The 55,557-nt window shown below is 47.5% G+C and overlaps 1 protein-coding gene across 1 annotated transcript; it reads left to right on the top strand.

Annotated features, from left to right (window-relative positions):
• Positions 1 to 303: 303 nt before the first annotated feature.
• LOC117056643 (myosin-16) lies at positions 304 to 54,978 on the top strand. The gene is made up of 43 exons (XM_033167196.1): positions 304 to 513; positions 1,904 to 2,047; positions 2,951 to 3,107; positions 4,211 to 4,238; positions 5,110 to 5,206; positions 6,588 to 6,680; positions 7,582 to 7,645; positions 8,074 to 8,172; positions 9,041 to 9,144; positions 11,769 to 11,907; positions 13,163 to 13,431; positions 14,311 to 14,481; positions 19,810 to 19,989; positions 21,121 to 21,247; positions 22,566 to 22,627; positions 24,377 to 24,464; positions 25,344 to 25,461; positions 27,550 to 27,670; positions 27,854 to 27,990; positions 29,041 to 29,122; positions 30,528 to 30,701; positions 32,585 to 32,812; positions 33,128 to 33,232; positions 34,293 to 34,379; positions 35,217 to 35,362; positions 36,763 to 36,853; positions 36,974 to 37,030; positions 38,242 to 38,328; positions 38,418 to 38,663; positions 38,771 to 38,888; positions 40,342 to 40,469; positions 40,721 to 40,917; positions 41,898 to 42,030; positions 42,225 to 42,441; positions 43,180 to 43,316; positions 46,217 to 46,320; positions 47,582 to 47,774; positions 48,679 to 48,882; positions 50,040 to 50,165; positions 50,714 to 50,884; positions 51,078 to 51,278; positions 53,078 to 53,310; positions 54,588 to 54,978. Exons 1-42 carry the CDS (start codon positions 304 to 306, stop codon positions 53,282 to 53,284), a joined length of 5,847 nt encoding a protein of 1,948 aa, XP_033023087.1. The 3' UTR covers positions 53,285 to 53,310; positions 54,588 to 54,978.
• Positions 54,979 to 55,557: the final 579 nt, after the last annotated feature.

The following is a 55,557-nucleotide window of genomic DNA, read 5'->3' as shown; positions in this document are numbered from 1 at the left end:
TGGCGGCTGCTGGTTCCCTTTGGGACTGGTTGGGTGGAAGGCAGGGAGACCAACATCAGGTGGCGCCAGAGAGAGTGAGAGGTAGAGCCAGCAAATGGACCACTGGACCAGCCCTCTGCTGGTTGGAAAGAAAACATAGGCAGCTACAGGAAGAAACTGAATACAGTAGATCCCCTATTTATTTATTTTAACCTTGAGACAGTGTGCTGCTTTTTATTTTTCCCTAACCAGGAGCCCACAACACTCTTCCTGGTCTCGTCTTCTTCCTTCCTGCTTCTGCCTTGTGCCTAATCCCGAGACAAGATGCCTGGCGGATACAAAGGAGAATGCGGGGATGATGTGGATCCCATGCCATTTCTGGCTCCTAGCGAGAAAGAGAGGATTGAGGCTATAAGCAAGCCGTACGATATCAAGAAGTCTGTCTGGGTCAAGGATGAAAAGGAGGGATTTGTCGCTGGGGAGATCCAATCTGAGACGGATACCCAAGTCACTGTGAAGACGGTGACCAATCAGGTGACTTGGTGGGACAGGAGGGATGCTTTTTGTTCTTGCAAGGTCTTTGATCTGCTCCTTAGCCAAAGGAACACCTGGCAATGCTTTTGGAACTGGAGAAGGAGCATCAGCTGTAGGGAAGTGATGGGGTGGCTGGGCAGGTAAGGAGATGCAACCCATTTTTGCATGAAGAAGTTGGTTATTTATGTAAAAAAACAAAACACAACAACCACAACCAAGACTTTGGAATTCTGAATGCCATCCACTAAAAGCGTATGGCACGCCGAGCATCCTGGGAATTGTAGTTTGTGAAAGGTGCTAGGAATTGAGCTCTATGGGGGATAAACTACAGATTCCAGGGCTGGATCTAGACGCGTCAAAAAAGCGATTCAGTTAAATGCGTTGTAAACGTCATACAGGGAAATTCCATTGGTGAAAAACAGGACTCCACAGCGCCATCTGGTGCCAGGATTCTTGGGGGAAGACAAGTGCTTTAAGAATGTATGGTGCAACCAAGCCTGGTAGCTGATCCATACTGTTGTTTAAGGTGGAATGTAAGCTTCCTGTCCCCGCACTAATTCTCCTCCAAATCACTGCCTATCCTTCTCCTTCAATATGGATTTTCTCATGCCCTCACCTTTTTTGAAGAAAAGGTAAAGGACCCCTGGATGTTTCGAAGTACTGTATCCCTGGCCCGTGAAAATCTGGAAGGGGAAAGAGAGGGAAGGCAGTGGTTTGGAGGAGAATATTGTATAGACAACAGAGAATGAATGGAGGTACACGAAGCCGATTGTCCACGTTAAACAACAGTATGGATAAGCCTGGAAATGCAACTCAGTCAGGAGTGTTGAAAGCAGAGGATTAGATTATGAGCTCCTGGTTTCTATGGGGCCAGTTTTGTTAGGATGCCTTCAAAACCAGTTTGCAATATTTTGGGTCTTACTTGAGAGAGTTTTTCTAACTGATGATTGATTGATTTTATTCTCTGATGGTGGATTTTTCTGCTGCGTTCATTCGATGGCTTAACTATCACTGTACAGCGATAACTCTGGTTGCGAATGCTTCTGGTTATGAGCGCCTCTAACCCGGAAGTAGCTGGTCCTGGTTGTGAGCTTTGCCCCAGGATGCGTACGGAAATCATGCGCCGGAGGCACATGCGCAGCGGGAGACCCCATTAGTGAAATTGTGCCTTAGGATAAGAACGGTTTCAGCTTAAGAACGGACCTCCGGAACAAATTAAGTTCGTAACCAGAGGTACCACTGTACTTTCACGTTTCCACCATTGATTTAAGCCCCTGCAGAAAAGGCGTGTAAATACCATTAAGTAAAGGAACATATACGTCACCATGTTTTGGAAATTTTGGGTGCTGTGCCTCGAGATTTTGCTAAACCGTGACTTCTCCACCCACAGACGGTCACCGTTAAGAAGGATGATGTCCAGCAGATGAACCCACCCAAATTCTACCAGGTCAATGACATGGCCAACATGACCTTCTTGAATGAAGCCAGTGTCCTAGACAACCTGCGCCAGCGTTATGTCCTGATGAGGATCTATGTAAGTGAGAAGATGGGTGAAGGCATCTGAAACAAGCAGGTGCTGCAGAGGCAGTAGACTAGAGAGACAGGTAGCTCCTAGGGCCAGATTTGGAAGTCAAGCTGAATGAGGTAGGAAGGGTGTGTTGGCCATCACCTTGGATAAAACAAACAGAAGGTTGAAGACAGAGAGTGACAACACGAGAATGGGCCTTCTCTGCGGTGGCTCCCCAACTGTGGAATGCTATCCCCAGAGAGGCTTGCCTGGCGCCATCACTACATGTCTTTAGGTGCCAGGCAAAAACATTCCTCTTTACCAAGGCCTTTAAAGGTAAAGGTAAAGGGACCCCTGACCGTTAGGTCCAGTCGCGGACGACTCTGGGGTTGCGGTGCTCATCTCGCTTTATTGGCCGAAGGAGCCAACGTACAGCTTCCGGCTCATGTGGCCAGCATGACTAAGCCGCTTCTGGTGAACCAGAGCAGCGCATGGAAATGCCATTTACCTTCCCGCCGGAGCGGTACCTATTTATCTACTTTCACTTTGACGTGCTTTCGAACTGCTAGGTTGGCGTTCTGGTACTTCCGGGTTTCTCGCGGATGTTTGCCGGAATGGACGCTAGACAAGGCGGACGTTCGCGGAGGTGTTACTGTACGTTTAAAGAAGAATGGGAAATGTTTACTGAATATATGGGTGAACATTGTGTTAGTTGAAAAACGCTGGTAGCATTAAGATAAATTCAACAGTGTAAATAAGTTTTGGTGGATGTAGCAATGGATTACTGAATGGTTTAGTTCATGTAAAATATGCAGGGATGCGTGGTATGCGAAACGAACCACGGAAAGAGAAGAAGGGAAGTCATTGATTTAAATTGATACAGTAATAATAATAATAATAATAATAATGGCTGTTTTGTGCTCTTTCCAGACCTACTCTGGCCTCTTCTGTGTCACCATCAACCCTTATAAGTGGCTGCCCATCTACGGATCCCGAGTGGCCCAGATGTATAAGGGCAGGAAGCGTACAGAGATGCCCCCTCACCTCTTCTCCATCTCTGACAACGCCTACCATGACATGCTCATGGGTGAGTACAGAGAAGGGCCTCCAGCCTCTGTAGTACCTCTGCTCACAAGCTCAGAGGCAGATCACATCCACTGCAGGCAAAATGTCCCCGGTTCCTCCTTCCGTTAGAGCTGCGAAGGACCTTTAGAGAGCTGTGACCAGTCAGTGTAGACAACACTGAGCTAGATAGGCTGATGGTCTTACTCAGCATAAAAGCAGCTTCCTATGTTCCAGCACTGGTCCAAGATATTGTCCTAGCTGAGCTGACCAGCAATGAAACCACCAGGACCTCCTTGCACCCCTCCACTGCTTTTGGGAAATGTAGTCACATGGCACACCCCTGCAGAGTTGCATAGACAGTAGACAAAGCTCCGTGGTAGAGGATGTGTCTGGCATGCAGAAATTCCCAGGCTCAAATCCTGGCGTCTCCAAGTAGGATTGGGAAAGGCTTCATGCCTGAAATATTGGAGAGCCACTGCCAAGATGGTCATTGTAGACTAGGGTTTCCCAAACTTGGGTCTCCAGTTGTTGTTGGACTACAACTCCCATCATCCCTAGCTAGGAGGAGCAATGGCCGGGGATGATGGGAACTGTAGTCCAAAAAAAAAAAACAGCTAGAGGCTCAAGCTCGAGAAATCTTGACACTATAGACAATACTGAGCTGAATGGACCAATGGTTTGACTCAGTCTAGGGCAGCTTCCAGTGTTTATAGGTCAACCTTCCACAAGCTGCGGGTGCCCAGATGCATTGAACTTCAACTCCCATCAGCCCCAGTTGGCATGGCCAATGGTTGGGGATGATGGGAATTGTAGTCCAGCAAGATCCAGAGGGCACCAGTTTGGGGGGAAAGTGCTGCAGGGGCTGACCCAATACATTTTGCTTTCTGTGGGAAAGATGGTACTTGCCCTCATTCCATGGAACCGCCAGCTGAATCTTGCTTCAGGATAGTGGCAAGCGGGATTGTGTCCTCCTGCCCATCCCTGCTGCCTTTGAAAAATCCAAATGTTAAAATTTGTGGGAAGACAGGAAACAATCGAGCTGGAGTGACTGTGGAGCTGTAAATCAGCTCCATAGGACTTTTAGGACCTGCTTGGCGTGATGTGTTGCTCTTCTTCCTCCCACAGAGCGTGAAAACCAGTCTATGCTCATCACGTAAGTGCATACATTTATTCTTATTATTATTGTTCTTATTATTATTATTATTACTGCTGAAAATCTGCCTTGGGTTTAAAATCTGCAAAGCTGCTTACACAGAGTACGAGAAAGGAAGCGACATTAATGCGCTGGGCATAGCTGTCAACTTTTCCCTTTTCTTGCGAGGAATCCTATTCGGAATAAGGGAATTTCCCTTTAAAAAAAGGGAAAAGTTGACAGCTATGGCACCGGGCTCAGCTAGCCTGGTAAAGAAAAAGCGGTTTATATGCGCTGTATATGCAATATAACATTGTGCCGCCAGAAGGCGATGTGGAGTCCCGTTTTTCTTGGCCTGTTTTCCCTATTTTTAAATTTACAGCGCTTTAAACTGAAGCGCTTCTTTGATGTGTCTAGTTTCAGCCAGGTTCTTAAATAAGAATTAATAAAAAGGATGCAGTTAAAATTTCAACCGGGGCAATTCTTCTTCTTAGACACCTATTGGATGGGAGTCTTCTTAGCTTGGCTTAGGCTGGCATCTGAAAGACAGCAAGGAAGACTTCCTTAGGGAGGGAGTCCTACAGCTTTGGTGCCAGCACCAAAAAGATCCTGACCCTTTCACCTATACTTCAGACACTGGCGACACACAAATGAGGGCTGTCAAAGAGGTTCTTAGCAATTGGTCCAAGGGCCACATTCAGAGACTTATACTGGAGAGATGGAGTGAAAATGAATACCTCTGCCCTTTCCCCCCAGAAACCAGGTCTACCTCATGTGTGAATGACTTTATGTTGCAGCAGGGGGTTGGAGTTAAATATATATATATATTGATGGATATTTTTCAACTTTGTGGTCCTGATTTCTCCTCCTTTATCTCCTCTTTCACATGTAGTGGAGAATCCGGAGCTGGCAAGACTGAAAATACAAAGAAAGTTATTCAGTACTTTGCCAACATCGGTGGTACTGGCAAGGCCTCTACCGATTCGAAGGTAAGAGGTTTTTTTTTTTTTTTACTAGAATGAACTGCAGACTGTTGTCTTTTTTCTTCTTCTTTTTCGGATTTTAATCTTTATTGATTTTAGATATTAAATCCCTCCACCGCGAAACAACAAAAAAGAAAACAAATCACCTCACACACAAATAAATTTTTACATAGAAAATATGATTCTTCCATATACAAGTCGTGCCTCCGCTTACGTATCCCTCTGGATACGTAAACTTCAGGATGCGAATGCGGCAAACCCGGAAGTATTTTTCCAGGTTTCGCCCCATGTGCAGAAGCGCTAAACCGCATTGCGCGCATGCACAGAAATGGTCCTCCAGTTGCGAATCCCTCGGGATGCGGCCGGACCTCCGGAACGGATCCCGTTCGCAACCGGAGGTACCACTGTATTGTGACTTCCGTCATCCTCAATATGCGTCCATCATTACCTTGTTGACTGCATATTTGCATATTTTCAAACATATTTTTAAACTTACCGTTAATTGTCCATAATCTTGGTAGAGTATTTCATTGCAGAAGTTATTCAAAACATATCAACGATTTTATCTGAGAATAATGTTCTTTTAAATATGATTTAAATAAATCCCATTCTTTGTTAAACTCTTGGTTTGTTTGATTCCTGGTTTTCCCTGTCGTCTTTGCCAATTCTACATAATCAAAAAACTTCACCTGCCATTCCAATTTAGTTGGTATCTTTTATCTCCCTTTCCACCATCTAGCTATTAACATTCTCACTGCAGTAGTTGCATACATAAATATTTTTCTTAATTCTTTCGGTATATCTGCAGCAATGATATCTAACGAAAAGGCTTCCAGCTTTTCGATGAAAGTTAATTTGAACCTTTTTTAAAAGCTCATTATAGATAGTTTTCCAAAAGCTTTTTATCTTTTTACATTTCCACCACAGGTGGTACATTGTTCCCTCTGATTCTTTACATCTCCAGCAAAAATTAGAGCTGGTTTTATACGCTTTCGCCAGCTTGCTTGGTGTAATGTACCATCGATAGAACATCTTCGTGTAGTTTTTTTTAGTGTATAGCAAGCCGTAAATTTTATGTCCTTTCTCCAAAGCTTTTCCCCAAAATGCCATCTGAATATTATAACCAAAGTCTTTAGACCATTGAATCATCACAGATTTAACCTCCTCCTCTAGCACGTCCCAATCCAGTAACAGTCTATACATTTTGGAGAGTAACAGTTGTCTTGTTCCAGCTGAAATGCAGGCATTGTCTGGAATAATATGTTAATCATTAGCTGTTGAGAAATTCCCCCATGATAAAACTGTGTTGCTGTTGTTACTACAGTTGATTTGTCCTTTTAAAGCACCATCTCAAGGTGATTTGCACATTTTTGTTTGTCTTGGGTAGGGGTCCCTGGAAGATCAAATCATCCAGGCAAACCCTGTACTGGAAGCTTTTGGAAATGCCAAAACAACGAGGAACAACAATTCTTCCCGCTTTGTAAGTATGAGAATCTGAAAATATTTTGAACCCTTGTCCCCTCCTTATTATGCACTGATTCAAGATCACCAGTGTCAAAGCAATGATTCTTCAACGTCAACTTCGTCGGACTGGTCACGTTGTGCGGATGCCTGATTGTCGTCTTCCAAAGCGACGACTCTATTCCGAACTTCAAAATGGAAAGTGTAATGCTACTGGTCAACAAAAGAGGTTCAAAGACTCTCTCAAGGCAAATCTTTAAAAAATGTAGTATAAACACCAACAATTGGGAAACAATTGCCTGCAAGCGCTCTGACTGGAGAACAGCCTTTACCAAAGTTGTCACGGGCTTTGAAGACGCCCGAACTCAGGACGCAAAGGAGAAACGTGCTAAGAGGAAGGCAAATCCACACCGTAATAAACTCTCACCCGGAAACCCATGTCCCCACTGTGGAAGGACGTGTGGATCCAGAACTGGCCTCCACAGTCACTCACGGACTCACTGTTAAAACTGTGTTTATGGAAGACAATCTTACTCGGCTATAAGGGATCGCCAAAGAAGAAGAAGATGCACTGATTCACACATGCATATACATCACTTGCTTGGTCTTCAACTAATGACCTAGCGCTTGTTGTCTCTCAGTTGTCTACATTGAAGGTGACTGTATCACTTTATGAGGTGATAACAATTATTTCGCCTTTTGCTGGCTGGGACTGATGGCAGTTGCAGCCCAAAATGTCCAGAGGGCACCAGGTTCAGGGATCTGACATAGTGTTGGGTCTTGGCAGGTCTCCACTAGAAGGGCATTCCACAAGGAGGGCACCACCACTGAAAAGACCATGCACTTGTACTGTTTAATCTTTCCTGGTTAAAGATATTGCCATCTCCATTAACTGATTTGACTCTTGTTCTTCTTCCCAGGGTAAATTCATCCGAATCCACTTTGGTAGCACAGGAAAACTGGCTGGAGCTGACATTGAGAGTTGTAAGTATCCAAGTTTGGCTAATCTCAACCCCAAAATCCATTTTAGGTGGAATTTGGCAGTAACCTGTTTACTCAGGCAGTATATGTGTCTAAAATAGAAATATGCAAATACACAGATTTAATCAATTGATTAATCAATGTATTAATAGAAAAATAAATTGAATAACTGACCGAATTTTTCTAATAAACTTGGTAACGGTGCTAACAGGAAGTTACAGAATAAATGACGCAGAATTATGCAGGTCTGCTCACCTCGCAGTCGCTTCATTTAGTTTTTCTTGGTCCAAGATTTTGATTCCCTGGAGTCAGAATTTAATGTTGCTTGTGTGTGGCATTGCAGTTCATATCAGAGCAACAGAGCTGACTTCTTAAGTGTTTGGATGCTGTCTACAGTATCAGCTTAAGCCTGGGTGCACTTTGTATTTCAGATCTCCTAGAGAAATCTCGGGTCATCTCTCAGCAACCTGCTGAAAGGGGCTATCACATCTTCTACCAGCTCCTCTCCAATAAGAAGCCAGATCTTGTTTGTATGAAACTTTTCCCTGTGTATTGGTGGGGGGGGCTGCAAGAACTGGGGCTGGGGGACAAATTCAGTTTCCATTTAATGGCAAATCTATAATTCACACATTCTAAAACAATTTGTGATCTGAAACACTGCCATCCTTCAAGATTCTCCCTTTTTGGAATTTTGTAATGAAGTTCTCCAACAAAACAATGTTTATAAAAATGCATCGGTTAGCAGAAAGAATACATAAAAATCAACGTGTTAGTAAGAGAAATCAAGATTTTTAAAGAATATAAAATGGGATATAGCTGCAGAAATGTGGAGAACTGAATTTAAGATGGAAAAAAAATGAGAAATGGAGAGAAGTGAAATTGACAGATCCCTTCTTCCTTACCTAGGAGCAAGCCCCTTTTTAAATGGTGGGACTTGCTCCTGAGAAGGCATGGGCATGGATTACACCAGTGCTTTTTTCGGGGGGGGGGGTGAAGGGGTACGAATACCCCTAAACATTTTGTACTTTTGTACATTTACTGTATTTATTTTTCCCCAATTTGAACTATAAAATGGTGGTTTTCTTGAGTCAAAATGAGAGTACCCCTAAAAAAATTTAAGGGGGAAAAGCACTGGATTACACCGTTAGGATGCTTTTAGATTAGATGGGCTGGATGAAATCTTCGTGGGGAAGATGCTTTGTAGGAACTGGATTTTAGCATGAAGCAAAGCATGAATTTGAGAAGGGGAAAATGAGAAGCCGAGGCAAGTGAGATGGACAGGTCCTTCTATCCCTAGCAAGAACAGAATGTTGAGCTAGCTATCGGGACTGATTCAGCAGAGTTCTTTAAAAAAAAGGACCGCAGTTTTTGCATCCTGACATTCCTTTTATGTGACAGCATCCTTGCTTTGTGTGCCGGACCCCAAGGAGTACCACTGGACAAGCCAAGGAGTCATAATTGTTGAAAACATGGACGACGGAGAGGAGCTGCTTCTCACAGATGTAAGTTTGCAAAGGCAGCACCTGTTGCATTTTGTCCCCGCCCCCTTTTTGAGTGTTTTATTGATTGAAAACTTTATAACAGAAGTGTACAATAGATATTATAGACAGAATGAGAAATACAAAATAAATGGTTCTTCATTCTTTAACTAATGCATGCTTTGTACACCCATTTGTGATTAAATTTTTCAAGACCTCCGATCTTCCCCTTGCATTCCCAAATTAAATTCCCTAAATACGCGCTTAAACTTTACTTTCTCCTTGTTATTTGACTTATTGTAAATTTTATTTTATACAGTTACCCTATTTACACACCGAAGCTCAATCAAAAACCTGCCAATGAATTGATCTTTTGACAATGTTCTTTTACATAAACTCCGTATATATATCCCACTCTCTGGAAAACTTTTCGTCTGTAATATCTCTTAGCCTTGCTGATAATCTCGCCAGTTTGGGATACTCTCTTATTTTATTTTCCCAGTCTGTTTTAGATGGGGTATCCTCTCCCTTCCAACCTTTTGCGATTAGAATTCTGGCAGTGACTTTAACATACATAAGGACTCTCCAGTATTTTTTTTTGGGGGGGGGATTTCATTTCCCATAATTCCTAGCAGGAAGGCTTCAGGTTTTTTTTTAGGGAAGGAGCATTTGAACATTTTCTTAAACTCGTTGTAAATTATTTCCCAAATGAGCACCTGTTGCATTTTGGATGTGGGAGGGAAATGGCAGCAAAAGATGGCAGCCTAAGAGCTATAAGCACCGCTCTGCAGTCTCTAGCCTCACTCAAATACGTTAAGGAAATGAGACGGCAGGGGAGGGAAGTGTAACCAAGTCCGCATAGGAAGCTGCCTCCTACTGAATCAGATTACTATTGCAGATGTTAATATTGTGCAGCTTGTAGCAACCAGATGGATAAAAACTGGCTCTCTTTTATTTATGGAATGAAGCATTTTCCAGACCCATTAGATATTATTCAAAAACTTTACTTCCAGAACTTTCCTCAAAACAGAACAAAAGCATCAAAGCTACACCCACATCATTCCATAAAACATATCCTTACCCAATCATAGGCTCAGCATCTTCTTAGGAATAAAAAAAACATATAATCAGAGTTGACAAACATAGCGCTCTCTCTCTCTCTCTCTCTCTCTCTCTCTCTCTCTCTCTCTCTCTCTCTCTCTCTCACACACACACACACACACACACACACACACACAGGCTCCGTTAGCCTGCATTCCAGCCCCAAGACTATTGAGCTGCTGGAAAGGCATCTTACTCCCGCAGAGCCTGGGAACAAAAACTAAAGGCAATTATCTTTCAAAGTGGAAATTTGCAATTCAATACCTTAATCACCTGATTTAAGGTTAAACACTCACGTGTTAGCGAGCAGAGAACAGCAACAGTTAATTATCAGCCCACAAAGGAGCTCAAAGAGCCCTTTTTGCTGTTCCTTAGCTTCAATGGAATCTTCCAGTTAAACCCTTTCAGCAATACACATAGGCATTCTCCATTTCAGTGTCAATTAAGCAATTATACTTAACAATCACTGGTCCACATACCTGAGCATTGCCTACAGCAGCAGTATCCAACCTTTTTAGACTCACAACCCACCTTTAACCCAAGCATGCACTGGGAGCCCTATTATTATTCCCCTCCTCCTCCCTTCGTCTCCTATTGCTGCTGCTGCAAACCACCTTAGATCAGGATGCCACCATTTAAGGGTCTTGACTGAGCCACCAGTCAAAGACCAGTGGTCCACACTGATCCAGGTTCTCGGCCAGGAGTCTTTACCAGGCCTACCTGGGAATGCCACGGATGGAACCTGGGATCTTTTGCATATAGAGGAGATGCTCTAGAATGAAGCTACAGCTCTTGTGCTGTTCTCTACCTATTTATTTTTCCAGAAGCAAACGAGAATGTTTCTTTTCAACATGCCTACTGAAGTTGAGGGGTTTTAAGCTTAATTATTCCAGTTTCGATGGTGGTGGTGATTGAACTGCTGGCTGTAATATCTAAATTGGTCCAGGGGGTTGTGGAATCTTTTTTTTAATCGTTTTTATTAATTTTCCAATAAAAACAGCCAATTAACATATCCATCAAATCATAGCAATCCAATTAAAAAAAATAAGCTAAAATAAAAATCAACCAAATTACAATCAAATTATTAATTGTTATTTTTTTCTGGGCTTCCCATATTCTGGACCTTGAAGTATATCTCGAATATCTTTGTCCTGCTTTGTTCTTGTTGTTCTCATATTTTCCACATTCCGATCTTAACACATTAGAGTTCTCTGTCCCTGGCCATGCGATTCTCAATCATGTCAGAAATCAGAAATCCTTTCGTCCATCAAGTGCAGCTGTGTGTGTGTGTGTGTGTGTGTGTGTGTGTGTTCCACTTATTTGCCAGTGCAGCTTTTCCTGACTTCATTCCAGTCTTCCAATCCAGGCTGTTGTCCAAGTCTATCCTTTGAAGTTTAATGATGCAGCAACTGCCAAGTTATTTCAATCCAGGCTGTTGTCCCAGCCTTAAAATTTATTGATGCAGTAGTTTGGGGTTATGGAATCTTTGACACCTATTGAGAAACGGTGCATGAGGTTTGGAAATGATAATGGTTCTTCTCTGCCAGGTGGCCTTTGATGTCCTAGGCTTCACTCAAGAAGAGAAGATAAGCGTTTATAAGCTGACCGGAGGCATAATGCACTTTGGCAACATGAAATTCAAACAGAAGCCAAGAGAGGAGCAGGCAGAAGTTGACACCAATGAAGGTAACAGAGCGGGGAGGAGCAGCAGGAACCAAGCGGCCATCGAAATGGGAGAACCTTTGGCCTTCCAGTTGTTGCCGGACTACAACTCCCATTGTCCCTGGTTGTTGGCCATGGTGCCTGGGGCTTATGGGAGTTTGAGTTCAACAACATCTCAAGTGCCACGGCTTCCCCAGCTCTAAGGGATGCCGGTCAAATCTCAGATTCAAAAATAAAAATACTTCAAAAAAAATAACAATCTCAGATTCAAAGGAATTCACTGTTTTGTAACCCAAAGTATGTAAAATAATGGGCTATGCAGAATTGGCAAATTAGCAGCAAAAATAAGAGAACCGATGATGAGTGTTTTGTGGAAGAATGGAAGCCTTTTTTGGTCTACTTTGGATTTGAGCTATGAGCCACATAAGTAATTACTGTGGTACCTCAGTTTTTGAAAGTAATCCTTTCCGGAAGACCGTTCGAGTTCTGAAACGTTCGAAAACCGAAAACTCAATAGCCGACAGCTAGGCCTCAGAATCTTGCACTCAGCGGAAGCCGCGTGGCATGTTCGACTTCCGAGGCGTGTTCAAAAACCGAAGCATTGACTTCCGGGTTTATGGCGTTCGGAAACCGAAATGTTTGTCAACGGAGATGTTCAAAAACCTAGGTACCACTGTAGATTATAGTATTGTGGTTATGATTTAACAGACAGAAGATAGGGAGAAGCAGAAGTGGAGAAAAAACAACAACAAGTGGAAAATGTGGTGGGAAGTTGATAAAATATGAGGGGGGAAATTGTTTGTTGGATTGTATATGTTAAAAATGTTGAAACTTCATAAAATATATTTTTTTAAAATGTAGCCTAAAGCCCTAATTAAACATGTAGTTGATGGCTTTTTCACATTTCCGTTTGCTCTGCCACTTCCCCCAGGAAAGCCCACAGTTTAGGGCTGAATCTGAACGAACTGCATTTGGGTTTTCTGTGGGTTTTTGTTGTTTGCTCTGATTTAGCACTAAAGAGTGAGTTTTCTGGGGGAAAGCAATGGGGCAAAGGCAAAACCGCATGGGGGAAGCGGAAGTATGGACAAGCCCTTAGCCCCACTGGACTTACTTCTGCGCAGGCAGGCATTGACTGTGTTTGTGCTGTCCTTCCTGCAACAGTGGCCTAGCAGGACTTGCGGAAATGGTCGTGATTTCCTTGTCTGAGGAAACGAGGGCCTTGTCACGGTCAGCAGTTTGCTCCCCTTCTGATTAATCTGTGCCTTTGGTCTTTTGGCAGTGGCCGACAAAGTCGCCCACCTCATGGCTCTCAACTCCGGGGAACTCCAGAAGGGCATCACCCGGCCCCGGGTGAAAGTGGGCAACGAGTTTGTGCAGAAGGGGCAGAACATGGACCAGTGCCACAACTCCGTCGGTGCCCTGGGCAAAGCCGTCTACGACAAGATGTTCAAGTGGCTAGTCGTCAGGATCAACAAGACCCTGGACACCAAGATGTCAAGGCAGTTCTTTATCGGGGTGCTGGATATCGCCGGCTTTGAAATCTTTGAGGTACAGGGAAGCCAGGAAAAGCTTTAGTGGGAGGTTTGCAGGTGGGGGCCGCAACAAAATGTTGCAGTTTAGATCTCTCCTATTCAGTTTTCCAGCCACCCCTACTGTCAGGATACTCCATTCCACTGCTCTTCCTACCCCGGTCTTCCTGTTTTTCCATCACAACTTATTCGTGGCATTCCTTGTGCCGCTTTTGTCCTTCAAATACACACACACACTTTTGTAGACCTTGGGGTTTCCCCGGCACACTGTTGGGTTTTAGGAACGCAGGGAACTGCCTTTCACCAGCTCAGACTCAGGCAGATGCAGTTCGCATCTAAAGCCAAATCTGTCAAATGTGCACATTCAGAAGAGAACCGAAACATAGAGCCATCCTTCTAAATTGGCTCTTCTCTGAATTTTACAATGTAGTCCTCCAGCCAACGTTTACGAAAATGCCCGGTTCTCCTCCCAGAGCTACAATTCCCAGGTTCCTAGGTCTGTGCTCTATGGAGCAGTCGGAGCAACCAGTTTATGTACCGTCTTGCCCTGATGGGCTGTGCACACGCATCCGGAGACTGCGCCTGCAGGGAAGCAGCCTCTGCTCTTCCCTCTTCAGTCCCCTCCTGGTTCTGGGAGACAGTGGTACAGGAGAGGGTGGAGAAGCACCACGCCCTTCACTTGCTTTACCTGCCTCTCCCTCCTCTTCTTCCTAGCCATCCTGTTCTCCACCCTCCAGAACTGAAGCTCCCCCTGCTATTGCCTCCTGGCTGGTGAAGTTCCCCGCAATTCACTGCCCCCCTCTGCCATGGCAGACTCCAGCCCCCATTCCCATGGCACACACTCACCAGCATCCTGCCATCCCCTGACGCAGGCCCCCCGTTTCTATTCCCTTTGCAGTTCAACAGCTTTGAGCAGCTCTGCATCAACTTCACCAACGAGAAGCTGCAGCAGTTCTTCAACCACCACATGTTTGTGCTGGAGCAGGAAGAGTACAAGCGAGAAGGGATCGACTGGGTCTTCATCGACTTTGGTCTGGATCTGCAGGCTTGCATTGAGCTCCTGGAAAAGGTGAGCCTCTCTCTCACCGGCCTGCAGCATGGCCGACCTCTGGTGGCTTAGCAGAGCCGGCCCAGCTGTGAGGCAAGTGAGGGCGCTGATTCAGGCGGCAGAAATCGCCCCCTCAGGCTGCACACCTGTGGATGCCCCACCTGCCCCGCTGCTTCTGCCAGCGACTGAGAAGTGCCACCGCCATCAGCGCCAATTTGAGGCAAGATGGCGGCCATTTTGGACGAGATCTCACTTTCTGTTTTATCTGCGCAGATTCATACTATCCATCGGTCCCTTCACATGTCCTTATTTTTTTGTGCATTCATGATGAATCGTGTTTTGGATAGTGTTGATATTGGGTCATAAAACCTTTGACCCAAGTAGTGCTGCTGGCCGGCACTGCAATCAATCACCTTTACGATCGTCTCCGACATCAATGGCGCCCAGGCACACTTCTGCTTCGCCCTTAGCGTTCTCCAGTTGCAGAGTTAAGCACAGCGTCACGATGGCTTTTTAGGTCTGCCTCTCCGTGGCGTCGTGAAATAACTTGACAGACGCCAGTGCTACTAAACTAAACTAGACTTTATTTAGTAGCACACACACACAAGTCCTCCAGACTTGAGCTGCATGCTTGCAGCAAACTAACATTCAGCAGTAACACAAAGCAATAAGGCAGAATGAATGCAGAGAAGGGGAAAGTGAAACCAAACCTCCCCTTTTCTAGACAAAGGAAAAGTGCCCGTATTACAGTGGGCAAGGCTAAACTCCCAGGATCAGAACGCCTCTTGCATTATTAACTCTAAGATGTCCAGAAAACCTGACACCCCCTCTCGTTCGCAATCCTGGGAATATGCATATATACATTTCATCCAACATTTAACCCATCACAGAAAACTTCGTGTTTCTGGAAACTCAAGGGCTTTGTGAATCCATCGGCAAGATTCATTTCGCTAGGACAATATTTCAGCGTGACCACATTTGTCCTAACGCTCTCATGCACGTTTTTGAACCGAATATCCAGATGTTTGGTTCGTGCGTTGAATTGACCGGATTCAGCCAACTTCAGGCATGGCTGGTTATCCTCCCATATGGTGATGGGTAGGTAACACTTCTCACACACTTCCTGCACTAGGCACTTGTAGAATTCAAGCTCTCGACACATTTCTGAAAGAGCACTGAACTCTGCCTCAGTTGATGATAGAGCAATTAAACTCTGCTTTTTTGATCTCCAGCCAATTACAGAACCTCCAAATTTTACCACCATTCCAGAAATTGACTTCCTGTCTGAGCCGCAAGCCCAATCAGCATCCACCCAACATTGGAGCTGTTCATCACACTGGGCTTTGCTGCCTCTCGGCTCAGCAGATTTACCAGACCTGACCTGTCGCCCTCAAAACCCGGAGGAGGTAGCATATAGATTTCCTCCTGCAGCGGTGCGTTTAAGTAGGCGACATCAATGTCAAAATGAGCAGCTTCTGCGCCTCTTTGCGCTGCTACAGCAAGAAGCAGTCTCATTGTTTCACTACGGGACGTGGGTGCATAGACTTGTGAGTAATGCACTCCTGGCCTCTGACTGAAACCTCTTGCCACCAATCTAGCCTTATATTGTGGCTCTCCACTTGCAGTGGGTTTCAATCTATAGACCCAGCGACAGCTCACAGCTTGCTGTCCAGCTGGCAAAGTTATCAGCGTGAAAACTCCAAGAGATTTCATGGCACTAAGTTCTTTCTCCATTGCTTGTTGCCACTTGCTGGATTCTGCCTGAGGTAATCTCTGCACCTCAGCGAAACTTTCCGGTTCGCAGTGAGCAAAACCGGCCCAAACATTAGTGGCTTGGAACCTGTCAGGAGGTTTCCCCTTTGTAGTGCGCTTGGAACGCCGTGGCACCACCGGTGACTCGCCCCCTGACCCAGACGTGCTAGACTCAGCCTGGGAGTCCCTGGCGTCTGGTGAACCATCAAGCGACCTACTGCGCTTGCTATGTCCCCCTGGACTGGGTTTCCCTGTTGGAGACCTTGGAGACCTACCTCGCTTGCCTCTCCTAGCTACTTCTGGAGATGTGGGTGCACTCCTTGGTTCTGTCTTCACCTGTCTCTTTGGGATTGCCCCCTCTGACACTGCACCCTGGTCGTGTTCGGGAATGCGGCCCGAAACACCAGCAGGTTGACCACCTTCTGCACGACTAGCTGATGTAACTGGCTGATCTTCATAGTCAAGATCGCTGAACGGATCTGTGAGCACCTCAGGATTTCCGTGAATCCTTTTCCAGCCTTGCTGCTCACAAAACTCAGCGCTCCTACTGATTATGACTCGTGAACGATCGCCATTTGGGAAAGCAAATCTCCATGCTTTCGAACCTGTCTCGTAGCCACAGAAAATCAACTTTTGTGATCTTGGACTGCCCTTTCTACGTAAATGTTTGGGGATAAGAACCCAAGCTTCTGCCCCGAAGGTCCGAAAATAGTGGACCTTGGGCTTCTTTCCATAAAGTAGAAAGTAGGGCGTGGTCCCTATCACGGAACTGTATGTCCTGTTAAGAGTGTGGCAGACAGTTCTCCAGGCTTCAGCCCAATAGCATCTTGGCAAGCCTGAATCAAACAAGAGAGCATCTACTGCCTCCTGCATTGTTCTATTCCTCCTCTCAGAAACACCATTCTCTTGAGGAGAATAAGGAGCAGTTTTTCTATGCTTGATACCTTTGGCACGAAAGAAATCCTGCAGCTTAGATGCAGTAAATTCTGTGCCTCGGTCTGTCTGAAACGCTTTCACGCGGGTTCCAAATTCCACCTCTACTGCTTTCACCCATTCTATAATCTCCTTCGCTGTTTGCCCCTTGTCTTTGAGCGTGAAAATCCATCCTGCTCGACTAAAATCATCAGTGAGACAAAGAACATAACGAGAATTACCCATGCTTGGCACCCCCATCGGACCACAGAGATCCGCATGCACAAGCTCGAAAGCTTGCTTGGTCACCCTATCAGACGATGGGTAGCTGCAAGAATGCACTTTGGCTCTTTTACAAGCTCTACAGTCTAGAAACTTGGAGCACTCCTTCATTTTACAACCATCAGTGCACTCTACCTGCTTGCGCACGTATTTCCAATTCACGTGCGAGAATCTGCGATGCCATAAATGCAAACACTGATCATGCGTGGGTAAGTTGGCATACTGAGCTTGAGTCTCCTCAGAGATGCCATTACTTGTTTCAGCACCCTGCGCCCTCTCTGTGGCGCTGTTGTCAGTTTCCAGCATATACACCCCATCATGGCCTTTCACCTGGACCAATTGTTTCCCATCTTTGGAGATGGTGCATACCTGGTTCCCAAAACTGACCAGATAACCTGCATTGTCTAAAGCTGAAATAGAAAGTAAACCAAATTTCATACCATCTAAAACATACACATCAATATCATCATTAAGACAAGGCATGAACATAACACCAGTTTTGGTAACAGGTCTTGTGGTTGAATCAGCCAGAGTGACTGCAGTTGCATCTTGGATCGGCCTGCAGTTCCGCAACTGGCTGCTAGGTGGCGCTAGATGTCTCCCCGCACCACTGTCTATAAACCAACGCAGCTTGGGGGTAGCAACTGTCTTTCCAACCAAAACATATGCAGCTGCTTTGCAGTGGGCTCCAGCCCCTCCTCTGCTTGCTCTGGAAGGTCCTCTTCTCCCACGACGTGGTCTTCCTTTCATCTCCCTGTTGCCATGGAAACCATCTTTGAAGTCAGCCTGATCGCAGTCTGCCTGAAGATGGTTATCAGAATTGCATAGATAACAACGCTTAGCTGCAAAAGCTTTAACAGAGCTCTCAGCGTTTTCTCCACTCCTGGGCTTAGGCAAAAAGCAACCCCCCTTAACAGCTTTCCCTTTCTCTCTCTGCCTCCGGTCCTGTTCGTCCTGCAGCCTCCCAGTAACATAGTCCAGATTCAGCTGGCTTGCAGGCATGGACTCCAGCGTTAAGGAAAGAGTCTCATAACTGGGGTCTAGTGAGCTCAGAAGGATATAGACCTTTTGTTCCTCTGAAAAAGGAACATTCAGCTGTCTCAACTTGTTGAAGAGTGCCAGCATTTTGGCCACATGTTGACGCACACAGCCTCCTTCTTGCAAACGTAACTCAAACAGCTGTCTAGTTGTATGAAGTTTGGCACCAGCTGACGTTCTTTGAAACACACGCTTAAGACACTCCCAAATTTGGTGGGCATTAGTGGCAGCGTCTATGTGCACCATCAGCTCTTCCTCTATGCCCATGACTATGTGAGCAGTAGCCCTCTGGTCTTTCTTAAGTGCTGCAGCAGCTTCAGCAGCAGGGGCTTGAACTGGTGGGCTCTGAGTACAAGTCCAAAGATCTTTAGCAATCAGAAATATCTCCATTTTCTTGGCCCAATCTTGCCAATTCCTCCCATCCAACCTTGGAAAGGGTGGCATGAAACTCTCATGGGACTGCGCCATCTCCCCCCTGGGGCTTGAGGTAACTCACGTGGCTGCAAACTCAGCACTCGCCTCTCAGCTCCCAGCTCCGGAAAACGGCTTCTCTTCACCAGCGAGGTTTCCCTGCTTTGTGCCTCAAAAGCATGGCACAAAACAGTCCTCCAGCTGGGCTATCGGCTGCCGGCCCCGCAGACATGCAGACCTCCCGTCCTGGCAATCAATCTCCTCAGGACGCCTCGCCATCAAAGCGTAGCTTCTTGGCAATAAAGCAATTAAGCCATTAAGCCATAACCTGTTTTGGATAGTGTTGATATTGGGTCATAAAACCTTTGACCCAAGTAGTGCTGCTGGCCGGCACTGCAATCAATCACCTTTACGATCGTCTCCGACATCAATGGCGCCCAGGCACACTTCTGCTTCGCCCTTAGCGTTCTCCAGTTGCAGAGTTAAGCACAGCGTCACGATGGCTTTTTAGGTCTGCCTCTCCGTGGCGTCGTGAAATAACTTGACAGACGCCAGTGCTACTAAACTAAACTAGACTTTATTTAGTAGCACACACACACAAGTCCTCCAGACTTGAGCTGCATGCTTGCAGCAAACTAACATTCAGCAGTAACACAAAGCAATAAGGCAGAATGAATGCAGAGAAGGGGAAAGTGAAACCAAACCTCCCCTTTTCTAGACAAAGGAAAAGTGCCCGTATTACAGTGGGCAAGGCTAAACTCCCAGGATCAGAACGCCTCTTGCATTATTAACTCTAAGATGTCCAGAAAACCTGACAAATCGCTACTCTATGGTTTTCTTTTTGCCGCTGATTTTGCAAACACCATGTGGCTGGGAGAATTTATTTAAATCCATGGCGTGTGTGTGTGTGTGTGTGTGTGTGTGTGTTTCTTACTGGGTCCTCCTTCTCTCCAGCCCATGGGCATCTTCTCCATCCTTGAAGAGCAGTGTGTGTTCCCCAAGGCAACCGATGCTACCTTCAAGGCTGCTCTCTATGACAATCATCTGGGCAAGTCTCCCAACTTCCTGAAGCCCAAAGGAGGCAAAGGCAAAGGGGCCGAAGCCCACTTTGAGCTGGTGCATTATGCTGGCACAGTGAGTATTATTATTATTATTATTATTATTATTATTATTATTATTATTATTTAAACTAGCTGGCCCGGCCACGCCTTGCTGTGGCTCTCCCCCCCCCCATTCTCACCTGGTTTCCCACAGCTTATCCCCACAAACTCCCGTGCCCCATTTCAGTCTTCCCTCCCCCCCGTTTTTGCTTAGTTTCCCACACGTTATCCCGATGAACTTAAGCCTGCCTCCTCTCAGTCTTTCCCTCCCGTTTTCGCCTGGTTTCCCACAGCTTATCCTGATGAACTTCTGCGTGCCTCCTCTCAGTCCCCCCCCCTTTTCGTCTTCCACTCATGTGCTGTGATTTGTTCCCCTCCCCTGCACTCTCCATGGTCACTCCAAAACTGTGTTGATCTCCTACCTCCCTTCTCTCTGCCCCACCCCCGCCCCCTGGTTTCGCCTGGCTCTCCACAGGTTGTTCTGTTGAACTCCTGTGCTGTGATTTGTTCCGTCACCTCCGCACTCTCACGTCTGTTGCTCACTGTTTTAAAATGGGAATTGTCCGAGCCTGAGGCAAGGAGTTGTTATGGCGGTGGTAGCTAAAGTTTGATTCGGCCCCTCCCCCACCAACAGCCTATTGGCTGAGGCGATCTCAAGTTCTGCTCCCCCTCCCACCCTCTTCTGAAGTCTGTTGTTGTAAAGTGTGTGTTCCTTTGACGTCCACTGGAGGGCGCTGGTTTTGTTGCACAAGTTCACAGATTTACCTGGGAAAGGTGTGATATTTTTGCAATCTAGTTAGCTAAGAACCTTCCCATATGGCCAAGGAATGTTGTGTCCAAATTTGAAGACAACTGGTCAAGCAGTTACGGAGCAAGGCCTTCGCATCCGCACACCCATCTTGAATAGATAGATAGATAGATAGATAGATAGATAGATAGATTTGTATACTGTTAGAAGAATTCTAAGGTTTCAAATATAGAGTAAATGTTCATTAATGTACAAGGCAAACACATACATAAGTATATAAACCATGTGTCTGAAATGAGGCTTGTATCCCAGCAACATCCTGAGGGCACCAGGTTTCGGAAGACAGAGCTAGGTGTTGCGGTCATGTAGTTCCTGAGTGCCACCATCCCCACCTTTTCCTCTCCTTTCTGGCTCCAGGTGGGTTACAATATCAGCGGGTGGCTGGAGAAGAACAAGGACCCCCTGAATGAAACGGTGGTGGGCTTGTTTCAGAAGTCCGGGATGGCCCTGCTCTGCACTCTCTTCAAAGAAGAGGAGGCCGCAGGTGTGTGGATCTCTTTGCTTGCATTTCCTATCCCAATCCCAGCAAACAACTCCGGTTAGGTTGTCCTATTTCCTCACAACAACCCCACCAGGTAAAGTTAAGCTGAGAGAGCGTGACTTGCCCAAAGTCTCCCTGGTACGGTGTTCTGGCCACTATACCTGGTGGACTTCAGATATTGTGGACTGCCAGGCAGTGTGGTGTAATGGTTAGAGTACTGGATTCAGACCCGAGAGAAAGGAGTTCTAGACCCCACTCTGCCATGAAGCTTAATGCCTGGCTGTCTCTAAGGCTAACCTCCCTCACAGGGTTGTTGTGCTGCTGAGCTATGTACCCCCTCTCCTTCCTTGACAGACAGTTCAGTCAGTAGAGCACAAGACTCTTAATTTTAGGGTTGCGGGTTCAAGACCACATTGGGCAAAAGATTCTTGCACGGCAGGGGGTGGCCCTAAATGACCCACGCTGTCCCTTCCAACTCTACAATTCTCTGATTCTACAATTCTGTCAACTTGGGAACCTCCCTGCCTATGAAGGTTGTTGTTGCAAAGTCACATTACCAATACCCCATCAGAAGCATTGTTTCTGCGAGTACAGTCGTACCTTGGATCCCGAACGCCCTGGAACTCGGACGTTTTGGCTCCCTAACGATCAAAACCCGGAAGTGATTGTTCTCGGTTGTGAACATTCTTTCGGAACCCGAACGTTTGATGGGGCTTCCGCAGCTTCTGGTTGGCTGCAGGAGCTTCCTGCAGCCAATCAGAAGCCACGATTGGGTTTTCGAACAAATCTGGAACGGATTCCGTTCGACTTCCAAGGTACGACTGTACTGAAACGGTCGCCTTAGTAACCCCTCAGCCTCTGAGGATGAAAATAGGGAAGCATTAAGGAGAAGAGAAGGTTAAGGGGTGATATGATAGCCATGTTCAAATATATAAAAGGATGCCATATAGAGGAGGGAGAAAGGTTGTTTTCTGCTGCTCCAGAGAAGCGGACACGGAGCAATGGATTCAAACTACAAGAAAGAAGATTCCACCTAAACATTAGGAAGAACTTCCTGACAGTAAGAGCTGTTGGACAGTGGAATTTGCTGCCAAGGAGTGTGGTGGAGTCTCCTTCTTTGGAGGTCTTTAAGCGGAGGCTTGACAGCCATCTGTCAGGAATGCTTTGATGGTGTTTCCAGCTTGGCAGGGGGTTGGACTGGATGGCCCTTGTGGTCTCTTCCAACTCTATGATTCTATGATTCGATGATCCTAGGTTTTGTGTATACATGAATTTATTTCCATATACACTTGAATCATCTTCAGTTCCATGTTTTCCTCAGCTGGAACAACCAAGAAGCAGAAAAGGGGGTCCTCCTTTATGACTGTCTCCAACTTCTATAGGGTAAGTCTAACCTGGTAAGAGAAGCTCCACCTCCGTCCTCGGCATCAGTGGATAGCCATGAGGGACTTCTTTTGCTCCTGTGGAGTGTGTGTGTGTGTGTGTGTGTGTGTGTGTGTGTGTGTGTGTGTGTGTTGAGGGTGGCAGCGGTCTGAGAACCAGCCAGAAACCCAGCAACTGGTGTGGTGACCTACGGGTGAAACTCGAAAAAATAGAATATTGTGGAAAGGTTCATTTCTTCCAGTAATTCAACTTAAAAGGTAAAACTAATATATGAGATAGGCTCATGACATGCGAAGCGAGATATGTGTCAAACCTTTATTTGTTATAATTGTGATGATTATGGCGTACAGCTGACGAGAACCCCAAATTAACAATTTCAACTTTGGGGTTTTCATCAGTTGTACGCCATAATCATCACAATCATAACAAATAAAGGCTTGACATATCTCGCTTTGCATGTCTTGAGTCTATCTCATATATTACACTCCGGTAGCTAATGAAAACAATTGCTTACATAAATGGACTTTTCCATGATATTCTAATTTTTTGAGTTTCACCTGTACAGTTCTGGAGCAGGGATGTTTGGCTCTGGGGGGGCCTTCAGGATTGCTGGCCGGAAAAACGAAGGCAATCCCTACCAGGCCAAGTTCAAGGTATTACCATTAGTGTATCAAGCCCTCCGCTGCCTTGTGAGATATCTTCAGGAGAAGAAAAGGCTAAGGAGTCAACCCTACACAAATCCAGAGTGGAGACCCTAAGGCGGTTGGATGGCTCCTTGCACACCTCCTTCCGGCAATTCCTGCAGCTGGGCTGGTGCTAGATGTCTTGCTCTGCTTTCCTTTGGACCACATCAGCCAGGCCAGGGGGTGGGGTGGGTCTTGTCATCTCCATACACACTTCCTAGGTTTGCGCCCCGGAGAGGTCACTTTGGTGCTGCTAACACAGCAGTTTGACTTCCCCCCGCGGAGGCGCACTGCATTGTCTCTCGAGAAAGACGGGTGCCAGCAACAATCAAGCCCTATAACAACTTGGGACCGGTTTATCTGCGAGATCACCTGGCACCATGCCCCCACTCGGCTGCTTCTGTCTGGCACAAAGCCGGCACTGTGACAGGTGTCACAGGATACCTGTTTAACATTTGTAACAGGTGGGTAGCCGTGTTGGTCTGCCATAGTCGAAACAAAATAAAAAATTCTTTCCAGTAGCACCTTAGAGACCAACTGAGTTTACTTCTTCAGATACACTGAAACAGACTTCTGTTTCAGTGTATCTGCATGCACACGAAAGTTCATACCAAGAACAAACTCAGTTGGTCTCTAAGGTGCTACTGGAAAGAATTTTTTATTTTGTTTTAACATTTGTAAGAAATTGATTGTTTCGTGTGGCAGCATCCGCCCTTCGGAACTTCCTCCCTATTAATACCAGGCAGGTGCCTTCATTGTACACTTTTCTGCGCCTGCTAAACACATTTTTTCTTAGACAAGTTTGCCTGAAAACGTAGAATGCTGATGTGTGCCTGAATCGGATTTTAGTTTTTCCTGATTGTTTTACATAGTTGTTTTTAACAGTTTTTCACCAATGATTTTATTTCACTCTTTTTGTGTAAACCACCTTGAGGTGTCTTCTTCTTGTTGTTTGTCTGGTTTTTGTGTGTGCAATCAAACAGTGTAGAAATTTTATGACATGAATGCAATATTCTCCCCCCGCCTGACTATCCCCCCCCCATTCCATTTCCTCTTCATGTTTCAGGAGCAGCTGAACAAGCTGATGGCCACCTTGCACAGCACAGCCCCTCATTTCGTCCGCTGCATCGTTCCAAATGAGTTCAAGCAGTCCGGTATGGGGCTTTGCTGTTCTTCTTTCCCTTTCAAAAATTGTAAATATAGAGAAAGGTAGTTATATAAGCAGGGCTGGTTAAATAACCACTCAGCACACCGTAAATAACAAACAAAAGAGGAGGGAAGTCATCGGTTCTAGGCCAGATAATTCTTTTAATTCATTTATTTTTCGTACTTCTGCACTGCTTGCATTCAAAGGAATGTCACAAAGCAGTTTACAAAAGTAAAATGCATTTTAAACCAATCCCACAGTCTAACAGGGCATAAGAAGTCCAGTCCTAATGCTCTAGGAAAGCCCGAGAAAACAAACAAGCAGTTACTAAAATAATGAATGAGACCACGCATCCTCTTCCATTTTTTTTCCCTTTCCAGAAAGATGCAGCAGCTATCCATTCCTCTCAGACACATGGCCCTTTCTTGCACAGATATAATGGTTGTTTAGAATATGGGGTGCTGCTTTTATGAATAAGTTAAGTTGGTTTATTCATATCAGCAGCATCCTGAATTCTGAACAACCATTTGGGCAGAAGAGGAGACATTATTTGTCCCAGTTGACTTGGGAGGGGGTCAGTTGACTGCATTCAGGCTGAAACACCTTGTTCCATGGAGCATCGTCCACTTGGCTTGGTGAATTGCCAAGCACACTGCGGCACGGGAAGCAAAGCATCTAAAAGACTGGCTCCCGGGGGCTCTGATTAGAGACCCCTTCCCTCCAGCACTTCATTTGCTTGAGCGCCTCTTCTTTAGCTTCCAAGGTAGCATCCTAATTCACTCGGCCCTTACTGAGCCAGTCTCGTTCAAGAAATCAGGCAACAGTCCTGCAGCAGTTTTTGCTCTTGCAGCTGTGATATGGAAACGTTGTGCTCTGTCTTTCGCAGGCGTGGTGGATGCGCACCTGATTTTGCACCAGCTAGCCTGTAACGGCGTCTTGGAAGGTATCCGTATTTGCCGGAAAGGTTTCCCCAACAGGTTGCAGTACCCTGAGTTCAAGCAAAGGTGAATATCGTCATCAATATGCCATCCATTTCTAGGGTGGGGATGGAATGCTTGTTGCTCTCCTGGTGTTGATGAGCTAGTACAACCCCACCTGGCCTCGTCGTTGGCCATGTTGACTGGAGCTGCCAGTTAGATGGATTGCTTAAAAAACAACCAGACTGAACAAAATTCTCCTCCAGCCCTAGCTGAGCTACGGGTGAAGTGTTTGTTGCACCCACTTCTCAGTAGTAGCTGCTAAGGGGGTGCAGGTGTCATGGACCGACTGGACGCAAAGGAATGGTGGGAGGAACCAGCTGGTGAACCCCCTGTCGGCATCCAGAGGGAGTCGGGAGGCCAGCTGGCTAGCCCCCAGCTGGAGCATGCCCTCTCTGCGGTCTCTGGTGCGACATAAAATCAGCTACTCAGACTTATCTGAAGCCTGAGCACACAATATTAGCAGAGCGTGCAGCGCAACGGAAGTGGCTTGTGTAAGCATATTTACAAGCAGATTTATCGAGCAAAGAAAAACATGTAGGGCTCTCCTTTGTCTCCTGGGAGAGAGTCTCAAAAGCAAAAACAAAAGCTATACACAAACGGAAGTTCCCAGCTGGTGTGTAAACAGACATATGACACGCAACATTTCCATGTCTGCAACTTAAGGTGGAATGGAATTTCCTAACACCCCCGGGGGAAAAGGTTCAGAGCCAGGGGTGGGACGACGAGGACTGGTCAGAGGGAGAAGAGAGAGAAGCCTTGGAGGAGGAGGTGTCAGAAGCTGAAGTGGTAACAGGGCTCAGTGAGCAGGGAGAGTCTGTGGCAGAGAGAAGGCCAGAATCAGAGGTGGAAACAGGAGATGGGGAGGAGAGAGACCAAGAGGCGGAGATGAGTCAGGCTGGTAAAGAGGCATGGAGGGGGCTCCCCCTCCTGCTTCAACAAGCTCCCCTCCGTCCTGGTCTCTAATAATAATAATAATAATAATAATAATAATAATAATAATACTTTTATATTTATACATTGCCCATCTGGCTGGGTTGCCCCAGCCACTCTTGGCAGCTTTCAACACACAATAATAATAACAGACCATCAAACATTAATAGTAACAATCAGATACTATGTGAAAAGTCACAGTAACTTTAAAATAGGCGACTTATATCAAATAAAGCAATATTCGACAATCCTTTAGAATCCAATAGCAAACAGTAAAATTAAGCATGAGGAAATAATAATTAAACTGTTTATGCTTATCAGTTACAATAAAGAGTTACTAATTTATAATCAATAAAATAACAGCAAATCACAATGCATAAAATACCACAAAACATACAAAACCATGCAAAAGGATCAGATTGAGAAACGAGGACACAAAACCCATAAAATTATCTTTAAAAGCTATCCCTGAGCTACTCTCTTCCCAGTTGCTTCTCAAAGTCATGGTCTGGGGCTGGAGGGTGGGGCAAGGCAGGTGGGAAAGCCATTGCCTACAGAAAGTCTCTCTCCCCTCAGAAGAGGCCTGAAGAGGGCGGAGGAGAGATGTGCAGGCACAGTCTCTGATTGCTTGGGAAAAACCCCCCTGGAAAGATGGGGACTTAGGCATCTGTGGGGTTGCAGTGACCTTCAGTCTCTGCAGCTGCTACATAGGAGCAAGTCTTACTGGAGATAAGCTGCTATGCTCATTTGGTCTGACATCCCTGTGTAGATCCTGTTTTTGCTAATAAACTCCAGCTTGCTTAGTGTGATTTCCTGCTGGCTTGGTCCTGCCAGAAGGTGAGGCATTGTGGCTCTTCAAGCATCCGAACCCAGCAGATTGCTGGAACTTAGCACGAAAGAGAGGAGGGGGCTGTGGGGGAACTCAGGGTGGTGAGATGCATGGCAGCAGAGTTCATCCCATGCCCTGCCACAATGCACTCCATGCCTTACCCCTCCTCTCTTGATTTGCTCCCATGTTTAGCTGGGTTGGGGACCTGGCAGAGCAAGGCTGGTCCCAATCTGTGTTGCCTTACTGGCCGTTACCCCCCCCCCCACTTTTCTTAGCTGTTCTGTGGCCCACCAGCCACCAGATTTTGGTTCTTGAAAGCCTCTCAGTGGCCACTTGTGTCTTTCTCTTGTCAGGTACCAGGTGCTGAACCCCAACGTGATCCCTCAGGGATTCGTGGACAACAAGAAGGCCTCAGAACTTCTCCTGGGATCTCTGGACCTGGGAGAGAATGAGTACAAAATTGGGCATACAAAGGTACGGCAGGCTTCAGTCTGGCCTTACTGTTCCCATTGGGGGAGCTGTTTCCCCCCTGTCCATGGCTTCTCGTAGAAGTGGTCTCTGTATCCTTTGAGAATCATATGTGAAACAGGGTGAGCTGGCTGTGCGATCATTCTCCTGCCAATGTCCTGATGGGCGTGTGGCTCCTTGCTTTCATAGGTCTTCTTCCGCGCTGGAATCTTGGCCAAGCTGGAAGACATGCGAGACGAGCGTTTGGCGAAGATCATGACCATGCTGCAGTGCCGCGGCCGGGGCTTCCTGATGAGGATTGAGTTCAAGAAGATGCTAGACAGGAGGTAGCGCTTCCCTTGCCCTCTGGATCAGCCCTTTGCTCCTTGGGAGAAACCCTTGTAGCTTGTGGTGCTGGGCCTGGCTGGCACAGTTCAATGTAGTGCCAGGGAAGGGACTCTGTGAGCCAGGAAACCCCACCCCCACCCCAGTTTAAATCAGGGGATGGGGAACACCTAGTTTAAATCGGGGGATGGGGAACCCCCAGCCTGCAGGCCTAATTGTGCTTGGCAAGGGTCCTAATTAGGTCTGGCAAAGCCATTGCCCTCCAACACACACACCCCTGCCTCTGGCTGGATGCAGAGGAATGTTGGGAGGCAGCAGCTGGGGAACCCCCAAGTGAAAAAGGCTGAAGAAGGCAATGCATCTCCCCCTCCTGCTGTTACAAATTGCCCTCCCACCTGGTCTCCCAGGACCAGAAGAGGTATGCAGAGGGCAGAGCAGAGACAGACTTTTGGCAGAGTCTCAGAATGCTTGGGAAAGAACCAGGGGAGTAGGCGTCTTAGGGGGTGGTGGGAAGGAGGGGACCTTCAGTCCTCGCAATTGCCTCATTGGGGCAAGACCTACTGGGAAGAGTTGCTGTTCTCACTAGGCCTAGTCTCCTGGGCTTTGTTTCTTTGAATAAAGGGTTAATGCCACTAATGCCATGTGAGTTATTACTTATCTGCAACTGGCCCCGCTTCAAGCAATGTCCCATATGTGATGACAGGTAAAGAAGTGGCTTAGCTCAGCATCACTAGGGAGTTCCTCACTAATGGGCTGCTGTCGGCAGCGATCAGCTGATAGGTATTGTGAGCAGCCCCTGTATAGGCCGGCACCAATCAGCTGATTGGCACTGATGGGCACTGAGAGGGAGTCCCTTTGAGGTCGCCTCTGCATCTCTTGATGGTGTCAGGTGATGGACAGGTGGGTGGCTCAGCCCACCTATTAATGTAGTCCCATTGTAGGTGGGTGGTGGTGGTAAGAATCTGCTGGTTGGGTTAAATCAAGGGGCAGGGAAACTAGGTCCCTCCAGGTGATGATGGACTCCGCAACCCATTTTTTCCTTTCCATTGCAGGCTGGGCCTTATGCTTATCCAGAGGAATGTCCGCAAGTTCTTGCAGATGCGGTACTGGGGCTGGTGGAAGCTATATAACAAGGTGAGGCAAAGCAACCCAGCTCAGCATTGTGGGTCCAAGAGGGAGGAGCTGGGTTGGTGACCAGGGAAGTTCTGGAGAACAAGAAAACAGGAGGAGAATTTATCAGCCCCTTCGTTAAGGGAAGGAGCGTTTCTCATGTGAAAAGAAGCTGGGGTTTTGCAGTACAACATGGGAGCCATGTGAAGTGCAAAATGTATTTTTTTTTTAAATTGCACTGCTTCTTGAAAATGCCTTAGAGATTTATTTCTATTAAGCAGTTTATAAATTTCATTAGTTAACCAAAATAAGAGGTTTCCTTTCATTCGTTTCTGTATTTAAAAAATGAACAGGTACGTGGTTTTTCAGCAGAGAGACCCCAAAGCAGCTCACCATAAGTAGTTAATATCCAACCAGAAAATCCCAGAGTGGCTTGGATCCAGAGATCCTGTGAGCAAAACGCTGGTGGAATTGGAAGGAAGGCTATTCTCCTGCCCCTGCTTAATTCCCCCCTACGCTGTAGTGTCGTATTGAAGAAGATTCTTGTTATCTCGTGGAGCTTGGGGTCGTGCCCAGTGTTTTGTCTTCACATGCCCCTGTAATACTTAGAAATCCTGCGTGTCTGGGCCTTTAACTGACTCATTCTGATCATGCCATAACCTTGTAGTTTCTCACGCCTTGCTCTATTGAGTTGGCACTGTGTGAGGATGTTAATCTTTTAAGATTAGGCTGGAATAAAGCACCTAGAATAAGGGAGTTACCTTATTTCTGTTAGCTTCCTGCCAATATTGGTTAGTCTTTCAATCTGTTGGGCAATGGATGTGCTACCCAAACACCAGCTACGGCTTATGTAACAGCATCAGTTACTTTGGTTGGAATAGATGTGTGGAAGCACCCAAAACACATTGGTTAGGGGAAACTGCTGCACAGGCTGGACCTCAGAAGTTCTGTGCACCAGTTACCCCCACCCCCCCCATACCATCTTCAGGCTTCACACCAAAGTCCCCAGAAACCAAAGACTGAATAAGAGAATAACAGTGCTTTGTAGTTTCTTTGGGCTATTTAATAAAATATTTAGCCTTCATCTGAATGTTCATTGTGTTCCAAATCATTTTTAAAATTGCCTCTTCGGCAATGCCTACATCTCTCTCCCATCTGTTCCAGAAGTTCCCGTGGAACAAAGTAGGAGGTGATGCTGGTTAGATGAGGAACTGGCAAAGTTCACCTCTCCGCCCCCCCCCCCCCCATCAGAAGGACCCTCTGCTAGATCAAAGATCCTTCTGCAATGGGAAGGAACTTTACCATTTGTGGAAGAGCAAGCCTGGATCTAAGAATTTTGATTTGCTGAGTTATTATGGCAATGCGGGGATGGGGAACCTGCCTGGGCCCCCGATGCTCACTTTGTGGCCCTGGGTCCCCTTCTCCATAGGTCAAACCTCTGCTGAATGTGGCCCGGCAAGAGGAGGAGATGAAAGAAAAGGAGGAGGAGCTGAGGAACGCCATGTCAAAGACGCAGGAGCTGATGGACCGTGTCAAAGAGCTGGAAGAAAAGACAAACACCCTCAGCCAGGAGAAGAATGACTTAACCATCCAGCTGCAGGCCGTGAGTCACCAAAACACTTTCCAGGGCTGGGGTGAGAAAGCTCTGGCTTGTGGGACCAATACGGCCCCCGGGCCTCTCTAGCTGGCCCTTGGAACTCTTCCCAGGCCACGCCCCCAATCCGTCTCACATCAAATCCTCATTCAGTCTTCTCACTTGGCTGGAATGTGTCTTTGAACTCAAGTAATGACATCAGATTGATGCATCTCGAGCGCTGCAAGATTCTAGGAGTTCCAGGCGCTTACGCAGGGTTCGTGTTTCCTTTGTAATGAGAGACAGCAGAGATGGTGTTGTCTTTATGTGATACGTGGTTTCCTCAACCTCGGCCCTCCACAGGTTTTTGGCCTACAACGCCCATGATCCCTAGCTAGCAGGACCAGTGGTCAGGGATGATGGGAATTGTAGTCTCAAAACATCTGGAGGGCCGAGGTTGAGGAAGCCTGGCCTAAACCTTGTCCACCACCCAAACACATTGGAAAGTTCTCCTGCCAACTGGCTGCTATGGTGTGTCCCCCACTCCCGAACTTGTGTAAGATGTTCTATAACAAATAGTTTGGAGGAGGGGGACTGAACATCAGAAGAGCCTGCTGGACCAGACCAAGGCTCCATCTAGCCCAGCATCCTGTTCTCACAGTGGCCAACCAGACACACCTGTGGGCAGCCCATAAGCAGGACCATCAGCTGTCTCCCGTCCTGTGGCTTCCAGCGACTGGCACTGCCTCCAGCTCAGGGGTGTCGCAAGGGGGGTGCGGGGATGCGGTCCGCCCCGGGTGTCATGCCTAGCGGTGGTGACGAAACCCCCCCCCCCCGGGCGGATTGGCGTGGTGGCGCTCACACCCCCGGTGGATGTATTTTCACGGTTGCCGCAGTCGTCGTTGTGAAAATCTGCCCGCTGATTGTGTAAATACAGTGGTACCGCTGGTTGCAAACAGGATCCGTTCCGGAGGCCCATTCGCAACAGGAGCAGAGCGCAGCCTGAAGTGCCGCATCTGCGCATGTGCGTGGCACGATTTCACGCTTCTGCTCATGCGTGAAACGCCAAACCCGGAAGTAACCCATGGCATACTTAATACTTTTTATTAAATTTTCACCTTAAACCGCAAAAAAACTAACAAACCAATAAACAGCAAATTTCAACAATCTTTTACACATCTTCTTTCCCATCGCTCTACCGAGCTGTGACTTCCCTCCGTCCCGACAACAGGCTTTCCTGTCCAATCTACTCTCACAGTTTCTTCCTGTTTCTTTTCTTTTTTTTATAAGATTTTTTATTTTTTAGCATAAAGAAAGAAACAATACACATACACATATACACATTGAAAAAAGAACATAACAAACAATTAAACAAAAATACAATAAACAAAAAAAAACTTATACCTACCTAGATAAACAAAAACATACATTAATCCTTATCTCTTCTAGTTTTGATCTTCTTTAACCGGGGACCTCCCCCGCTCACTCGGCTGCATTCAAAATCAATATACTTTAGTAACTTTGTATCTTTTTTCCGTAAACATTAACCAAACTTCTTAAAATCTTTGGGGCAATTAATCACTTATAATTCTTCACATATACTACACATCCTAAAATTCTTAAACAATTAAATCGTTCATAACAATATTTCTTATACACAATTTTATCTAACATCATCTAGCTAAAGCCGATTCATTTAGCTAATTCTGCTCAAATATTCAATTTTACACACTTATTTAAATAGTCTTTAAAATTCTTCCATTCCTGGTACACCTTCTCCTCCCTCTGGTAGTTTCTTCCTGTTTCATCAAGTCCATGTCGTAGGGTTTATTTCAATCCTGCTAGTGTCTTCAAACCTCTACAGTTATGGGAAGGACTGGTCCTTGGGTCACCGTTTCCCTGTCCCCTTTCAGGAGCAAGAGAATCTGATGGATGCTGAGGAACGCCTGACCCAAATGATGAAATCCAAGATGGACCTGGAGGGTCAGATCTCAGACATGAAAGAGCGCTTGGAGGAGGAGGAAGGCGCAGCCGCGTCCCTGGGTGCCAACAAGCGCAAACTGGAGGGAGAGCTCACTGATCTCAAGAGGGACCTTGAGGGGCTAGAAACCACCCTCGCCAAGACAGAGAAAGAGAAGCAGGTAAGTCTTCCTAGAATCTGGCACCATGCGGGAAATCTATTCTGGACATCCTTTCTCGATGCAGACTCTAGGGTTGCTATTGGGATGGGAGGAACCTGTGGCTTTTCAACAGTTTATAACTTCCGCCTAAAACATCCAAAGAAGGAGAGTGGATAAGGTTCAGTGCCAGAGATTTGAGTTTCGATCTTGTGGGGTCCTGATAAAATGGCAAGTTCCCTCTTTCGGTTGGCGCCTGGTCTTGGATTTTGCAATGGCTAAACAGACTTGGGTGCTGGGGTTGGGCCTACATTAATAGGTCTCCCTTCTCCCCTCCAGGCTTTGGACCACAGAGTCAGAACCCTGACCACGGACCTTTCGGCACGGGAAGACTCTGTCACCAAACTCCAGAAGGAGAAGCGGGCTCTGGAGGAGTTGCACCAGGTAAGAAAGCCCAGTCACAAGCTGTACCATAAAGACAAAACCAAAAAAAGATAGATATTTATAGGCTGCCTTTCCGAGGAAATCTCTCTCAGGGGACCTTGTGCCACATCTGGACTATACATTTAAAGCACTGCTATACCACTTCGACAGGCATGGCTTCCTCCAAAGAATCCTAGGAAGTGTAGTTTGTTGCTGGTGTTTATTAGGAACAATTGTCACTTAAAATGCAGGTGAATTTCCCTGATTATTATTATTATTATTATTATTATTATTATTATTATTATTATTATTTAAATGAAACTGCAAATTGCTGCAGAAATGTGGGAACTGAATTCAAGTTTGGAAAAACGAGCAACTGAGAGAAATGAAAGGGACCAACTTGCCAAACCCTACCAGGAAGGGGTTGCGGGTGGCGCTGTGGGTTAAACCACAGAGACAAGGGCTTGCCGATCAGAAGGTCAGTGGTTCAAATCCCCGCAACGGGGTGAGCTTCCATTGCTCGTTCCCTGCTCCTGCCAACCTAGCAGTTCGAAAGCACGTCAAAGTGCAAGTAGATAAATAGGTACCGCTCCGGCGGGAAGGTAAACAGCATTTCCGTGCACTGCTCTGGCTTGCCAGAAGTGGCTTAGTCATGCTGGCCACATGACCCAGAAGCTGTACACTGGCTCCCTCAACCAATAAAGTGAGATGAGCGCCGCAACCCCAGAGTCGTCCATGACTGGACCTAACGGTCAGGGGTCCCTTTACCTTTACCTTACCAGGAAGAGGAGAGAGTGTGAATCCCCATCAGGATGCTGGGCTGGCGTGTGAGGTCGAAACCTCTCTGTCAGCTCCTGTGCTGTGTCTATTGGGTTGTGTGTGTGTGTGTGTGTGTGTGCAAGAGAGAGAGAGAGAGAGAGAGAGAGAGACTTCTGTCAAAATTTCGAGAGCCAGAAACATTTCTTGGATGGCCAGATCAGATCATATGGCCTGATCTCAAAGAGGAACACCCCCCCCCTCCGGCTTCTCTTTAGTTCCCTTTGGCCATGACAAGTTTCCCTTGTTCTCCGTCTCTCCTTAGAAAACTCTGGATGACCTTCAGGCTGAGGAGGATAAAGTGAATCATCTCACCAAAAACAACAGCAAACTTAGCACCCAGATACATGAGGTCAGTACCGATTGGTCGACTGGGGTGCTGTCTTGATCTGCCATTGGCCTACGGCACTTGTCATAACGCCTTGAGATTCTACACTGTCCCGCCCTATGCGCAGTGGATATGTGACTGGAAACCATGTGGCATTAGCAAAAGCACAGGGTGTGCGCGCGCACGCGTGCGCAGAGGGAGGGGCTTGTGACCTCCAGGAGCCCCAATAAGGTATAGTAGATTCAGGGCAAGCAAAAGAGATTGTTCCTCCCTCTTCATTCCTCTTCATGTTCCGGGAGACCGGCAAGGGCAGAGAGAGCTGGTCACAGCAGGAGGGGAAGACTCCCTGGCTTCTTTAGCGACCTGGCTCATCTCTGCCTCTTGGCCCCCCCTCCTCTCCTCTTCAGCCTCTGCTTCTGCCTCTGCTTCTGGACTGCTCTCTGCCACAGACTCTCCCTGCTCACCAAACCCTGTGACCTCTTCAGCTTCCGACACCTCCTCTTCCCAGGCTTCTCTCTCTTCTCCCTCTGACCACTCCTCGTCGTCCCACCACTCCTCCCGGACTCTGAGCCCTTGGGGTTTCCCCACTTGGTTCCTCCCACCATTCCTCTGCATCCAGCCAGTCTGTGACACTGGCTCACACGGTCCCCCTGGGAGCTTCAGGGCTGAGTGAGGGTTTGGACCCTCGCCTGCCAAGGTCCTAGTCTGGCACTCCACTACCCCACACTGCCTCCCCGTGGTGTGTCTCCTTTCCGTTGCGCCAAAGGAGTGTCGTGCGTTCCACCTCAGTGGTTCCTTCCCATCCTCCTCCTTGCTTTGCTTCCCTTTGTAATTCGATTTTTGGTTGATTTCTTCAACCAGCTGGAGGACAACTGGGAGCAGGAGAAGAAGATTCGTGCTGAGGTGGAGAAGGCCCGCCGCAAGGCCGAGGGCGACTTGAAGATGACCATTGAGAACCTCAACGAGATGGAAAGGGCAAAGCTCGATTTGGAGGAGGTGGTGAAGAAGTGAGTGAGGGGGTGGATCAGGCATGTGACACTGCAAGGAAGGAGGTTGGGAATTAAAGTAGGAGGGAACTGTGGGCTGGCCAGCAGAGAAAATAATAATAATAATAATAATAATAATAATAATAATAATAATAATAATAATAATACTCTGCCCATCTGGCTGGGTTTCTCCAGCCACTCCGCGCACCTTCCAACAGAATATTAAAAACATGATAAAACACCAAACATAAAAAACTTCCCTAAACAGGGGATGTCTTCTAAAAGTCAGATAATTGTTTATTTCCTTGACATCTGATAGGAGGGCATTCCATAAGGCAGGCACCACTACCGAGAAGGCCCTCTGCCTGGTTCCCTGTAACCTCACTTCTCGCAGTGAGGGAACCACCAGAAGGCCCTCGGAGCTGGACCTCAGTGTCCAGGCTGGACAATGGGGGTGGAGACGTTCCTTCAGGTACACTGGGCCGAGGCTGTTTAGGGCTACCCATATATCTGGGGCAGCCAACAACGTGACTTCCAGGTGTTGTTGAACTCCAATTCCCATCTCCCTTAACTATTAGTCATGCAGGAGCTGATGGGAATCTGAGTCTGACAGCATCTGGAGGGAATCTACATTCGATATATCACCAAGATGTACTAAGAAAAAGTTGAAGACACTAAAAAAATGTTGCTATACTAATTTTTCTTAGACTCCAACTCCCATAAACCCTGGGGTTTGTGGCAGTTGGAGTCCAACCACACCTGGAGGGCCACAGCTTGCTAACGGCTCGTTACACAGATGTCTCCTAGCAATTTACAACATATTTGAAAACAAGCATAAATAGATTATAATATTACCGTAATTTGAGAAACACAAACCAGAATGCACATCAAAATGTACAAAAGAACACCTCACTGTGTTTGGCAAGTACCCCAACAGCAAAAAAGAGAGTGTTATCTTAGTCCTGGAGGAATAATAGAATTGTAGAGTTGGAAGGGACCACAACGGTCATCTAGTCCAACCCCCTGCAATGCTGGAAACCTCTGCCCAATGTGGGGCTCAAACCCATGACCCTGACATTAAGAGTCTCATGCTCTACTGACTGAGCTAAGGTAAGCTTTTTCCTGGCAGTGAAAAGATATCCATGAAGGTGCCAGGCAGACCTTCCAGGGGAGAGTGTCCCACAGACAGGGAGCCACAACAGAGAAGGCCCTCTCCCTTGCCATGTATCTGGAATAGGGAAGTTGTTGCCTTCCAGATATTGTTACATGGATAGTGTTCAAGGCTGATGAGAGTTGGTGTCAAACAATATCTGGAGAGCCACAGGTCCCCTGTCCCAGCCGTGTACATGGCCAAGGTGATAGGATTCCTTCTGTCGCTGCAACAGAATCATTGGACAATGTGCAATCATCTTCCCTTGCAGGCGAGACATGGAAATCAACTCTATCACCGGCAAAGTGGAAGATGAGCAGTCCCTGAACTCCACACTCCAGAGGAAACTGAAGGAGCATCAGGTAGAAGAGAAAGAGGCTGAGGGAGGCAGAAAGAACAGCCTTCTTTGCTAGCTTCCCCGCTTTTACTCTTTGCCCAAATACTTCTCCAAGCCTCATGATCCTCGCATGTCTTTCTCATAGGCCCGGATTGAAGAGCTGGAGGAAGAACTTGAAGCAGAACGTTCCATAAGGGCAAAGGTAACTTTTTTTTTACCCCCTTTTCAACAGCCAGTGACATGAATCAGTTGTGCACAGTGTTGTTAAGTGCTTCGACACTTGCCTTCACAACAAGCCTGTAAGGTAGGCCGTTGCAATCTCCATTTTACAGGCTGGGCAACTGAAGCCAGAAGCTAGACAGTAATCCGAAGGCCAGATCTCCTGATTCTGAGCCCAACGTTCAATCCAGCAGATTGCACTGGGTCTCATTTAGTGTAATTACAATCAGGTAAAAAAAAAGAAGAAATTTCAAATGGCCAACTCTGAAAGAGTTTTGTTTGAAATCAGCTAAAGAGCAGAACAGAATATATTAAAGATGCCTAGGTGGGGCAATGTAGAGTTTAATATTTTCATAATTATAGAGTTGGGAACAACTCTGAGGATCATCTAGTCCAATGCAGGAATCTCAACTAAAGCATCCATGGCAGAAATCTCTGCTTAAAAACCTCCAATAAAGGAGAGTCCACCAACTCCTGAGGGACCCCATTCCACTGTCGAACAGCTCTTACTTCAGAAAGTTATCCCTGATGTTTAGTCGAAATCTCCTTTCTTGTCACTTGAAGCCATTGGTTTAGGTCCTACTCTCCAGAGCAGGGAAAAACAAACTTGCTCCAACTTCCATGGGACAGCCCTTGAGATATCTGAAGGTGGCTCTCATATCTCTTCTCAGTCTCATCTTGTCCAAGCTAAACATACCAAACTACCAAGCTTCTTCAACTGTTCCTCATAAGGCCTAGTTTCCAGACCCTTGATCATCTTGCTTGCCCTTCTCTGCACACGTCCCAGCTTGACAATATCCTTAAATTGTGGCACCCAGGTGGGGGCTTAGTTTGTCCTTTTAATTGATGCATTAGTTAGTATGTTTACTATTACGGTGGACCCTCCGGATACAAACTTAATTCGTTCCAGGGGTCTGTTCGCACCCCGAAAATCACGTAAATAGAGGTGCGCTTCTGCACATGCGCACGGGGCGAAACCCAGAAGTATACACTTCTGGGTTTGCCGTGGCCATAACCCGAGGATTCCATATTCAGAGGGATACGTAAGTAGAGGTACGACTGTATTATTATTATTATTATTATTCTTCCTAACTACTACACCGAGCTGTCCAGGGGTCATCAAGACATGTTGGAAGTGCAAAATTAAATGAACAAACCAGTATTAAGATGTGTTCCTTCCCAAACTTCCTTCAGGTTGAGAAGCAGCGCAGCGACATCTCCCGGGAACTGGAAGAGCTCACCGACAGGCTGGAAGAGGCTGGCGGGGCGACCACCTCTCAGGTATGCATGAGCCAAGACAGCAGAGCCATTCAACCCATTGCGCAGATGAAAGGTGGTCACCCGCTCCCTCTATGCCTTCCTGCCTCCAGATCGAGCAGAACCGGAAGCGGGAGGCCGAGCTGCTGAAGCTCCGCCGGGAGCTGGAGGAGGCTGCCTTGCAGAGTGAGGCCACGGCTTCCACCCTCCGCAAGAAGCACACGGACGCCATGGCGGAGATGACTGAACACCTTGAGAACCTGCAGAGGGTGAAGTCCAAGCTGGAGAAAGACAAGCAGGTCATGAAGGCCGAGATTGAAGACCTCAGCGCCAGCATGGAGACCATCCAGAAGTCCAAGGTAGGGTCAGTTTCTCCCGTTCGCAAAGACTTGGGTTCTCTTGAAAAGGTAAGAAGGATGTGAGCACCTCTTTGCTTTATATACCATCCACTCCACATCCTCTGCAGATGAATGCTGACGCTCATGTCCGCAAGCTGGAAGACAACCTGTCTGAAGCCAACGCAAGGCTGGCCGAGATGGAGAAGAACCACGCGGAAGTTAATGCGATCAGGAGCAGGCTCCAAGGTCAGGATCCTTCCGGACTGATTCAGTTGCCTGCAACATTTTGTCCAACTCATTCTTGGGCTGGATCTACACTGATTGTAAAAAACACTTTTAAAATGTTATATAGCTCTCAGTGCAATTTTACATTACATTGCTCTCTGGTGTCACGTGTTTATAATGCATTTATTACATTTTAACTGACTAGTGCAGGCTTCCTCAAACTCGGCCCTCCAGATGTTTTGAGACTACAATTCCCATCATCCCTGACCACTGGTCCTGCTAGTTAGGGATCATGGGAGTTGTAGGCCAAAAACATCTGGAGGGCCGAGGCTGAGGAAGCCTGGACTAGTTAGTTAGTACTTGGTTTTCATATGCTGCTTAGCACTGCAGCAGACCTTTCTCCTTTATCTCCCTTCCTTTTCCTTCATTCTCAGGCTTCTTACATGTCAGGTGTGGGGAAAGGCTGGCCCATTGGTCCATTTTCCCCAAACCATGCCTTTCAAGTGATGCCAGGATTGAACCCTCGCTCATCAGCTGATGAACTGGAGTAAAATCATGCTCAGTTTCTCAGCATTCCAAGCAATCCCTTTCCTGATTCAGGAAGGGATTTAATAGATATTCATAGAATCATAGAGTTGGAAGGGAACACAAGGGTCATCTAGTCCAAACCCCTGCAATGCAGAATTTTTTTGCCCAACGTGAGGCTTGAACTCACGACACTGAGATTGAGAGTCTCATGCTCTACTGATTGAGCTGTCCCCAGGTTGTGCGGAAACCTCTGCTATAAAAGAAAGCTTTCCCCCTTTCTTTTTAACCAAGGATTCCAGTGCACTGGAATTCAGGAGGCATTGGAATCTTGCTAAAATTGAAGGGCTTTCAAACAGTCCAGGGCTGCTCTCCGAGCCTCTGAAAACCGGAGGTTGAAACACCAGCACAAAGCTGTTTTAAAGCCCTTTGCAAAAGGGCTTTCAAGCAGCCCATAGCTGCAGTTGGAAGCTCCAGAGGAATGCAGGGCTGCTTGAAAGCTCTTTTGCTCATTTTCATTCTTTTTTACGGGCTTTCTTTGGCTGTGCACACCTGTTCCCAGAAGGGAACTGGCAGGCACAGCTGACACAGCAGGATTTAACCCCTGCTCAACAGCTGGCAAGCAGGCATTAAGGTCTGCTGTTTTGTTGTGTACACGTTCCCGTCTGGCAAAGCCAAAGCAAGCAAGCAAAATGCAGCTTCTTCCTCCCCTCGCCAACCCTGTGACTGATGTCTCTCCAAGCATGGTGCTTGGGGCCAGCAATGCACTTAGGAACCCTGGAACAAAGGGGTTTGACAGGTGACCAGGACCACCCACCAGCCAATCGCGTGGCACCACACAGCCGTGTGACATCAACCCGCCTGTCAGATTTGGCTCGTGAGCCAGAAAGATTCCCCGCCTCTATCGCAGACCCTTGAGCCTGGGCTTTCCCCCTACTCTCTGCTACAGCTGAGAACAGTGAGCTGAGTCGGGAGCATGAGGAGAGCCAGACGAGGCTGAACCAGATTCTCCGCGTCAAGACATCCCTCACCTCCCAGGTGGACGACTTCAAGCGGCAGCTTGACGAAGAGTCCAAGGTAAAGACGGGTGAATAATTGTATTGAAAAAACATGCACGCCTCATCCAGAACTGCTGCCCAGCGCCCCCTGGAGGGTCACAGTTGAGCCACTCCTGGTGTGAAGAGTGTACCTATGGACCTCTCCACGCATTGTGATCACCTGGGCTTACCAGGGTCGAACCACATAGGGCTGAAGGGCAGGGTAGAAATTTTAGGTAGAGGAACTAAACGGGAAACCGTGCTAAGCAGCTACGGCTTTGGTGTCTGTAGGCCCGGAGCGCCGCCGTGGTAAGTCTGGCCAACACCAAGCACGACCTGGACCTGATCAAAGAGCAGCTGGAGGAAGAGCAAGGCGGGAAGTCAGAGCTGCAACGCTTGGTCTCCAAGCTTAACACTGAAGTCACCACGTGGAGGACCAAATATGAAACGGATGCCATTCAGAGGACGGAGGAGCTGGAAGAGACCAAGTGAGCATGATTTTTTTGTGGGGAGGGGGCTCCTGGGCAACCTTCTGAGGGTCATATGCTAGTGTTGGTCAGGGCCAGAGATAAGTGGGTGGAACAATGCATGTAAATTATACTTTGGTACAGTAGGCTCACACACACACACACACACACACACACACACACCTTTTTCTATCCTCTGTCCAGGCAAGAAAGGGGATTATCAATGACACTTTCCAGCCACAGGAAAACACTCAGATAAGGGTGCAAAGCAGAGCTGGCCTGTGGGTGTCCCAAGGGCCAGACAGAGAAGGAATGTAGGAATTGGGCCTTTGGTGTGGTGGCACCTTCCCTGGAATATGAGACAGACGCTGTCGCTGTTGTCTTTCCATTCCTTTCCTCTTTCAACAAGTCTTTTAAGCAGAGATCTCCCCCAGCCTGAATCTGCATTGGAGCTATTTTCAAAATTCTATTTATATGTGGAATTGCATTAAAATATTGTGTGTGTTTTTATAAACGGAAGTGCTTTTAATTGCTTTTCATGTGACGAGGCCCCACAAATAACCCAGAGATGCATTTTAAATAAAAGCACACATTCTACTCATGTAAAAACACCAGGCAGGTCCCACAAATAACCCAGAGATGCATTTTAAATAAAAGCACACATTCTACTCATGTAAAAACACCAGGCAGGCCCCACAAAAAAACCCAGAGATGCATTTTAAATAAAATGACACATTCTACTCATGTAAAAACACCAAGCAGGCCCCACAAATAACCCAGAGATGCATTTTAAATAAAAGGACACATTCTAATCATGTAAAAACACGCTGATTCCTGGACTGTCCGCGGGCCAGATTGAGAAGGCGATTGGGCCGCATCCGGTCCCTGGGCCTTAGTTTGCTTACCCATGCTCTGGAAGGATGCCGCTGCCGCCTATGGTATTAAATCCACAACCAATGCTACGCTGACTTGCATTCTCGTGTCGCGGTGTCTTCTTCCAGGAGAAAGTTGACTGCCCGGCTCCAGGAGGCAGAGGAGACGGCTGAAACGGCTCAAGCCCGGGTGGCCAGCATGGAGAAGAACAAGCAGAGGCTACAGATGGAAGTGGAAGACCTCACTCTGGATCTCGAGAAGGTACCCGATTCGCAGCTCCCAAAACAATTATGTTTAGGGAAGTTTTTAATGACTGATGTTTTAATGTATTTTTAATCTTTTGTTGGAAGCTGCCCAGAGTAGCTGGGGAAACCCAGCCAGATGGGCGGGGTATCTATAAACAAACAAACAAACATTATTATTATTAAATGCCCCGCTTGACTTTCTCTCCCCAGGCCAATGCAGCCTGCGCAGCCCTGGACAAGAAGCAGAGAGCCTTTGACAAGATGCTAGCAGAGTGGCACCAGAAGTGTGAGGAGCTTCAGCTGGAGGTGGACAACTCCCAGAAGGAGTGCCGCATGTACATGACGGAGAACTTCAAGCTCAAGACGGCCTACGAGGAATCCTTGGAGCACTTGGAATCTGTGAAGAAGGATAACAAGACCCTCCAGGGCAAGTGTTTCCGGGGCTGTGGATTCTCTGTGTTAGGAAATAGGGTGGAGACAAGATTTGGTTCAGTTCCAATTGGAAGGCGAACTGATCTACTTCTCACTTGCTGAAATACAAGACACGGACAGAAACACAGCCCTCCTTCGAAAATTGCGCTTCCGTGAATTTTGCCTTGCAGTTCTTAAACAAAGTAATATCTCAAAAAATGTACTGTATATCCCAGAGCAGGGGTTGGCAAGGTTTACCTCGCCTGGGCTGGTAAACTCCTGCTGAGATCGATTCCCAGTGCCGCGGAAGTGAGTCTCTGCTCTGCGCTGTGCCGGTTTAGCGCAGCATGTGGTGACTTGCCGAGCAGGCGGCTCGGTTGGGGGGTGGCTTGGGGGCCGTTTAAACAACCCCCGTGGGCCGCTTGTGGCCCATGGGCCGCGGGTTGCCAACCCCTGTCCTAAAGTGTGCATAGGAATGCCTTTATAAGTGAAAATAAACATACAAAATGTATTTCATTGGAGGAAACAGCTTACAAATGTGTGCCTGCTAGGCAAAACTACATGCAAAAATTGCTTATTAGGAGAAATTCACACTCAAAGGTTGATGAATTTTCATGAGTTGTTTATGAATTGGTGCGGAAGAATGAGAAATGTGGTGGAACGGAAACGGAGCAATTTGTACATCCCTCCAGTTTGCAGGCCTGAAATACAACGGACGCATTGAATAGATTTTTGTGTGTGTTTTCCCCCTCAGAGGAGATTAAAGATCTGATTGACCAGCTGGGCGAGGGAGGAAGGAGTGTCCATGAGCTGCAGAAGATGAAGAAGAAACTGGAGCTCGAGAAGGACGAGCTGCAGGTGGCCCTGGAAGAAGCGGAATCTACCCTGGAGGTAATGATTGACTTGTTTATTTATTAAGCATTAGTAGGACTTCCCCTGCATGTGAAGACAGGCTCTGGAGTATTGAGCAGACAAGACCAATAGAGGGTCCAATGATCAAGAAGGCAGTTTCTGCATGTGCTGTAGAGGGAAGTGAGGGACAGACGGGGCTCATCTACCTGGGAAGGCAGCCCGTCTAGGAGAAGGAAAACTCTGATCCTAAACCTCCATGGCCTTACGGGACATCTTCAGGAGAAGAAAAGGCTAAGGAGTGAAACCTGCAAAAATCCAGAGTGGGGTTCCTAAGACGGTTGGATGGCGCCATGTACACCTCCTTCCAGCAACTCCTGCAACCAAGCTTGTGCCAAACGCAGTGGCGGAGTAAGGCTCCGCGGTACCCGGGGCGGCAAAGGAAACGCCCCGGGGCGGGGCGTCGTGACATCACATTGTGACGTCATGACGCTCCGCCCCCAGGGCGTTTCCGGGGGTGCCGGCGCCGCTTCTGCAGCCCTCTTTTAAGCCGAAGAGCTCGCTTTTAAGCTCTCCGGCTCAAAAGGAGGCTGTGGAAGCGGCGATCCGATGACAGAGTGCGCCTGCGCGTGCAGGCGCACTCCGTCGTCGGGCCGTGCGCTGCCGCTCCCAGGGTGACGGAGGGAGCGGCAGCGCGTGGGAATGGTGGGAGGGGCTGCCTCTTGTCACCCCCACGTGCCGCCGTTCGCTCCGTTGTCCCAGGAGCAGCAGCACCGCACACACCGCTGCTGCTCCCGGGGTGACCGGCGTTGCCTGGGGAGTGGCGGGAGGGGCGCCGCTTGTCGCCCCCACCCGCCACTTCTCGCCCCCACCCGCCGCTTCTCGCCCGTCGCCCGGGGGCGTACCACCCCCACCGCACCCCCCTAGCGACGCCCCTGGCCAAACGTCTTGCTCTGCTTTCCTTTGGACCACATCAGCAAGGTCAAGGGCGGGGCATCTTGTCATGTGGGCAGCCTAGGACCCCCATGCACACTGCCCAGGCTTACATCCCGGGGAGGTCACTTTGGTGCTACAAATGTGTAGCATCCATCTGGTTTTCTCTATCCTCCATTCTCTCTAAGCAGGCATTCCTTTGAACTTAGATAGCATCTTCCTCTTACCATTAGAGGGGAAATTGCCTGATCAATCTCAGGAGTTGGTAAACAATTTGGTTTTAGGGTTAGGGTGTTAGATCTTACCTTTCTGCTGTTGTTGTTCAGTCGTTCAGTCGTGTCCGACTCTTTGTGACCCCATGGACCAGAGCACGCCAGGCACCCCTATCCTTCACTGCCTCTCGCAGTTTGGCCAAACTCATGTTAGTAGCTTCGAGAACACTGTCCAACCATCTCATCCTCTGTCGTCCCCTTCTCCTTGTGCCCTCCATCTTCCCCAACATCAGGGTCTTTTCCAGGAAGTCTTCCCTTCTCATGAGGTGGCCAAAGTACTGGAGCCTCAACTTCTGGATCTGTCCTTCCAGTGAGCACTCAGGGCTGATTTCTTTAAGAATGGATAGGTTTGGTCTTCTTGCAGTCCATGGGACTCTCAAGAGTCTCCTCCAGCACCATAATTTCTCCTATCTCCTGTTTATTAGTTCCTGTCTCTATCCATTTGTTACATGCTTTGATGTTCTTTGATGTGTAGGAATGTAGCAGCCAGTTTTCCCATGAGATCATGGTTATCTGATGCCATCCCATATGAGAATCCTAGGGAGGTGTGCTGGGTGAATTTGATTGGCTGATTTGAATCTGTAACGTTTTTGCCTGTGGGTAATAAAATACCCTGGGTGAGAGGGCAAGGGGTTTTTCTCTTTCTTCTCCTCCTGACTCTTGCTCAGGGCTTTTCCGGTCAAAGCTCTGCCTCTTTGTCTTCTTTTTCTAAATCCCTTTCTCACTTGCACACATGCAAAACCTTACACAAATGCAGCGGTTTGACTTCGCCCCCGGAGACACACTCCATTGTGTCTCGAGACAGATGAACGCCAACACGAAAAACATGAGCAACCTCATTTATTCAGCATTTCTGGCCCTGCAAAGGACATCGTCGTCCGTATTCCATTGGCCTCCCGCTCAGTCAGAGGAAGTGGTGCTTCCGAACGCCGGTTGCAGATGGACAGTTGCTGTTGCACTCAGGTGGCCCGCCAGGTGCCTATGAGAAGCCTGGAAGCAGGATCTGAGCGTGACAATACTCTGCACACCTGCAATTCCAAGCAGCTGGTATTCAGAAACATCATCGCCTCTGACCATGGTTGCAGAGCGTAGCCGCAATGGCTAGTAGCCTTTGATTGATCCTAAGATTCAGATATGCTACGACAGGCTTCCTCAACCTTGGCCCTCCAGATGTTTTGAGACTACAGTTCCCATCATCCCTGACCACTGGTCCTGCTAGCTAGGGAGCATGGGTGTTGTAGGCCAAAAACATCTGGAGGGCCGAGGTTGAGGAAGCCTGTGCTATGAGGTAGAGAGAAAAGAATAATGTTACATGAAAAAGAAAATACAGTGGCACCTCTGGTTGCGAACATGATCCGTTCCAGGGTGCCGTTCGCACCTCGAAAAGTCTGCAACCAGAGTGGCACTTTTGCACATGCACAAAGTGCGATAGAGCGCTTCTGTGCGTGCACAGCGAAATCCGGAAGTAAACACTTCTGGGTCTGCCATGTTCTTAACCTAAAAATTCACAACCTGAAGCAGCCGTAACCCGAGGTATGACTGTAAGCTTGATTGGCACCTGAGCTTCTAAGGTAAGTGTCAGGAGTTATGTTCCTTGCCAAGCTTGAAGGGCGTTCCAAGTCCTTTGTCCCACATCGCTCAGACAGCCCCATAGCTGATCGGTTCCTGCTAGTCAATAGATGTTTTCGCCTTTAAAGAGCCTCTCACCCATGCGTCTCCTTGTGTTTCTGCCGACAGGTGGAAGAGAGCAAGCTCATCCGCATCCAGCTTGAACTGGCGCAAGTCAAGGCAGACATTGACAGGAGAATTCATGAGAAGGAGGAGGAGTTTGAAGCCACAAGGTATGGAGCGCAGAACGTGTGCGAGAGGCAGGGAGCGGAAGGTTAAAACTGGGAACAACAAAAAAGCGGCAAGAAGTGCTTGAGAGAGATGAGGTTCTCCCCTTTTTAATCTTTGTTTTAATCCTCACAACCATCCTGCGAGGTAGGTTAGGCTGAGAGACGGTGGCTAGCCCAAAGTCACCCAATGTGCTGAGTGGGGATTTGAACCCTGGTCTCTCTGTCCCTAGCCCACCACTCTATCCACTGCTCCGCACTGCCAGCCAGTGAGCATTACTTCTCATTTTACAGCTGTTCCATTTGGAAACACTTGTTAACTTATTTGGGATATCAGTGGTTGTGGGGTTTTGAGCTTTCCTTGTCCTAGAAGAGTAGCTGATGGTGTGTTTGTGTGTGTGTGGTTTTCTTTCTTTCTAGTAAACATTTCTGCAGCCTCCCCCGCTGCCAGCATTCCCCGATTGGAAAAAGCCCAAGTGGGGAGGTATAAGTTTCGTGACATCTTCCTCTGGCCTTTCATGGGAGTGCAGGCACCTGGGGAGGCTGCAGAGGGCAGAATGCTAGGCAAGGAGGTTTAAAATGAAAGGGAGGAGACTTGCAAACACCCTTCTTGGCAAGGTAACTGCAACAAAAACCCACATCCCATCCATGAGATTTTTCACTGACCATTTCAATCCTCTTTGATAATTTCCAGACGGCATTTCTTTACTCAGTAATGTAGAATGACAAAATGCAGGATAATTTTTTGGCACAGCACAAATGTTATCCTCATGACAATCCAGTGAGGTAGGCTTAGGCAGAGAAAGAGAGAGAGAGAGAGAGAGAGAGAGAGATACAGTCCCAACCAAGGAAAAAGGGCAGATAAAATTAATGGACTCTGGCGAAATGGCAAAACTGACGGAAAGAATTAGAAACCAGAAAGAATTAATTTTTAATAAAGAATGGGGAACGTATATAATCTATTTGAAAAATTATTGTAAACAATTAAATTTATTAGCAGGATTGATTTAAAACTTGTAGTTAAAATTTTTAACTAAGGAATAGTTAAAGATTTATTAAAAATTGGAATTATAAAGGAGATGCAGGGGGGAAATGATAAGATAAGAATCCACAAAAGGAGAGGGAAGTCAAAGGGGATATATGTATTTTTTTCTTTTTTTCTTTGATGTATGTAAAATCAAGAAATAAAATATTAAAATGAATAAATAAACGTGCTTTAAGGGCATGGGGTCGATGCAGTAATGGGTGCCTTTGCTCTCCTCTGCAGGAAAAACCACCAGCGGGCCATTGAGGCCCTTCAATCCAGCCTGGAGCTGGAGGCGAAAGGCCGGGCTGAGGCGCTCCGTCTGAAAAAGAAGATGGAGACCGACCTGAACGAGATGGAGATCCAGCTGGACCACGCCAACAGGAACAACAGCGAGCTGGTCAAGACGCTGAAGAAACTCCAGCAACAGATCAAGGTGAGAACAAGATCATGAGGGAGGGAGGGAGAAGCCAGGCGGAAGAGAAAATGGCGCCTGGAGGGGATGGTCTTCTGAGGGAAAGCTTTGCAGGTTAACGCTAATTGGAGAAAACCTGGGTTGCTTGTTCTCCTCAGACAGAGCTGGCAAGGTTGATCTCGAGACCTTCTGTGTTGTTGTTGTTGTTTGTTCTACTGATGAGCCAAGGCTCTTGCCCAGTCAAAATGTGAACTGAAACGCCTTTCTTTCCAACACCCTACACTGAGCTATGTATGGCTCCTCTCAGGGCAGATTATGTACAGTTTGGCAGAATTTGGATTGGAGTGTGGGTAGATTGGTCTGCAACCAGCGTAGACGAGGTGGAATTCAATAGTCCAACAGCTTGACTCAGCCTAAGGCAGCTTCCTAGGAACAGGTTGTAGCTAGCCAAGTTCTCAGAGTAGACCCATTGAAATGAGTGGAACTGAGTTAGCCACACCAAACAATGCTGCTGATTTTATTGTTTGTAACCCACCCATCTGACCGGGTTGCCCTAGCCACTCTGGGCATAAAAACACAATAAGACATCAAAGATATTATTAAAGGTGTTTCCTGCTTGGCAGGGGGTTGGACTGGATGGCCCTTGTGGTCTCTTCCAACTCTATGATTCTATGATTCCAGGTGTATAGTTATTTATCTCCTTGACATCTGATGGGAGGGCGTTCCACGGACTGGGTGCCACTACTGAGAAGGCCCTCTGTAATTTAACTTCTCTCAGTCAGGGAACCATCTGAAGGCCCTTGGAGCTGGACCTCAATGAATGCGACTAATGTTAGGTACAGTGCCGCATGCCCAATGTGCAACCCATCTTGTGGATCCGGGGTGGTCCCCAGCCTGACTCCACCGGCTACTTTTCTGCCTGCAGGACCTCCAGATCCAGATGGACGAGGATGCCCGCCAGCATGAAGAGCTCCGGGAGCAGTACAACCTCCAGGAGCGCCGCCTCAGCCTTCTCCAAACGGAGCTGGAGGAAGTTCGCACCGGCCTGGAGGGCAGTGAGCGCTCCCGCAAATTGCTCGAGCAGGAGTTGGTGGAGGTCTCCGAGAGGCACAATGAACTCAACGTCCAGGTGGGGACAGAGGATAGTCACCTGCCTGTCCTGGGTGTGGCTGGCTGACTAGCTGGGCAGTTTGATGTGCAGCATGTTGATCCCGTTGGTGAAACTAAACAGACGCATGCCTTGCTAAGACCAGCCAATGGAGAGCGGTCCATTAGGGCAAATGGGGCGGCACTGCCTCACTAGTCTAACTGCCCTTAGACAGCCCTTAGATGTCATGGACTGGCTGGAAGCAGAGGAATGGTGGTAGGAAGTAGCTAGGGAACCCCAAAGGGAAGAAGGCTTAGAGCCAGGGATGGGGTGGTGGGACAACGACGAGCGGTCAGAGGGGGAAGACTGGGAAGAGGAGGTGTCAGAAGGTGAAGGGATAACAGAGCTTAGTGAGCGGGGAGAGTCTGTGGCAGATAGAAGTTCAGAATCAGACGCAGAAGCTAAAGCAGGAGAGGAGGGAGCCAAGGGACAGAGATGAATCCGGCTTATGAAGAGTCCTGGGTGTCTCCCCCTCCCGCTGCAACAAGCTCCCCTCCCCGCTGGTCTCCCAGAACCAGCAGAGGCATGAAGAGGGTGGAGGAGAAATTAGCCTCACACAGGAACAGTCTCAACTTATTGGGGGGGGGGGGAACCCTAGAGATGAGGGGACTTAGACAGCTGTGAGGAGGTGGGGACTTTCAGTCTTGCCAACTGATTTATGTCTAAGACCTAACGGGAAGGAGCTGTTTTGCTCGTTAGGCTGGACTCTCCACCAAGTCTGTGAAGATAATGTTTTAGCAAATAAAGAGTTAAGTCCAACCTTGAATGGCATGATTTACTGCCGGCTCACTCTTTGATATTGCCCGTCTGCCTTCTTACTTGCTGCCAGTCCAGAAGGTGGCACTGCCTGTCGACTTTCTCCTCCTTAGTTGCATTATTGTCCCTTGCAACTCAGCAGGGAGGCAGGGACAAAACTAGACTAAGCTGGCTTTGCCTGTCACTGGTTTTGGATGCCTCCTTTTGTGGGTCTCCTTGTTTTCTGTCCTATCAGACCCAATGGACACCGGCCATCATCACAGGCAACTGTCTCAAAGCACGCAATAAAAAAACAGCATTCAGGCATCAGAACAGGTGGTCTGGCTCTGCATTTCTGCGACAACTGAGGCAATTTACCCCAAACTCTTCTTTTCCCCCTGCAGAACCAAAGCCTGCTGGTGATCAAGAGGAAACTGGAATCTGACCTCCAGCGCATCACTAATGATCACGAGGAGCTCATCAGCGAGTTCCGAACGGCGGACGAGAAAGCAAAGAAGGCAGTGGCTGATGTGAGTTGCATCCCTGCTGAATAAGGCTCAGTGATAATTATATCCTATTATTTTTATGGTGGCAAATAGAAAGGGATGATCCTTTGTGTGTCAATAATGTCAGGTTAAAGGATGAGGAATCTCATACTCTTCATTCATGTTTCTTTTGTTTTTTAAATCACACCTTGGTCAACTCCAGGCTATCAATATTTTGCATAAGGGACTCTGCACCAGAAATTAAGGTTTGCACAATTAAATTGGATTAAAGTGCTCTGGTGCAACATTGAAAAAACAACAACAGGCTATTTGCAGTTAGGAAAGTGATGGGGAAAGTACACAAAGACCATCAAATAGACAGCATTGCCTCACTTTCCCACAAAGATATCAGGATGCACGCACAATAAACAGGATGAGGCCAGCTACTTACGTTCCACAGCCCTGAGTATCACTCAACATTCCCCTTCCTTCCGTTGGGCTGATCTGAATACATGAGAGACAAAGCCAAGTTCTGACGCTTGCTGCTCTGGGTGATTCTGATACTTACTTCTTACCCTCCCCACCCATTCCAGGCGACCCGCATGGCAGAGGAGCTGCGGCAGGAGCAAGATCACTCCATGCACCTGGAGAGGATTAAGAAGAACCACGAGGTCACCATAAAAGACCTGCAAGTCAAGATGGAGGAAGCTGAGCAAATGGCCCTGAAAGGAGGGAAGCGAACCATCATGAAGCTCGAGACCAAGGTAGGAGGACGCTTCCCCATTGCCTCTGACCTCGTCCCCAAAATATGCATGTTGCGAGACCAGCCCATGGCTGGAAAAGGTTGCTGACCCCTGGTGTAGACAGTCCCGAGCGAGAGGGACCAAGGATCTGGCTCGGTTTAAGGTGGCTTTCTACATTTCCACGGCCTCAATCTCCCCCATCCCCTTTTTCCAGATCAAGGAGCTGGAAACAGAGCTGGACTCGGAGCAGAAGCGGCACGTGGAGACGATGAAAATCGTGCACAAGAACGAGCGTCGCCTGAAGGAGCTGGTCTTCCAAACGGAGGAGGACCACAAGACCAACCAGCGCTTGCAGGAGCTGGTGGAGAAGCTGCAGAACAAGATGAAGACCTACAAGAGGCAGATCGAGGAAGCTGTATGTACCAGGAGTGGCCTTTAGCAATTATTCCTCTCTTCCCCTGCCTCCTCCCTTGACAGGCAGATTGACCTGGGGCGGGGGGGAATCACATACAGAACAGGGGCTTCCAAACTGTGGTCTGCAGGTGGCTCGTGACCTGTGGATTTGTGGCTGAAGGTGGGAGGTGGCACATCTTGTTGCATTGAACATTGGCACTTATTTTTAATTGCTCCTTTCGTTTTCTTGTGTTCCGCTCTATTGCACTGCAGTCTAAATTCCGTGGAATTCAAATTGGAATGCAATAAAAATCAACACATAAGGAATAAAAGAAGCCGGCATGTGCCACCTCACTCTGCTTAACATTAGGGATCCCAGTGTACTCTAGGAAAAATGAATTTCAGCTTCGGTCACATCCACAGCATGCATTTCAAGTCACATTTAAAACACAAGTCTCCCCCCCACAGAATCCTGGGAACTGTAGTGTGCTAAGAGTGCTGAGAACTGCAGCTCTGTGTGGGTGTAAACTACAGTTCCCAGGATTCTTTTTTGGGGGGGGGGAGCCACGACTGTCAGGAGTTCCAGCTTGGCCCTGCAACTTTGGGTGCCCGGGGCCGTGGGTGCCATGCAGTGTGCATGGCCCTGACACCGAAATTTGTGGGTGCCCGGCCCCTTCATGGGGAATTTTGTGGGTGCTTGGTCACCCAGGGCCTCAGGGAGTTGGAACCTAGGATGACTGTTAAAAGTGGTACAAACACTGGAATATTGTTACCGATGGATAGCACCCCTGTGAAGCACTCTGGGGTCACCCCTTGTTCCATGTAAAGCTTTATTCCAGTTGCAGTCCACATCATCATAAAGCAGTTTCCTTACTAGCATACACAGGGGAGAAGCCAGCGGCGTGGGGTGAGGGCTCAACCATACCTCTTTATGCTAACTGACTCTAGACTTGCATTTATTTTTGTTTAGCAAGACTTATATACTGTCTACAAGGGACTTAGGTGGCGCTGTGGGTTAAACCACAGAGCCTAGGGCTTGCTGATCACAAGGTCGGCAGTTTGAATCCCTGTGACGGGGTGAGCTCCCGTTGCTTGGTCCCTGCTCCTGCCAACCTAGCGGTTCGAAAGCACGTCGAAGTGCAAGTAGATAAATAGGTACCACTCCGGTGGGAAGGTAAACTGCGTTTCCGTGCACTGCTCTGGTTTCGCCAGAAGCGGCTTAGTCATGCTGTCCACATGACCCAGAAGCTGTACAGCGGCTCCCTTGGCCAATAAAGCGAGATGGGTGCCGCAACCCCAGAGTCATCCGCGACTGGACCTAATGATCCATGCTGACCTTTACCTTTACCTTTATATACTGTCTAACCAGATTTGGAAACCTTTGGCCCGCTAGATCAGTGTTTCCCAGACTTGGGTCTCCAGCTGTTTTCGGACTACAGTTCCCATCATCCCTGACCATTGGTCCTGCTATGTAGGGATGATGGGAGTTGTAGTCCCAAAACAGCTGGCGACCCAAGTTTGGGAAACGTGGCTTTAAACCTATTTGCCATCTCCCCATCACTTGTGAGGCTGACTCATGCCTCCTACCTTGCGAGTCAGCATTTCCACTTAACACAGAGTTGATACTCGCAACACTCCCAAACAGCTACGACTGTTGAAGTGGTAGAAATGTGCAAAAATATATGTCGCGGATGTGTTCCTGCTATGAGGGGTTTGGGGAAAGCAGTTAAACACAGGCATGCTTCCGCTCCCAGCACCTGTTTCTTAAGCTGCACAGTACAAAACAACCCAACTCTTTCCACCTACTTCATCTCCCTATAGGAAGAACAGGCTAACCAGAGTCTGGCAAGGTACCGGAAGACTGTGCATGAGTTGGACGATGCCGAAGAGAGGGCTGGGATGGCCGAGTCGGCCCTGAACAAACTACGCACGAGGCACAGAGTCTCAGCAGGCAAAGCATTCACCTCCGTGGAAATAATCCAGGTTGCCAAATCCTCCAGTTCCTCCAAGTCAACGGCTGAGGAATAGCTCACGTCTCTTTGAACCTGCAGCTGGTAGGTGTGCTATTTCTGCCCTGGTTTTTAAGTGATCTTGGAGGGGCTCCCTTTAACCTTGGGCTGGCTACTTTGGGGGGGGGGTCCCCTCTTGGCCAGGGGTAGGCAACCTAAGGCCCGTGGGCCAGATGCGGCCCAATCGTCTTCTAAATCCGGCCCGCGGACGGTCCGGGAATCAGCGTGTTTTTACATGAGTAGAATGTGTCCTTTTATTTAAAATGCATCCCTGGGTTATTTGTGGGGCATAGGAATTCGTTCATTATTTTTTTCAAAATATAGTCCGGCCCACCACATGGTCTGAGGGACAGTCGACCGGCCCATGGCTGAAAAAGGTTGCTGACCCCTGCTCTCGGCTAAGTGGTGGGTGTGACAGAAATAGGTGTGACCTGCCCCCCCCAACACCTTCTCTCACCTACAGTCTTACATGGGCATGCATGCTCAGTTCAACTCCTTCTCAGATGATCCGCACGGATCAGCCAAGCAGGAAGAGCATTAGGAGCACATGAGTCGTCTTATCTATTCCAGCATTCTGTTCTCTCTGTGGCCAATCGGATTATTATTATTATTATTATTATTATTATTATTATTATTATTAATTAAATTTGTATGCCGCCCTATACCCGCAGGTCTCTGGGCATTTGCAACATCAAATCACAATATAAAAACACAAAATACATAATAAAAACAGAAAACAACCCAATAAACCCTCCACTCCCCAACACATTTTGAAAGGGCATTGCTCTGCATACCCTCCAACATTTCTCCGATGAAAATAGGGACGTCCCATTCCCTAATGATAATTTTACTATTTATACTTCACACATCTTATTGGGTTGCCCCAGCCACTCTGGGCAGCTTCTAACATATATAAAAACACAATAGAACATGAAATATTTTTTTTTAAAAAAACAACAACTTCCATATACAGGATTGCCTTCAGATGGCTCGGGAGTTGGATAACTTCATACCCTCCAACATTTCTCCAATGAAAATAGGAGCATCCTAAGGAAAAGCAGGACATTCTGGGATCAAATCAGAAACTGGGTTGGTTTCGCTAAATCAGGGATGCCCCTGATTTAGGGACACTTGGAGGGTCTGTGACTGTCCATGAATCAGGATCTTTTTCTGTATTCATAGATCACCAAAGAATTGTGGAGTTGGAAGGGACCACGGGGGGTCATCTAGTCCAACCCCCTATTCCACTGGCTCTTGTTTGTTTGCCCCTTCCGTGTTTCCTTTTGCAACTGACGTTGTCCCAACTGTGCTTAACTTTGCAGGCGGATCGACAAAGCGTCTCCATACAGCTGCCTCTTGCAAGACGGCTTCCCTAGTGAGGACTGGAGCAGCTTAAGGCAATGGAAAAGACACCCGCAGAGCAAAAGACAGAGGGGGAAGTTGGAAGTGAAGAGAATGGGGAGAAATGGGGGTTATCAAAGCATCCGCCATATACAGGAGCTTGAAACCCCATCTCTTCTCCCAGAGCATATTTTCTTTACCAAGAAGGTTATATTGATATGTTTTCTGAGTTGGAACGAGTCTGTTCTCCATGCGCCCTGCTTGCATTTTCATGTCAAGGACGGAAAATGTTACGAAGGCGAGGCCCCAGCTGTCTCCTGCAAATAGTCCTGAATGCATAGTCTTAATAAAGCTTAATCCCATAGGAAACAACCTTGGTGAACTCTTCTTCTTTCTTTCCACGACTGCGCATGGATATGTTGGTTTAGCAACGATTTTGAAGAGAGGAACTGTTTGCTTTTCTTTATTTGTATCCTGCCCTTTAAATAAACGCCCAGGGCAGCTTAAGACACAAAATAAAGGGTGCATCAAATATTTAAATAAAATACTTAAAAATACTACAGATAAGGGGAACCTCTGGCCCTCCAGACGCTGTGGAACTACAGTTCGCATCAGCCCAGCAAGGCAGGGATGAAGGGAGTTCTAGCTCAGAAACATCTGGAAGGCCAGAGGTTCCCCATACAGTGACACCTTGGTTTTTGAATGTAGTCTGTTCAGGAAGACTGTTCGACTTCTGAAACGTTCGAAAACTGAGGCACAAAGGGCGGTCTGCAGGAAACTGAAAAGAATAACATGTACACGCAGTGGAAGTCGTTTGACTTCCAGGGTGTGTGCGAAAATGAAAGCATTTACTTCTGGGTTTTCAGTGTTCGAAAACCAAAATGTTCAGCTTCTAGGACGTTTGAAAACCGAGGTACTACCGGGGTGAAGGAAGGCGTCGTGACACCGGGG

Source organism: Lacerta agilis, chromosome 13, assembly GCF_009819535.1.
Source record: "Lacerta agilis isolate rLacAgi1 chromosome 13, rLacAgi1.pri, whole genome shotgun sequence".
NCBI lineage: Eukaryota > Metazoa > Chordata > Lepidosauria > Squamata > Lacertidae > Lacerta > Lacerta agilis.
This window is presented reverse-complemented; position numbering and strand designations above follow the sequence as displayed.

Excerpts from the sequence above, each read along its gene's own strand:
- LOC117056643 (XM_033167196.1), top strand. The coding sequence starts at position 304 with ATGCCTGGCGGATACAAAGGAGAATGCGGGGATGATGTGGATCCCATG. Across the intron at positions 11,908-13,162 it reads AGAAGTTGACACCAATGAAG|TGGCCGACAAAGTCGCCCAC; the intron begins GTAACAGAGCGG and ends GTCTTTTGGCAG. Across the intron at positions 50,885-51,077 it reads TCATGAAGCTCGAGACCAAG|ATCAAGGAGCTGGAAACAGA; the intron begins GTAGGAGGACGC and ends CCCTTTTTCCAG.